This window comes from Amblyraja radiata, chromosome 2 (genome assembly GCF_010909765.2).
Source record: "Amblyraja radiata isolate CabotCenter1 chromosome 2, sAmbRad1.1.pri, whole genome shotgun sequence".
Taxonomy (NCBI): Eukaryota; Metazoa; Chordata; class Chondrichthyes; order Rajiformes; family Rajidae; genus Amblyraja; species Amblyraja radiata.
This window is the reverse complement of record NC_045957.1, coordinates 90,587,990-90,660,078: the sequence shown is the minus strand read 5'-3', so window position 1 is coordinate 90,660,078 and position 72,089 is coordinate 90,587,990. Positions and strand designations below refer to the sequence as shown.

Below are 72,089 nucleotides of genomic sequence, written 5' to 3'. Positions count from 1 at the left end.
TAGTTTTGGAATGAAACACATATTGAATGTGATGCAGGTACTAAATTATCATTTAATTTGGAAACATAAATACCATACGGTTACGTTAAATTAGTGAAAGGTATGGTATTATGTTGTATAGGTCTGATAGAATAAGTTAATTAGGAAAGTAAAAGATGCATATGTCAGCTATATGCCATTGGAATCATCCCTCGAGGAGTGTAAGGTTGTCAATTTAAGAAGGAATTTAGGAGGGCAAAAAGGGGATATGAAATAACCCTGGCAGATAAGATAAAGGATCACCCTAAAAATATGATGGAGCAAAAGGGAGATACTACGTCACTTAAGGATCAGTGTGGTCATCTATGAATGGAGCCATGGGAGATGGGTGAGGACTTGAATGAATATTTCTCATCGGTATTTATTGTGGAGAAGGACATGGGAGCTAGTTCATGGAAGAAAACATCTTGAAGCATATTGACATTAGGGAGGAGGTGTGGTGGTCATAAAATGTATAAAAGTGGATGTTCCCCCAAGGTCAGACGAGGCAAGAGAGGAGGTACACAAAATTGCTGGGGAAACTCAGCGGGTGCAGCAGCATCTATGGAGCGAAGGAAATAAGCGACGTTTCGGGCCGAAACCCTTCTTCAGACTGATGGGGGGTGGGGAAAGAAAGAAGGAAAAGGGGAGGAGGAGGAGGAGCCCGAGGGCGGGCGGATGGGAGGGTGGGAGGAGACAGCTAGAGGGTTAAGGAAGGGGAGGAGACAGCACGGGCTAGCCAAATTGGGAGAATTCAATGTTAATGCCATAAGGACGCAAGGTCCCCAGACGGAATATGAGGTGCTGTTCCTCCAATTTCCGCTGTTGCTCACTCTGGCAATGGAGGAGACCCAGGACAGAGAGGTCGGATTGGGAATGGGAGGGGGAGTTGAAGTGCTGAGCCACCGGGAGGTCAGGTAGGTTATTGCGGACTGAGCGGAGGTGTTCGGCGAAACGATCGCCCAACCTACGCTTGGTCTCACCGATGTAAATCAGCTGACATCTAGAGCAGCGGATGCAGTAGATGAGGTTGGAGGAGACACAGGTGAACCTTTGTCGCACCTGGAACGACTGCTTGGGACCTTGAATGGAGTCGAGGGGGGAGGTGAAGGGACAGGTGTTGCATTTCTTGCGGTTGCATCGGAAAGTGCCTGGGGAGGGGGTGGTGCGGGAGGGAAGGGAAAAATTGACGAGGGAGTTGCGGAGGGAGCGGTCTTTGCGGAAGGCAGACATGGGGGGAGATGGGAAGATGTGGCGAGTGGTGGGGTCACGTTGGAGGTGGCGGAAATGGCGGAGGATTGTGTTGTATTTGCCGGCTGGTGGGGTGAAAGGTGAGGACCAGAGGGACTCTGCCCTTGTTGCGTGTGCGGGGATGGGGAGAGAGAGCAGTGTTACGGGGTATGGATGAGACCCTGGTGTGAGCCTCATCTATGGTGGCGGAGGGGAATCCCCGTTCCCTGAAGAACGAGGACATTTCCGATGCCCTGGTATGAAATGTCTCATCCTGGGAACAGATGCGGCGTAGGCGGAGGAATTGGGAGTAGGGGATGGAGTCTTTACAGGGGGCAGGGTGGGAAGACGTGTAGTCCAGATAGCCATGTGAGTCAGTGGGTTTGTAATGTATGTCGGTCAGGAGTCTGTCCCCTGCGATGGAGATGGTGAGGTCAAGGAATGGTAGGGAAGTGTCGGAAATCGTCCAGGTGTATTGGAGTGCCGGATGGAAGTTGGTGGTGAAGTGGATGAAGTCAGTCAGTTGTGTGTGGGTGCAGGAGGTGGCACCAAAGCAGTCGTCAATGTAACGGAGGTAGAGGTCGGGGATGGGGCCCTGGTACGTCTCGAACAAGGATTGTTCAACATGCCCGACAAAGAGGCAGGCGTAGCTGGGGCCCATGCGTGTGCCCATAGCTACTCCTTGTGTTTGGAGGAAATGGGAGGAGTCAAATGTAAAGTTATTGAGGGTGAGGACCAACTCCGCTAAGCGGAGGAGAGTGTCAGTGGCTGGGTATAGGTTGCTCCTCTGGTCGAGGAAGAACCGGAGGGCTCTGAGGCCATCCTGGTGGGGGATGGAGGTGTAGAGTGACCGGACATCCATGGTGAAGATGAGGGGGTGAGGGCCCAGAGAGTGGAATGCGTGGAGGCGGCGGAGAGTGTCTGAGGTGTCTAGAACATAGGTGGGGAGGGATTTGACCAAGGGGGATAGGATGGAGTCAAGGTATGTGGAGATGAGTTCGGTGGGGCACGAACACGCAGAGACAATGGGTCTGCCGGGAGAGCTGGGTTTGTGGATTTTGGGGAGAAGTTAAAAACGGGCCGTGCGGGGCTGGGGAACGATGAGTTTGGAGGCTTGGTCAGGTAGGGCGTGGGAATTGATGAAGTCGGTGATGGTGCTAGAAATGGTGGCCTGGTGCTCGTCAGTGGGGTCATGGTCCAAGGGTAAGTAGGAGGAGGTGTCCGAGAGTTGGCGCGTGGCCTCAGCTTTGTAGAGATCGGCGCGCCAGACTACCACGGCACCTCCCTTGTCGGCTGGTTTGATGACCCAGTCTGGGTTTTTGCGGAGTGATTCGATGGCAGTGCGTTCAGAGGGGGAAAGATTGGAGTGAGACAGGGGAGTGGAGAAGTTGAGGCGGTTGACGTCGCGGCGGCAGTTCTGAATGAAGAGTTCCAGAGCCGGGACTTTATGAGGGGGGTTCCACGAGGAGGGGGTGCGTTGGAGACGGGAAAAGGGGTCATCATTAGGGAGCGAGGACTCCTTCCCATGGAAGTGCGCTGTGAGGCAGAGACGACGGTAGAAGCGCTCCAAGTCATGGTTGGCGCGGAACTCATTGAGATGGGGACGGAGGGGGACAAAGGTGAGACCTCTGCTGAGGACAGACCGTTGGGTGGGGGAGAGGGGGAGGTCGGGGGGGATGATGAACACCCGGCAGGGGTGGGAGTTGGGGCCAGAGGAAGGCAGGTGGGTAGACTGGGGACGGGGCGATGTGTGGGGGGGGGGGGGGTTGTGGGTGTTGGAGGGGTGGTGGGTGGTCAGGGGGTGGGGGGGAGAGAGGGCTGTAAGGTGGGTGGGGAAGAGCAGGTGTGACATGGTTGGGGGGGGATGGGGGAGGGTCAGTGGAGCAGCCACTGAGGTTAGCACGGCTGGGCAGACGGGCGCTAGGACCAAGTGGAGTTAAGTCCAGGAGAGTGGGAGTGAACAGCGTGGAGGCTGCAGGCCCAGTGCAGAGTCCAGGCTCCAGGTAAGCCGACGGCTGTGGGTTGCTGGAGGGGGGTGGAGTGGCGCGGGTCAACGGACCCGATGGTCGGAGTCCAGTGGCGCGGGTCAACGGACCCGATGGTCGGAGTCGAGTGGCGCGGGTCACCGGTCCCGATGGTCGGAGTCCAGTGGTGGTTGAGTCGGGGTCCGCGGGCGATGCGTGGGTGGTCCCGGTGGGCGGATGGTCGGCAGGTCGGCGGCGAGATGAATCGGGTGTGTAGCGGCGGCCATGTTGAGAGAGCCCCGGTCCGGCGGCGTTGTCGGGTAGTTCGGGTCGGGCGGCGATGTCGGAGGAATCGACGAGGGGGAGAAAGTCCGAGTTACCGTAGAAGCTGCGAGGCTGGGCGTCATCGGTCGGCAGGTGAGGGTCGGCGGCGGCATCGATGTGGAGGTCAGTGAAGGCGGCGTCCCGGTGAGTATGGAAGTCGCTCCTAGTGGCCAAGATGGCGTCGCGGGACTCGGGCAGGCGATGCGGGCCAGAGTTGGGGCCCGGAGTCTGCGGGCGGTCGAGTCGCGGAGGCAAGAGAGGAGATTGCTGGCACCCTGGCAGAGATTTTAGCCACATGTAAGGTGTCAGACGACTGGGACGACGACTAATTTTGTACATTTATTTCAGAAGGCTGTAAAGACAATCTAGGGAATTGCAGGTTGCAAGTCTATACCAGTACTGGGAATGTTATTGGAGGGGATTCTAAAGGACTGGGTTTATTTGCATTTGGAAAGGCAAGAACTGATTAGGAGAGTCAACATGGCTTTGTTCCCGGGAGATCATGCCTCACAAGTTTGACTGATTTTTTGAGGAGGTGACCAAGTGGTTAGATAAGGGCAAGGCAATGAACAATAATAATAATAATAATGGATGGGATTTATATAGCGCCTTTCTAGAATACTCAAGGCGCTTTACATAGCATTATTCATACATTCCTCAGTCACACTCGGTGGTGGTGAGCTACTTCTGTAGCCACAGCTGCCCTGGGGCAGACTAACGGAAGCGTGGCTGCTAATCTGCGCCTACGACCCCTCCGACCACCACCAATCACTCACACACATTCACACACACAATGTCTACATGGACCTTAGCAAGGCTTTTGACAAGGTCCCCCTGGTTCAGATGGTTAGAATGCCTGAGGTCCAGGGTGAGATAGCAAACTAGAACACACAGTTCACTTGGTGGTTGGAGGCAGTGTAGTAATGCAAGACTGTTTTCATATGAGAGGTGAATTGATGATGTGCTGCAGTGATTGGTGCTGGGTCCTTTATTGTTTATCATATATATATATATATATATATATATATATATATATATTAAAAATCCGGAAGAGAATGTAATCAGTTTAAGTTTGCAGATGTCACCAAAATTGAATGGATCATGACAAATGTTTAACATTGTGGAGCTGGCGATCCCTGTCGGGGATCGACCTCGGAGCTCCAACCGTGGGAGCCTGCGGGCTTGGAGCTCGCGGTCACTTGGTTAGAGACCGGTGTTGGGAGCTCCAGGCCGCAGGAGCTTCGACCACCCTGATCGCAGAAGCTTCAATCACCCCAACTGCGGATGGTTCATCTGCCCCGTCTGTGGGAGAATAAAGAGTGAAGAAGATTAGACTTTATTGCCTTCCATCACAGTGAGGAATGTGGGGAAACCACTGTGGTGTTTATGTTACCTTTTATGTAGTTGTGTGTTTTGTTGCTTTTTTTATATCACTGTGGTAAATTGTGTTTCACTGTACCTTAATTGGCACACATGACAATAAAATACCCTTTGAACCTTTGAACCCTTTGTAATGTTTTCTAAGGTTCCAATAGACTAGATTAACCGGGAAAGTGGGAAAAGTGCTGGCTGATGGAAATTAACTAGGACATGTGCAAAGTGATATACTTTAGGAAGCTAAGTGAGTGCAGGAATGGTAGGACCCTGGGGTGTGTTATTGATCAGAGAGAGTATGGGGTACAGGTAAATAGGTCTCTGAAAGTGCCACATGAGTGGATAGTGGTGAGTTTAGGAGTTGGGATGTCATGTTACAGTGGTACCATTCATTTGTTAGATCGCATTAGGAGCATTGTGTGCTGGTCTAGTTGCCATTCTATAGAAAGGATGAGATTAAGTTTGAGAAGATGCAGAAAAATCTCACAGAAATGTCAAGAGTCAAGAATGTTTATTTGTCAAATGCACGAGATATGAACTTGAACAATTAAATTTTTATTTGTTACACCTTTACAGACACCAACAGCAATAAATATACAAAGTTACTGAGAGAGTCAACAGCGTCAAGTTCCCGGCTGTGCATATCTCTGAAGATCTGTGCTGGTCCCAGTATGTGATGCAAGCACAAAGAATGCCCATCAATGATCTTCTTCCTTAGAAGATTTAGGAGATTCAGTATTATGATGAGTAATCTATCAGCTGTATGATAGCAAGCATACTGACTGGTTGCACCATGGCCTAGTTTGGCGACTCAAATGGCCAGGAACGAAGGGAGGGGGAGACACACAGTTACTGACCTTCCCAACATCGATGGGATCGATAGGTACCGCCTCCAAAATGCAACTAAAATCATCAAATACCCACATCACCCTTGCCATGCTCTCCTTTCACGAATATCATCAGGAAGAAGATATAGGAGTCTCAAAACCGTGACCACCATGTTCAAGAACATCTTCTTCCTAGCAACCATCAGACTCTTGAACATTGGAAAACACTAACCTCAGCAACTATGATATTCTATCGATTGTATCTAGATTGCACTACAGACTTTGGTTTTGTACCTAGTATTACAGTGTGAGAATTGCTAACACTTTAGCTAACCACAGGAACCAGGAAGAGATCCAATGTACAATAGTCAGAAATTTAGTGGTAGAGGGCTTGAAGGAGCATGAGGTAGACCCCAGATACAAGCTCAGAGCTCAGCAGAGGACAATGAGTGATGGGAGAAAAAAACTAGAGAACACCATGAATTTGAAACTAATACTGGGAAATATCTCATTCTTTCTTTTTAAATCTTTTTATTGTTTTTTTTTCCAAAAGCAAATATAAAACATAAAAAATAGAGCAAGAAGAATAATGATGAACATAACAATAGTATTGATACATAGGGATCAGGATTACATTAATAACAGGTACAACCTAATATGAGACCAGTGTCAAAATACACAATGAAATAGACCTCCCGGTCTCTATGTAAGTATAGTTAAAATACGAATAAAAATAAAATAGATTAAAAAAACAAAGCAAAGCTAAACCGAATCTGAACTGAGAATTTCAACAATTTAAGTCTGTTTGTCATCAGGTCCGTTCCACCCTATAGAGGTAGAATAATTTTTATAACTGTTAAAGAGGGAGCAATTTATGTTATGTTCAATACATTTTCCCCAAGTCTTATCAAATTTAACCAAGGGTTTGACAGTGTCACTCCTGATTTTTTCTAAATTTAAACATGATATAGTTTCCAAATACCACTGGAGTGTGGTCAGAGGGTTGGAATCTTTCCATTTAAATAAAAACTGTAGATCTTCTGCCGATTAATGTGGTAAAAGCAATCAACCGATGGGCGGAGCGGGACAAATGAATAGGATCTAACATTGGCAGCCCAAAAATTGCAGTAATAGGATGAGGTTGTAAATCTATGCCTAAAGACTACAGAAATAGTATCAAAAATGTATTTCCAATATTTTTCCAAAGAAGGGCAGGACCAAAACATATGGGTCAGTGAGGCCACTTCAGAGTTACATCTGTCACAAGTAGGATTTATATGACCATAAAAACGAGCTAACTTATCTTTTGACATATGAACTCTGTGAACCAAGGGGAAATATCTCAGTTGTTCAGCCAAATGAGCGAGAGGAAGACAAGGAAATGCAGAGGCTGGTGACTAAAGGGTGTCAATTTTACTGACAAAGAATTCTATGAGCTTATTGCAATTATTGTAGAACGGAATTTTAAAAGGATGGTTTGAAATAGTGAACAGTAAACAAGAGGCCATTTTAGAATTCCAGGTGATGCTGCAAAAATGAGCTGCTTTGTCTGATGAAAGTAAGGAATGCTAGTAATTTATGTCATCCAGCCAGATCCAGTGATGATTGATTAAACCAGTTGTTTGTCATATCAGTTTATGCATGCATGTGAGTTAAGAGGTGGAACAAGGGAGGGACTAGAGTGCTGGAGATTAATGCATTCAATAAGGACTATGACATTAAAGGTTGAAAGCAAGAATATGGAAAGTCAGTAGCCGAAGAAATAACCTGAGGGCAGAAGCAAAACTTTGTGTCATCTGCAAATTTACTAATGTTACTTTGAATCCCTTCATCCAAATCATTGAGCTGCAAATTTTAGCTACCATTTCAGTGCATCTTGCAAAAGTTTTTAAAGTACAGATACTGAATTAGCAAATTGTGAGGGATCCTTCTCCGGGCGGGGCACAAGAGGATATGGTATTGAGACTGGATGAAGGAGTCATACAGCATGGAAACAAGACATTTGATCCACTTTGTCCATGCTGGCCAAGTCTGTATACTAGGCTAGTTCCATTTGGTTGTATTCGGTCTATAGCTCTCTTAACCCTTCTTATCCATATATCTATCCAAATGACAAAATATACAACAGTATCTGTTTGTAAAGCTGCTTCTGGCAGCTCACTCCAGATGCAGATGACACTCTGAGTGAACAGGTTGCCCCTGAGATTCCTTTTAAATGTCTCTCCTCTAACCTTCTGCATCAAGTTTTAGAATGTTCTACCTTGGGGGGAAAAAAGACTGATTGTTCACCTTATCCACATGATTCTATATAACTCAATGTGGTCACCCCTCAGCTTCCCACGCTCCAAAGAAAAAAATAACCCATCCAACCTCTCCCTATAATTCAAGCCGGCAAGCCAAGGTAACATCCTGGTGAATCTGTTCTGCACCCTTTCCAACTAATGTGCACAAATTCCAAGACACAGATACTTGAATGTCACAGAGAAGAAGAGGAAGAATGTACTTAACATTAACAGGACCATAGAATATTCAGTACAGTCCGTGGGACACATTTTTGCTTTGCAAATCTCACCCAAATCAAAACAAAATTAGCTCACAAATATTTAATTGTAAGCAGTGATCCAGGAAGTGATCATTAGTGGCTCTATTAGTGGTTGTATGGGTAAGAGTAGCAAGGCAACATGAGATGGCAAGGCCAAAGGGCTGACGGGGAATATGAATACAGAAATTAAAATGGAGTGAGAGATCAAGTGATGATAGCAGGAGCCCCAACGAGCAGGATGCACTGAAATGGTAGCTAAAATTTGCAGCTTAATGATTTGGATGAAGGGATTCAAAGTAACATTAGCAAATTTGCAGATGACACAAAGCTGGGTGGCAGTGTGAACTGTGAGGAGGATGCTATGGGAATGCAGGGTGACTTGGACAGGTTGGGGGAGTGGGCAGATGCATGGCAGATGAAGTTTAATGCGGATAAATGTGAGGTTATCCACTTTGGTAGCAAAAACAGGAAGGCAGATTACTATCTAAATGGCATCAATTTGGGAAAAGGGGAAGTACAACGGGATCTGGGGGTCCTTGTACATCAGTCTATGAAAGTAAGCATGCAGGTACAACGGGCAGTGAAGAAAACAAATGGCATGTTGGCCTTTATAACAAGAGGAATCTAATATAGGAGCAAAGAGGTCCTTCTGCAGTTGTACAGTGCCCTAGTGAGACCACACCTGGAATATTGTGTGCAATTTTGGTCCCCTAATTTGAGGAAGGGCATTCTTGCTATTGAGGGAGTGCAGTATAGGTTCACAAAGTTAATTCCCGGGATGGCCGGACTGTCATATTCTGAGAGAATGGAGCAGCTGGGCCTGTACACTCTGGAGTTTAGAAGGATGAGAGGGAATCTCATTGAAACATACAAGATTGTTAAGGGCTTGGACACACTAGAGGCAGGAAACATGTTCCCGATGTTGGGGGAGTCCAGAACCAGGGGCCACAGTTTAAGAATAAGGAGTAAGCCATTTAGAACGGAGACGAGGAAACACTTTTTCTCACAGAGAGTTGTGAGTCTGAGGAATTCTCTGCCTCAGAGGGCGATGGAAGCAGGTTCTCTGGATGCTTTCAAGAGAGCTAGATGCTTAAAAATAGCGGAGTCAAGAGATATGGGGAGAAGATAGGAACGGGGTACTGATTGGGGATGATCAGCCATGATCACATTGAATGGCAGTGCTGGCTCGAAGGGCCAAATGGCCTACTCCTGCACCTATTGTCTATTGTCTATTGTCTAAACTTGCTGTGGATGGAAACTTCCTCAGTTCAAAGACCGAGGGAGGAAAGCAAATAGATATCTCAGCGAGAATTTGTTTTCTCTATTTGGCTAGGCAGGACTCAAATAAGAGGCAAGAGGGATGGAGGATCCCAGAAAAATAGCTGGCCAACGTGTATTTTAGAGGTTAGAAATATTGCAATAATGTGTGTGGAGAAAGTATTTCAAAGTACACTAAATTAATGGGTAACATATCATCATCTAAAATCTAGGCTTCTGTCAAAACCAAAGTGTAAATCCAATCATCAATAATAAGTTAAAATTCTGGTAGCAGATTGTAGAGAGAGGTTGTGATGACTCATTCATGGGTGGAAGATAAGCTGAAATGCTCATACAAAGCGACATATTTTAAGGAAACTAAGGAGATCCCAGATAACCTGTTGCAGAATATTCAGGGCTCATAATATCCGTATCCAAGCTTTCCAAGTTACTATATGAGCTGAAGCTTGATAGTTCATTTGTGAAGTCCATAAAAAAGGGTAACTGGTCTTGCATTAGAAAATAGAAGGAAGCCACTTGATATAAAAGGATGTGGGGTGAATTGCCAAATATCAACTAATGGTATACTTCAGTGATGTGCCAAAAGGTCTTGGTTGTAGTAATACCCCAATAAATGTTTTTGATTATCTGAGCAGTTGGTTAATGTGCAATTCATTGTATATTTGCTCATTCACAGTAGACTGACTTTCTGCACAACTCACCTTCATGCTGGTGAAAATATGATTAAATTACTTCAAGCAGTTGTCTATATTTCAAAAATATCTTTCCCAAATAAATGATGTGAGCACCATCTAGTAAAACAAATAAATATATTGTATTTTTCATTTAGGCAAACATTTTATTGGTGCCTATTCCATCCAATTTCCCTTCAATGAGTATTGAGTAATATTAGGTTGAGGATCAAGGGAGTATTTATGAAAAGGGTTAATTCATCTATAATCTAAATTACATGCTTATTATTGATGAAAAGCATCATTGGGATGTTGGAGATTCTTATGCTTCCAGCACCAAATGGAAATAACTGCATGATAATGAAATGTTGATTAGTGGTTTAATCAGCCGCCTTCCAGCAGCTTCTTATCATTCTGGCTGTGAATATTGTAGTTCATGTGGGCATGCTCTCATATTGGGGAATAAAGCTTCTATCTAATTGTATTTTCCTAGTTTTAACAGTGCTCTATTAACTATTTCATTGCAAATAATTTAATTTATTTTTGGTAAACTCAGTTAAAGTTGTGACTCTTTATCTTTTCAATTACAACACACATTATTATTACTTAGGTGACAGTCATTGTTTCAAACTATGTGTCAGCTTGTTAGCCTCTCACAACTAAAATTACCAGTTTCAACTGAGATTGATCATTATTAGTAACAACCAATTAGAGCATTAAAACTTAATTCAATGATTCAATGGTACTTTATTGTCACATGTATCAAAGGTACAGTAAAATGCTTTGTTTTGCATACAACTCGGTAAAATCATACAGCAGATTTCACCGAGGCAGTGGACAAAAGTCGCCAGGTTTCGGACGCTGACAAAGTTACAAAAGTTTACCAAACTTCTGCCTGCCATTGCACATGGCAGCAGGCAATCCCCCCTACATTCTCGGCGGCCCCCCCATTGGGTCTTCCCTTCCCGTCCCCGTCTTCTAAAGCTGATGGCTTTGATAGGTCATGAGACAGAAATCTTTAGCAGCACAACTTACATGTTGTACTACACAGTCAACTCATGACGGAAACATTCTTGCGAATAGGAATCCATTCAAAAACCACTCATTCCGGGGATCATGCTCGTAAACCTCTTCTGGACCCTCTCCAGTGCCAGTACATCCTTCCTCAGATATGGTGCCCAAAATTGCTCACAATACTCCAAATGCGGTCTGACCAGCGCCTTATAACTCAGCTTCAGCATTTTGTATTCTCGTTCTTGTGAAATATATGCTAAATATTGTATAAACTATGACTCTGACTCTAAAAGTAAACCCAACCCCGCCCTCCTCCCCACTACTCCTCCACCCAAGTGAATGTAGGGAGAATAAAATGGGAATAGCGTAAGATTAGTGTAATTGGGTACTTCATGGTCAGCATGATCTCAATGGGCAAAACGGCTTGTTTCCATGTGCCCGTTGCAGTGATTAAAAAATAGCTCCCTAAAGTTAAGTTGCAGGATTTCATCTGTCATTTTATCTATGTCATTAGTACTGATGTGATCTTTGACTTCTTATTGATTATTTATCTCCTTCTGAATGTCTTTCAACCATTCCACAAAACATCCTTGATCTTTCACACTGAATTAGCAGAACTCATGCCCAATGGTATAAACTGGATGCCATTGTCTTAGGGGTTACAGCATTGAAATTGAACAGATGAATTTATTTGGTCAGTGGGTGTTGGGGGGAGGTGTGCCGAGGCATATTTGCAATCTGCACCTTGATGAGTGGATCTTGTCCTAATTCCTTTCTACAGTGTCACTGACAGTTACTTTATACAAAGGTTTAGTCTCTTTGAGAATGCCTGCACTCACTTCATACAGTGAAAATAAAGTGTTCTCATTCATGTACACTAATTGCCTTTCTCAATGCATTTGTAAATAATGAAGGAGCTTAAAATAAAATGTGGGGCTACATCCATGCAAAAATATTAAAAGTAATGTCATAATTTAAAAAAAATCATAATGTTACATTACAACAGGCTAGTCCTCTATTCCTTGGAGCGCAGGAGGATGAGGAATGATCTTATAGAGTTGTACAAAATCATGAGAGGAATAGATCGGGTAAACACACAGAGTCTCCAGAGTAAGGTAATCAAAAACCAGAGGACATAAGTTTAAGGTGAGGGGGGAAAGATTTAATAGGAGCCTGAAGGGTAACCTTTTCACATCGAGGGTGGTGAGTGTATGGAATGAGCTGCCGAAGGAGATAGTTGAGGGAGGTACTATCACAACATTTAAGAAACATTTGAACAGGTGCAAGGGTGAGACAGATTTAGAAGGATATGGGTCAAACACAAGCAGGTGGGACTAGTGTAGATGAGATATGTTGGTCGGTGTGGACAAGTTGAGCCGAAGTGCCTGTTTTTACGCTGTATGACTATGTTTCAATGAATCTATTTACCAAACGACACATTTTAAAGAACATAGCACGTCCACCAGAGCACAAAATCAACTCCCAGTTACTCTTTCTGCAAATTACACTATTGCCCAGTTTATACTTTAATGATTGCAGGGTGTTTTATATTCATATCATGTACAAGAAAACAAACATTTCCAACAGTCAAAAGAGCACCTTGGTGTTCACATTAATTGCGAATGTGTGCTTAGCACTTAACATCTGACATTGCTGTGCTTCTTAATCACAATCAGTTCTTGTTTATGTTAAAATAACAGAGAATACCTGGCATTTATGCCTAATAATCACCTACCAACTGCTAATTCCCCACTAATCCATGCATAGAAATTGGAGTTCATCGTCTTTTGGAGCCAAACAGTTGCAGTCAATAGTCCTAATAGCCCCTCCCATTTCCCAAATAAACTCGTAAAATTGGACAAAAACATGTGAGAAATTGTACCATGAAATGACCATACAAGCTCACTAAAACAGGGCAGGCTGCTTCACGGCTTGGCTCGGCAACTTGAATTCCCAGGAACAGATTACAAAAAGTGGTGGAAACTGCCCAGCTCATCACGGGCACTAACCTCCCCACCATCAAGGGGATCTACAGGAGTTACACAAAAATGCTGGAGAAACTCAGCGGGTGCAGCAGCATCTATGGAGCGAAGGAAATAGGTAACGTTTCAGGCCGAAACCCTTCTTCAGACTAATCTACAGGAGTTGCTGCCTCATTAAATCAGCCAGCATTATCAGAGACCCACACCACCCTGGCCACTCTCTCATTTTGCTCCTACCATTGGGAAGAAAGTATAGAAGTCTGAAGACTGTAACGCCCAGTTTCAGAAGCAGCTTCTTCCCTAACGCTTATCACATTATTTAGCATTTATTTTGAGAGGACTGGAATACAAAAACAGGGATGTAATGCTGCAATTGCTACAGGCAGCAATTAAAGAGCGCACCCCCAGAAGTGAGGACAGCACAGAGCTGGTCGGGGGGGGGGGGGGGGGGGGGGGGGGGGGGCAGAAGAGCAACTACAGGACTGTTTGGAGTCTGTAGACTGGGCAATGTTCAAGGACTCGGCAACGGACTTGAACGAATATGTCACAGTCGTTACAGACTTCATAAAGAAATGTGTGGAGGACTGCATCCCTACAAAAACCTTCCGAGTGTTTCCCAATCAGAAACCTTGGATGAACTTTGAGATCTGCACTCTTCTAAAGTCCAGACACAGGGCATTCACCTCCAACGATACAGTGGCCTACATGAAGACCAGATACGACCTTGGTAAGGCCATCAAAAAGGCCAAAAGGGACTTCTGCTCCAAGCTGGAGGATGAGACAGATGTTCGGTAGCTGTGGCAGGGCCTGAATGCAATCACCTCCTACAAGACGAAACCAGGAGGCAGCTCGAATGTCAGTGAAACATCACTCCCTGACGAGCTCAATGCGTTTTACGCACGCTTTGACAGGGAGAATACTGATGTGCCTTCCCGATTCCCCATTCGCTGTGATGGCATTTCAGTCTCAGTCACAGAGGCCGATGTCAGGAAATCCTTCAGAGGGGTGAACCCACGAAAAGCACCTGGTCCTGATGGTATACCCGGTCGTGTCTTTAAAACCTGTGCGGACCAACTGGCGGGAGTTTTTACGGACATTTTCAACCTCTCACTTCTGAGGTCTGAGGTCCCGACCTGCTTTAAAAGGGCATCAATTATACCGGTGCCCAAGAAGAGTAAGGTGACGTGCCTCAATGACTATCGACCAGTGGCACTAACGCCGGTGGTGATGAAGTGCTTTGAGAGGTTGATTATGGAGCAAATCAACTCCTACCTCGACAAAAACCTGGACCCACTGCAGTTCGCGTACCGCCACAACAGATCAACGGTGGATGCGATCTCGCTGGCCCTCCATTCCGCAGTGGACCACTTGGACAACAAAAACTCATATGTCAGGCTGTTATTCATTGATTACAGCTCGGCATTTAACACAATCATCCCCTCCAAACTGGTTACCAAACTCGCAGAACTGTGTCTCTGCGCATCCCTCTGCAACTGGATCCTCGACTTCCTCGTCCACAGACCACAGTCTGTTCGTATTGGTGGAAATGTGTCAGCCTCGATAACAATCAGCACGGGAGCACCTCAAGGCTGCGTGCTCAGCCCCCTGCTGTACTCACTCTATACCCATGACTGCGTAGCGAACCACATTGCGAACTCCATCATCAAGTTCGCTGATGACACCACCATCGTGGGGCGTATCACTGATGGGGATGAGTCAGAATATAGAAGAGAGATCGAGCAACTGTCCATATGGTGCCAGCGCAATAACCTGGCCCTCAACACCAGCAAAACCAAGGAACTGATTGTGGACTTTGGAAGGAGTAGGAGGGGGACCCACAGCCCCATTTATATCAACGGGTCGATGGTTGAAAGGGTCAAGAGCTTCAAATTCCTGGGCGTGCACATCTCTGAAGATCTTTCCTGGTCCGAGAACACTAATGCAATCATCAAAAAAGCACATCAGCGCCTCTACTTCCTGAGAAGATTACGGAGAGTCGGATTGTCAAGGAAGACTCTCTCTAACTTCTACAGGTGCACAGTCGAGAGCATGCTGACCAGTTGCATCGTGGCTTGGTTCGGCAATTTGAGCGCCCTGGAAAGGAAAAGACTACAAAAAGTAGTAAACACTGCCCAGTCCATCATCGGCTCTGACCTTCCTTCCAACGAGGGGATTTATCGCAGTCGCTGCCTCAAAAAGGCTGGCAGTATCATCAAAGACCCACACCATCCTGGCCACACTCATCTCCCTGCTACCTTCAGGTAGAAGGTACAGGAGCCTGAAGACTGCAACAACCAGGTTCAGGAATAGCTACTTCCCCTCAGCCATCAGGCTATTAAACCTGGCTCGGACAAAACTCTGATTATTAACAACCACTTTCTGTTATTTGCACTTTATTTGCAGTTTATTTATTCATGTGTGTATATATTTATATCATGGTATGTGGACACATTTATCTGTACTGTAGTAAATGCCTTACTATTTTTCTGTGTGCTTAAGCAAAGCAAGAATTTCATTGTCCTATACAGGGACACATGACAATAAACTCACTTGAACTTGAACTTGCTTTATAACATGCCTGTCAGAACACATTTGGAGGATTGTGAGCAAATTTGGACCCAATATCTGAGGAAGAATGTTCTGGCGCTGGAGAGGGTCCAGAGGTAGTTTACGAGAATGATCCAAGGATTGAGTGGGTTAACATATGATGAGCGTTTGACATCATTGGGCCTCTACTCGCTGGAGTTTAGAAGGATGAGGGGACACCCCATTGAAACCTACCGAATAGCGAAAGGCCTAAATAGAGTGGATGTGGAGAGGATGTTTCCACTAGTGGGAGAGTCAAGGATCAGTGGTCATTCCCTCAGAATAAAAGGACATTCCTTTAGGAAGGAGATGAGGAGAAATGTATTTAGTTATAGTGGTAAACCTGTGGAATTCATTGCCACAGAAGGCTGTGCAGGCCAAGTCAATGGATATTTTTTAAGGCAGATATAGATAGATTCTTGATTAGTACACATGTCAGGGGTTATGGGAAGAAGGCAGGAGAATGGGGTTAAGAGGGAAAGATAGATCAGCAATGATTTAATGGCGGCGTAGGCTTGATAGGCCGAAGGGCATAATTCTGCTTCTATCCCTTTTTAATTATGATACACTAGTGCCTGCGCTTGATCCATATCCCTCCAAACCTGTCCTATCCAAGTACCTGTCTAACTGTTTCTTAAATGTTGGGATAGTCCAAGCCTCAACTACCTGATCTGGTAGCTTGTTCCATACACCCACCACCCTTTGTGGGAAAAGTTACCCCTCAGGTTATATAATGCGCATAAATAACTGCACTTTTTTAAAATTAATTGTATTTTAACTTGTATTTTAACTTGTATTTTAACTTGTTAAGTATGGAAGCCATTTGAGGAAATGTGTGGTGTTATGTTTGTCTTGAAGCTGTCGTGGCACTGTAATTTCCTGTAAAGGATTATTAAAGGTATAATCAATCAATCACATTCCTATTAAATCTTTTCCCCTTCACCTTGAACCTATGTCCTCTGGTCCTCAATTCCCCTACTCTGGGCAAGAGGCTCTGTGCATCTACCCAATCAATTCCTCTCATGATTTTGTACTCCTCTATAAGATCACCCCTCATCATCCTGCGCTGCAAGGAATAGAGACCCAGCCTACTAGCCTCTTACTATAGCTCACACCCTCTAATTGTCGGCCCTGTTTCAACAAATGCAATCAACCTGGCATAGGCTGTGCACGCCATACGCAAGAAGAAGTCCTGGCAACATCTTCGAAATTCATCTCTGAACCCTTTCAAGCTTGACAATACCTTTCCTATAACATGGTGCCCAGAACTGAACACAATATTCTAAATGCGGTCTCACCAATGTCTTATACAACTGCAACATGACCTCCCAACTTCTATACTCAATACTCTGACGTCCAAATGCCACGTATAATCTATCCCTCAGAATATTCTCCATGATAAACGGACTTCATGGGCTTTCATGTAGCCCATCGTGTTTCCAGTTAGCTAGCTCTCCCTGTATCCCATGCAATCAAGCCTTTCAGAGCAGCCTTCCATCAATAACCTAATCATAGCCTTTGTTGAAGTCCATATAGCCAACATCTACGGCCTTGCCTCCATCAACCATTTTGTTTCCATTTCAAAAAACACAATCAAATTTGTAAGCCACGATTTCCCACCTACAAAAGCATGTTGACTATCCCTAATTGACCCAGCCTATTCAAATGCATACATGTTTTATCTCCCAGAATCCTCTCCAGTAACTTACCTACCGCAGCTGTTAGGGTCACTGGTCTATAGTTCCCATACTTTTCCATGCAGCCCTTCCAAAATAAAGGCACAACATTAGCCACCCTCTTGTTATCTGGCACCTCACCTGTGTCTAACGAAAAGTCAGAAGAGAAATGCACAGAGATTTAAGTAAAAGTGTACAGTTAAGAGTTGAAGTAGTGTGAGATTATTGGAGTACAGAGGCAAAGTACAATACAATACAAATTTATTGTCATTTGAGCCCCAGTGAGACTCAAACGAAATTTTGTTTCCACAGCCATACAAACAAAAACAATGTCCTACAGACATACACACAATTAAGTTCACACAAACATCCATCACAGTGAACCCACTGTGTTGGAAGGCAAAGTCTTTTCTCTCCCCTGCTCTCAATTTCTCTCCCGATGTCCAAGCCCCAGGCGGGTGATGCTAAGTCCCATGGCCATTTTAGGCCGCGCGGGGCGATTTACGGCCCCGCTCCCGGTCTAGAAGTCTCGAAGTTGGAGCCCCCGGCGGGCGCTGGAATGTCCCACGGCCATGAAGCCGTGCCGGACGATGTATGACCCCGCTCCGGGTCGTTCCAACCTCGCGACACGGGCTGGAGAAGTCGCGTTGCGGGAGCTCCGGGAAGCGGTCTCTCTCTCCCCCCGGACCCGTGAGCTCCCGATGTCCCGACAGTCCACCGGACCTGCGGCTGCGTTGCTGGAGCCTCCGAGCCCCAGGAGTCGAGTCGCAGCAGCGAGTCACCACCGCTCCCCACGCACCGAGGCCGGCCAGCCCCACGATGGTGAGTAGTCCGCAGATCCGCAGTCTCCCGAGCCCCCGGGTCGTTCAGGTTGGAGGCCGCTCCATGGTGCTAGGCCCCAACGACAGCGGAGACCCGACAGGGAAAAGGTCGGGTCTCCCGAACAGGAAAGAGATTTAAAACGGTTTCCCCCTCCCCCCCCCCCGCCCCCCACATATACACATTTAAAACCAAGCTTAAAAAAACACAAACACTACATTTAACTAGACAAAAATAAAAAAAAAGACAGACAGGCTGTAGGAGCCGCTGTAACGAGTCACGCCGCCACCAGGAACCAGTGCACAATATTTTGTAACAATGATTATCTTTCACAATATTTTGCAATATCTACAATATTTTGTGCTGTTTGCATTGTATCAATTGTGGAGTTTACTTAATCTTCATACAATTTCAAAGAGTTCTCTTTGTAATGTCCTTTTAACCATTAGTTGGGACTGCACAGTGGCACAGTGGTAGAGAGCCGGGTGAATCATGACTACGGGTGCTGTCTGTATGGAGTTCATACATTGTTCCTGTGATTGTGTGGGGTTTTTCCGGGTGCTCTGTTTTCCTACTGCACTCTAAAGACTTATAGGTTTGTAGGTTAATTGACCTTGGTAAAATTGTAAATTGTCCCTAATGTGTAGGATTATGTTGGTGTATGAGGAGATTGCTGGTCAGCTCGTGGGCTGAAGTGCCTGTTTCCAAGCTGTATCTTTGAAGTCAAGGGTTCAGGCCGCTCTCAGAAAGTAAACAGAATTGGACACTGTCATCTGATCATCAGTTCTCAGACTTGTGCATTTGACCGAGCATGCTCGGAAATCTGAGATGAGCCTCAGCTGACAGCTGGCGGTTTCCTGTTGAATCTGGCAGTCGGCTCGATTCTGCCCATTGCTCAATTCCGACTTTTTTATTTTGATAATATTGACATCAACCGTGAACCAGAATAAATTACAAATTTCAAATGTCGATACCCCATATTAGATAAAATGCAATCCACCCACAAGTGATTCCTTTGATCCACTACGACATCCATCAAAACAAATGCTTTTATTTTCATAATTCAATCTTGCATGACTCTTCCAGGAAATAAACTTTTAGTGTCAAACAAGATTTGCTTAGACATGAAAATGCTTCAAAATAACTGTCACTCATATTTGTTTCCTTACATGTATCTTCATTATTTTGACATAAAATAGATTTCCTATATTCAATCATTTTGTGATCCATCAGCATCAAAAAGTTAATAGAATATTAATTAGACCCAATATTAGTTTTTACAGGTACATGGATAGTAAGGGTTTAGAGGGAATTGAGCCAAATGTGGTCAGGTACGACTAGAGTAGATGGGGCATCTTAGTCAGCATGGGCAAGCTGGGCTGAAGGGCCTGTTTCTGTGCTGTATGACTATGATACCTGCTTCATCTCTCTATTGAAATATTGAGAGAGAAGATTATTATCAATTTGAAGACGTTAAGCAGTGTGTAACTGTATCAACTAACTTATTTTATTTAACCTTTATTTAACCAGGAGAAGTCTCATTGAGATTAAAAATCTCTTTTACAAGAGAGTCCTGGCCAAGACAGGCAGCAGCACAGTTCCACAGTTACAGACAATAATTTAAAAACAACAGAGAACATATAAATAGAGTCACAGTCAGAACATCATCAAACAAAGCATGTACAGACAGAAGAGCTTATTTAAATGCTGGCGTTTAATTGACTGAATGATACTTGAAAAGATTTGCATATCTTGCATAAATTTAAATCATTATATTATTGAATGATAAAGCACACACGAGAGCCCTTTGTCTCATTGTCTCAGCAGTTTTTTGGCAGAGCAATCTGAATATTCCCAATCCCGAGCATATTTTTTTTGCACTGGCCTGTATTTTATGTTTAAGAATTGCAATCAGCAACAAAGTTGAATGAAGTTCAGAATAAGGAAAAAAACCTTGAAATGTTTTGAATACTCTGAGGTTGCGTTATGTTATAGAAATACACCCCATCTCTTCAATTTACATAACCTATGCAAAATGCTGAATTTACTTGACAAATATGGTACTGACAGTGAATCTGCCTGAGGAGGTGGTAAGTGTAGCACATTGAGTGTGATAACAGGAGAATGAATTAGTTATCACTGCATGCTGATGCCTTTATTGAGGAGAAATAATATGTGACTCATGTTAGGTTATCACACTCTGCTTCGAGAGCGCTATGCTGTGGTTATTAATGTTTTTTTACTTTGTTGGAACAGATTTTCTGTGGCACCAGAACATTGTGGGTGGGTCTGAAGAAGGGTCTCGACCCGAAATGTCACGCATTCCTTCTCTCCCGAGATGCTGCCTGTCCCGCTGAGTTACTCCAGCATTTTGTGTCTATCTTTGGTTTAAACCAGCATCTGCAGTTCCTTCCTACACATTGTACGTGGTTAGTCTGCATTTTTCTGATATGCTCCTAGCAATTAGCTACGGAGGACGACAAAACACATCTCCCTTGCAGCCAACGCCAAGACTGTGGGTGAGACCATAGTCAAGGGTCTTTCCATTGCTGGACATTGGAGGGCAGGGATGGTGGAGATGCCCATCAAACAAGGGAAGGGATATCAACCCAGGGAACCACATGGGTGCCTGGGATAATTATAGTTTTGTGAACACTACCAAATATAACGCTATTGAATGTATGTATAGCCGCTGACAATATCGGAAAAGATTTTGCATTGTTTTTGTTTTGTATATATTTTTAATCATTTTGAATAAAGTTTATTTTTGGGGATTTTTTTTTCCATTGCTACATTTTACTATGCAAGCCCAGAATTTCGTATTGAAAGACTTCTCATAAATCCGTATAATTACATTTTGAAACACTTCTCACAAATCCTTACTCCTCGTAATATCTACCACTTTTCTGATTAAAAAAATCATATTATAACCAGAATATGTTGCAACAGTCCAGGGTTCAGTAAGTTGAGAAGGGGGGCAATATTTTGGTTCTCATGGCCGAACTGTACCTGATGATGTCCACCAGGTGTGAAGCCACGGGATTTTGGTGGGGCAAGTAATTTATTTCGTCCTGATATCATCGGTTCTTACCTGCTCCTTGCAGTAAAATATTTTTCACTTGCCTCCCTTTGGTGGCCCAGATAGCTCCTACTGTTGACCCAGTCTTGAAAAGGCAAATCAGTTTCAGAAGACTTCCCTCTTTATATGGTAAAAGAAGGATGCAAAGACCATATAATCATAGTCATGTAGAAGGAAATAGGCTCTCTGGCCCCTCATCCATGCCGATCAAGATGCCCCAACTAAGCTAGATGCATTTACCTGCATTCGGTCCATATCCCTCTAAACCCTTCCCAACCATTATCCTATCCAAATGTCTTTTAAATGTTGTTATACTACCTGCCTCAACTGCTCCCTTTGGAAGCTCTTTCCATATACCCACAATGCTATTAGTGAAAAAGTTGCTCCTCAGGTTCCTATTAAGGGTGGCACAGTAGCGCAGTTGGTGGAGCTGCTGCCTCACAGTGTCAGGGACCTGGGTTCGATCCTGACCTCGGGTGCTCTCTGTGGGCAGTTAGCATGTTCTCTCTGTGAACGTGTGGGTTTCCTTTGGGTCCTCTTGTTTCCTATCACATCCCAAAGATGTGTAGGTGTGTAGGTTAAATGGCCTCTCTAATTGCCCCTAATGTGGAGAGAGTGGGATCACATAGAACCAGTGTGAACAGATGATCGATGTTCGGCATGGATTCGGTGGGCTGATCTGCCTATTTCCATGCTGTAGCTATAAACTAAACTAACCTAAACTAAATCTTACCCCTCTCACGTTAAACCCATGCCCTCTGCTTCTGATCAAGCAACAGTAGAGACTAATTGGCCAACCCAACCACAGTTCTGCCGAACACTTTGTGAGCTTGGATAAACTGAGCTGACGATGATGAGGGGGGGGGGGGGGGCAATAGAAAGACAGCTACAGATGCTGTTCCATCTGCTGTAAGAATGTGACCAACATAAAGCAGCATCATGTTGGCCCCACTCAGTGACCTTAGTGGTCAATTATGTTGTGAAATTGTATATCTGTCTCCTCAATGAAAACAATACTGTAGCACAGAAGATAACATACTTCTTGAAAAAAACATACTTACAAACACTCAAGAATCAAGAGTGTTTTATTGCCGTATGTCCCAGATAGAACAATTAAATTCTTACTTGCAGCAACACAACAGTATATATAAACATAGTACACTAAACAATATAATAAACAAGATAAACAAGAGAAGGGATCAAGTCAAGTCAAGTTTTGTTCATCACTTGCACATAAAGTGCAGTGAAATGAATTTGCCAGCAGCGATACAATAAAAAAAAGAACACACAGTACACAATAAAAATTTAACACAAACATCCACCACAGCATTCATCACTGTGGTGGAAGGTACAACATTTGTTCAGTCCTCCTCCATTTCCCCCCGTGGTCGGGACCACAAACCTCCGCAGTCGCCGCTGCAGGTGTCTAAATGTGCAGACAAGGTATGTCTAGGTAAGTCCTGAATCGGTGCTTCCCCACCGGAGACCGCGGCTTCAAGATGGTGTAGGCCGCATGCCGGTGGTCGAAGATCTAAAGTCCCCGCCGCGCCGCAATCAGAAGCACCGCGGACCGCAGGGCCGGTGGTCAGAGCTCCTCTCCAGGGATCCCCAGCGAGGGATCCCGCTCCGGATGGTAAGTCCCTGCCGCGCCCACAGTTAGAAGTTAGCCGCAGGCCGGCGGTCGGAGCTCTTCTCCGTGGAGGAGGCGACCGAAGCGGTTTCCCCCTTACCCCCCCCACACCACCCCCCACACAAGACACACAGAGAAACATTAAAAACACACATTGAGACACACTAAAAAAACAAAAAAGTAGAAAAAACAAACACACTGCTGGTAGGGCTGCCGGCTCGCAGCGCCCCCACCGACCCTTTTATCAACCCAGGGGATCACATGGGTGCAAGGGTGCTTGGGATAATGATAGTTTTGAGAACACTACCAAATATAACGCTATTGAATGTATGTATAGCCGCTGAGAATATCAGAAGAGTTTTTGCACTGTTTTTGTTTTGTATATATTTTTTTTAATCATTTTGAATAAAGTTTTTTTTTTTTTAAATTTATATTTTTTATGCATATACACGTATATACACACATACAATGTTTGTAAGAATATGTATGTAAAAAATGGTACATGTGTCTGAAGAAGGGTCTCGACCCGAAACGTCACTCATTCCTTCTACAGTCTGAAGAAGGGTCTTGACCCGAAACGTCACATATTCCTTCTATCCAGAGATGCTGCCTGTCCTGCTGAGTTAATCCAGGTAGGAACTGCAGATGCTGGTTTACATCAAAGATAGACACAAAATGTTGGAATAACTTTGCAGGACAGGCAGAATCTCTGGATACAAGCAACATCTCCGGATATATAAAAGGTAGACAGAAAATACTGGAGTAACTCAGTGATGGATCAGAAATTAAGCTCCATTTCAGAAGTATAGAAAGTGAGGGAAGGTACTTAAAAATAAATGAAGAGTGGCACAAACTATCACTAATTGACAAGATTAAGAAAATAATCAAAATGTATTAATATATTAAGGGCACATACTGTATGTAACCAGAGATAAAGTTCATGCCTGTGCCCATCAGAATGTTATACACCTCAATCAGATCTTCCACTCCAAGACAAACAAATCCCACCTAGCCAGTCTGGCTTCATAATCAAAATGCTCCACCCCAGGCCACGTCCTGCTGAATCTCATGTATGCACTCCCCCAATGCAACTACACAGTACTCCATTTGTGGTATAACCAATGTTTTATAACATTGTACTATAATCTTCCTAATAGAGTCATAGAGTCATACAATATGGAAACATGCCCTTTGGATCAAATCACCCTACCAAGATGCTCCATCTAAGCTAGTCTCATGTGTCTGCATTTGGTTCATATGCCTCTAAATCTTTCCTATCCATGTACCTGTCCACATGTCTTTTAAATTGTATCCCACATGCCACACGTTAGGTAATGAAAACAAGTATCCTGTATGACCCATCACCACCTTTTCTATCTTCATGGATCCTTGGTTTTATACAAAAAGGTCTCCCTGTTCCTCAATACTCCCTGCAGCACTATTATTCATTGTGTGTGTCCTAGCCTTACTAAAAAGCATAACCTCATACAGGATTAAATTCATGTAACTCATCAATTTCATCCTGTAGTCTATGACTACCCTTTCCACGAAGAATGCCACCAAATTCCATATCATGTGTTGACTTACTAATCATACTGCCTACAATCATGAACAACTTATTAATGTATTATAGTAGAATTTCAGCACAAATCCCTCTGGTACACCACATGCTCTACCAGCTGGCTCCTATTCCTATGGCCGCACAGTGGCATAGCAGTAGAGTTGCTGCATTACAGCGCCAGAGACCTGGGTTCGATCCTGACCATGGGAGCTGTCTATATGGAGTTTGTACATTCTCCCTGTGACCGAGTAGGTTTTCTCCGGGTGTTCCGGTTTCCTCCCACATCCCAAAGAAGTGGTTTGTCGGTTAATTGGCTTCTGTAAATTGTCCCTAGTGTGTAGGATACTGCTGGTGTACGTTGGTCGGCGTGGACTCGGTGGGCCGAAGGGCCTGTTACCATGCTATATCTCTACAATCTAAAGTAACATCTATAATATTCTCCTGCATACTTCAGAGTTATGACCTTCCTCAAAACAGATCTCGAAATATTGGAGCAGTACCACCAAATCTGTCTCCATAAGATCTCCTGAATCCACTAGCAGAGTCACCAAGCCAATGTCAGCATCTTAGCCTGAGGATCTCATTGCATTTGATCAGTTCTGATGGGCTGGTTATATCATTTGCAAACCCAACGCAAGAATCCCAAAACAAATATTCCACTTTGTGCTCCATCCAGGCCAAATAATACCAGAGGACAGAGCAAGTATTTCAAATAAGTTCTCAAAGCTTTCTTGAAAATAAAAATCAGATTTATGGAAATCCCCAGAGAATATCTGATCAAATGGAGAAAGAGCATCCAGGAAAGCACTGTAGTTCTCAAAGCTCTCTTTTTGGAATCCATGGAAGCCCAGCAAAGTCAACAGAGATAGAGCAGCCCCTTCAATTTAACCCATTGTTCTATTTCCCCACTGGTGGAGTCTACTGGTTCCATAACAGTCTCATCAGGCAAAAAATGATCACAGTAGGCATGCAGAATGGACACACGAGTAAACTAAACAGAGACATACCATTTTCTCCAATATGAATATAGAATAGTCCTTAATGTGGTTGAACAATAGATCTCAGTTCACACAACCAAAGATCTTAACATAAACTTTCAATACAGCACCATATACATATAGAAAAGGCCAAAAAGTAAACACTACTTCAATAAAACCAAGCAAACATTGAATAAATATTTCCAAACTATTCTACTTTCTGTCATCCAATGCTGTTATTGAGATTTTTTAACAATAGCTATCCATTCAGTAACATTAATATTGTGAAGATAACAGCATCTAATGGTTATATTTACTTACATTTTTCCTGATATTTGAAGATAAGGTGATTATGAATAACTGTTTGACGCATTTTGTTATTTTTATTCACAAAGTATATGTAATCAGGAGGGTTTTGTGCTTGTTGTTCCTTCGATGTCAATCTGCTGAATTTCATGAATTTCATCAATTTTATGAATTCATTAGTTCTGCAGTCATTCTAAAATATGATGATCATTAAAAGTAAAATTGGAATGTTTTAAACTATTTGGCTTCTTTGACTTCACTAAAGAGTACCGGGCCTAATTGAAATGCATTGCAATTTACATATCTCTCAGCAGGGATTCAACACCAATGAAATATTCATATCCTACTTTATATTTAACTGAAACCATCCTTAAAAACATATCATTCTTCCACTGCAAATCTCAGTCACAAACATAACCTACCACCTTGAGTAAGTATACTCTAAAACATTTTCAAGAGTATAAATTATTAACAGTTAATTACAAAAGGATGTTTCATGTTAATGATACTCAGCTGAAATAATTGGCCCTTTGTTGCCTTGGAGATTGAACAAGCTGTGTGGTATTTTGAAAAATGGTTCATATATTTTCCTTGTTTCAACTTACATTTCCCTTTATCTGCAACTCTTACTATTTTAGTTTTGAAAACAGAATTCTATGTTCTGTAAATTTCATATCAATCCCCACACAGTGCTGGTACCAAAAAGAGTGGCCATTGCATGCCCCCTTTCATCGTTATTTGAAAATAATGTGAGAACTTATTTGACTCCAAAGATGTGTAGATTTGTAAGTTAATTTGCTTCTGTAAATTCCCCCTTGTGTGTAGGATGTGAAAATGGGATAACAGAACTAGTGTATGGGTGAACGATGGTTGAAGAGGACTCGGTAGGCTGAAGGGCCTGTTTCCACTCTGAATCTCTCAATTGCTAAATACTTGCTCTGTCCTCTGGTATTATTTGGCCTGGATGGGGCACAAAGTGGAATATCTGTTTTGGGATTCTTGCGTTGGGTTTGCAAATGATATACCAACCGTATTTTTCACCCCCCATTACCAGATCCTGGCACCATTTATTTTTTAAATTACTATTGCACCTTATGCTTGTAATAAGTCCATAAATGCAGACCATGTCTTTTGGAAGTGGTCTGCTTTGTCTGCTAGGAGGTACTGGAAGAGAGAAGGTGGGAGACAGTGAGAACGGGAGGGAAGCATGGAAAGCCAACTTCCCCGGGTGTTGTACCTCTTGTGAACAGGTTCACCCACTTAGAAGCTGTCGGGACAGAAGAGGTGTTTACACTGGGCGGTGGACTGGCTTGTGATGCAAATAGGGCTGTTGAGCCAAAACCAAAAAGGCCTAAGGCAGGCAACGCCATTGTAGTGGGAGACTCCATTGTGAGAGGTACGGACAGGGGTTTCTGCGGCAATAGACGGGATGCGAGGATGGTGTGCTGCCTTCCTGGTGCCAGGATCCAGGATGTCACGGACAGAGTGCAGAAAATCCTCAAGGGCGAAGGTGAACATCCGGAAGTGGTAGTGCATGTCGGCACAAACGATGTCGGAAAGAAGGGGATGAATATTCTGCAGCGTGACTTTAGAGAGCTTGGAAAAATGCTGAAAAGCAGGACCTCCAGGGTTGTTATCTGCGGTTTGCTTCCAGTTCCTCGTGCTGGCGAGAGCAGTAACAGGGAGATACGGGACCTGAACGTGTGGCTGAGGAACTGGTGCACGGGGCAGGGATTTAGATTCTTAGATCACTGGGATCTGTTTTGGGGTAAGGGGGAACTGTACAAAAGGGACGGATTGCATCTTAACAGGTGTGGGACCAGCATTCTGGAAGGCAGGTTTGCCACTGCTACACGGGTGGTTTTAAACTGAATAAGGGGGGTGGGGTGTCGAATGGGATAGTGGAGGATGGAGTTAAAGGGAAAGAGTTTCTTAAATGTGTGAGCGTAGAGACAGAGGGGTGTAAAATGAGGGTAGAAGCAATAGGTAGCAAGGTGAAAAGTAAAAGTGGCAGGCAGACAAAACCAGGGCAAAAATCAAAAAGGGCCACTTTTCAACATAATTCTATAAGGGGTAAGAGTGTTGTAAAAACAAGCCTGAAGGCTTTGTGTCTCAATGCAAGGAGCATTTGTAATAAGGTGGTTGAGTTGAATGTGCAGATAGCTATTAATGACTATGATATAGTTGGGATCACGGAGACATGGCTCCAGGGTGACCAAGGCTGGGAGCTGAACATCCAGGGATATTCAATATTCAGGAGGGATAGACAGAAAGGAAAAGGAGGTGGGGTAGCGTTGCTGATTAGAGAGGAGATTAACGCAATGGAAAGGAAGGACATTAGTTTGGAGGATGTGGAATCGATATGGGTAGAGCTGCTAAGGGGCAGAAAACGCTGGTGGGTGTTGTGTACAGGCCACCTAACAGTAGTAGTGAAGTTGGAGATGGTATCAAACAGGAAATTAGAAATGCGTGCGACAAAGGCAAAACCGTTATAATGGGTGACTTCAATCTACATATAGATTGGGTGAATCAAATTGGCAGGGGTGCTGAGGAAGAGGATTTCTTGGAATGTATGCGGGATAGTTATCTAAATCAACATGTAGAGGAACCAACGAGAGAGCAGGCTATTTTAGACTGGGTATTGAGTAATGAGGAAGGGTTAGTTAGCAGTCTTGTTGTACGTGCCCCCTTGGGCAAGAGTGACCATAATATGGTTGAGTTCTTCATTAGGATGGAGAGTGACATTGTTAATTCAGAAACAATAGTTCTGAACTTAAAGAAAGGTAGCTTTGAGGGTATGAGACATGAATTGGCCAAGATTGACTGGCAATTAATTCTAAAAGGGTTGACGGTGGATATGCAATGGAAGACATTTAAAGACTTCATGGATGAACTACAAAAATTGTTCATCCCAGTTTGGCAAAAGAATAAATCAGGGAAGGTAGTGTATCCGTGGATAACAAGGGAAATCAGGGATAGTATCAAAGCGAAGGATGATGCGTACAAATTAGCCAGAAAAAGCAGCATGGGAGAAATTCAGAGACCAGCAGAGGAGGACAAAGGGCTTAATTAGGAAAGGAAAAATAGATTATGAAAGAAAACTGGCAGGGAACATAAAAACTGACTGCAAAAGTTTTTATAGATATGTGAAAAGAAAGAGATTAGTTAAAACAAATGTAGGTCCCTTGCAGTCAGAAACAGGTGAGTTGATCATGGGGAACAAGGATATGGCGGACCAATTGAATAACTACTTTGGTTCCGTCTTCACTAAGGAAGACATAAATAATCTGCCGGAAATAGCAGGGGACCGCGGGTCAAAGGAGTAGGAGGAATTGAGTGAAATCCAGGTTAGCCGGGAAGTGGTGTTGGGTAAATTGAATGGATTAAAGGCCGATAAATCCCCAGGGCCAGATAGGCTGCATCCCAGAGTACTTAAGGAAGTAGCTCCAGAAATAGTGGATGCATTAGTAATAATCTTTCAAAACTCTTTAGATTCTGGAGTAGTTCCTGAGGATTGGTGGGTAGCAAACGTAACCCCACTTTTTAAGAAGGGAGGGAGAGAGAAAATGGGGAATTACAGACCAGTTAGTCTAACATCGGTAGTGGGGAAACTGCTAGAGTCAGTTATTAAAGATGGGATAGCAGCACATTTGGAAAGTGGTGAAATCATTGGACAAAGTCAGCATGGATTTACAAAAGGTAAATCATGTCTGACGAATCTTATAGAATTTTTCGAGGATGTAACTAGTAGCGTGGATAGAGGAGAACCAGTGGATGTGGTGTATCTGGACTTCCAGAAGGCTTTCGACAAGGTCCCACATAAGAGATTAGTATACAAACATAAAGCACACGGCATTGGGGGTTCAGTATTGATGTGGATAGAGAACTGGCTGGCAAACAGGAAGCAAAGAGTAGTAGTAAACGGGTCCTTTTCACACTGGCAGGCAGTGACTAGTGGGGTACCGCAAGGCTCAGTGCTGGGACCCCAGCTATTTACAATATATATTAATGATCTGGATGAGGGAATTGAAGGCAATATCTCCAAGTTTGCGGATTACACTAAGCTGGGTGGCAGTGTTAGCTGTGAGGAGGATGCTAGGAGACTGCAAGGTGACTTGGATAGGCTGGGTGAGTGGGCAAATGTTTGGCAGATGCAGTATAATGTGGATAAATGTGAGGTTATCCATTTTGGTGGCAAAAACAGGAAAGCAGACTATTATCTAAATGGTGGCCGACTAGGAAAAGGGGAGATGCAGCGAGACCTGGGTGTCATGGTACACCAGTCATTGAAACTAGGCATGCAGGTGCATCAGGCAGTTAAGAAAGCGAATGGTATGTTAGCTTTCATAGCAAAAAGATTTGAGTATAGGAGCAGGGAGGTTCTACTGCAGTTGTACAGGGTCTTGGTGAGACGACACCTGGAGTATTGCGTACAGTTTTGGTCTCCAAATCTGAGGAAGGGCATTATTGCCATAGAGGGAGTGCAGAGAAGGTTCACCAGACTGATTCCTGGGATGTCAGGACTGTCTTATGAAGAAAGACTGGATAGACTTGGTTTATACTCTCTAGAATTTAGGAGATTGAGAGGGGATCTTATAGAAACTTATAAAATTCTTAAGGGGTTGGACAGGCTAGATGCAGGAAGATTGCTCCCGATGTTGGGGAAGTCCAGGACAAGGGGTCACAGCTTAAGGATAAGGGGGAAATCCTTTAAAACCAAGATGAGAAGAACTTTTTTCACACAGAGAGTGGTGAATCTCTGGAACTCTCTGCCACAGAGGGTAGTCGAGGCCAGTTCATTGGCTATATTTAAGAGGGAGTTAGATGTGGCCCTTGTGGCTAAGGGGATCAGAGGGTATGGAGAGAAGGCAGGTACGGGATACTGAGTTGGATGATCAGCCATGATCATATTGAATGGCGGTGTAGGCTCGAAGTGCTGAATGGCCTACTCCTGCACCTAATTTCTATGTTTCTATGTTTCTATCTCTTCCAGATGTAATGTTTTGAACATGTTTGAAATCCATATTTTTATTGTTGGTATAGGAGCATATTTCCAGAATTTGAGTATAAGCTTTTTTCCCATTATTAGCCCGTAATTAAGTAAATTCTTTTGAAATACGTTTATTTCAGGGCTACCTTCCGTTATTCCAAAAATAATCCATTCTGCTTTTGGTATGAGTTTTATTTTAAATAGTTTTGTGAAGATTTCAAATATTTCGTTCTAGAATTTTTGGATTTTGATACAAAAAACAAGGGTGCGCTATGGTAGCTTCATGAGACTTACATTTATCACAAATGGGTGAGACGTTAGGGAAAAGTTTATTTGTTTTTGTTTTTGAATAGTATAGTCTATGTAATGTTTTGAATTGAATTAGAGTATGTCGTACGCTGATCGAGCATTTATACACATATAGTAAGTGTTTATCCCAGCTCTCTTTTGAAATTTTTATAGCTAGTTCTTGTTCCCAGTCTCTTCTAATACCATCAGTTGTAGGTATTTCTATATTTAAAATAGTGTTGTATAAGTATGATATTAGGTTTGCTGATTCGGCCTTTGTCTTCAATGCTTCGTCCAGTAAGTCCGGAGGCATGTTATGATAGTCTTTTGTGTATTTTTTCAGATAGTCACACAATTGAAGATATTTAAAATATTGATTATTTCTCAAATTATATTTCAGTTGTAATTGTTGAAATGATAATAATTTTCCGAATTCATACAAGTCTCCGAGTGTTTTGATTCCTATTCTTTCCCATCGTGTAAATTATTTGTCTATAGTAGAAGGTTTAAACGATGGATTATTGACTATTGGCATTAAAAGAGATAGATTTCTTAATTTTAGATTCTGTTTTATTTGTTTCCAAGTTCTAATTGCGCTATGTATAATTGGATTTCTATTGTAATTTTTGTTATTCAGATTCATTGGTGAAAGGAGAGTCGCTCCTATATTACACGGAGAGCAGTCCTCTCTCTCCATTACAATCCAGTCCACCTGCTGGGTAGAATTGTCCAGCAGGTGAATCATATTTTTAATATTTGCTGCCCAATTATAGTACATAAAGTTAGGGAGCGCTAGACCACCCAGCTCTTTGGGTTTACTAAGGTGTGTTCTTTGTATTCTGTGGGATTTATAGTCCCATATAAAATTTGTAATGTCTGAATCCAGTTTTTTGAAAAACGTTTTTGGAAGATATATAGGTATTGATTGAAATAGATATACGATTTGTGGTAGAAAGATCATTTTTATAGCATTTATTCGACCTATTAAAGACATCGGGAGCGTTTTCCAAAATTTGATTAGACTATTTAGTTTCTTAAGTAAGGGACTATAATTGGCATTAAACATAGCATGATAGTTTCTAGTAATTTCAATTCCCAAATATTTAAATTTTTCTGTGGCTATTTTAAAGGGGAATTTTAAGAGATGTGTTGAGTCTTTCGGTTTTATCGACATAATTTCACTTTTGTTCCAGTTTATTCTGCATCCTGAGAAAGATCCAAAGTCCTCAATTAGATTTAATATGTTTGGTATACTAATTTGGGGTTTTGTGATGTACAACAGTACATCGTCTGCATATAAAGATATTATGTTATTTGAATATTTTGTATTATAACCGTAAATATCCGGGTGTGTTCTGATTTTTTCAGCTAAAGGTTCAATTACCAGAGCAAATAACAGCGGTGATAATGAACATCCTTGTCTATTGCCCCTTGATAATTGGAATTTCGTAGATAGTATATTATTAGTTAATATTCTAGCTGTAGGTTTGTTATATAATAATTTTATCCCTGCGATGAAGTTCTCTCCCATTTGAAATGTTTGCAATACTTTAATCATATAATCCCATCCTACTTGATCAAATGCGTCCAATGAAATGATTGATAACTCTTGTTCTTGTGGTTTGTGTGAATGCATTATGTTATGGGAGTGGCTGCGCTGCCTTGCAGCTGCGGCTCGCCTGCAGTCCGTTTGTCTTTTCTATTTTTTGTTTTCTTTTGTCCTGTTTTTGCGGTTTGTTTCAGTTTGTTTGGCTGTGTGTGTGGGGGGGGTGGGTGTGGTGTGTTTTTTGGCTCTTCCTTCGGGGGGATGCGACTTTTCCTGCCGTATCCCCGTCTCCGTGTCCGTCTGCGCTGAGGCCTATCGCGGAGCTAGCGGCCTCCAACTGCGACCGACCTCGAGGCTGTGGAGGCTGTGGAGCAGAGCCAGGACTTACCAACGCGAGCCTGGCCGACTTCAGGGCTGTGGTTGCGGTGCGGCACAACTTCCGACCCGACTTTGGAGTCTCGGAGGCTCGGCCAAGGGCCAGTGGACGACATCATCTGGAGCTCGAATTCTTTTTTCCGGAGCTCCCGCAACTACAGCTGCGTCCGCAGGACTGGAGGACGGCAGCTTCGGCAGCTTCGACCGCCCCGGGCCGCGGAGTTTGCGGAGCTCGGATTCAGCCTGCGGGACTTACCTACCATCACCCGGCGGGGCCACAACATCGGAGGCTTGGATTGCCTCAGCACAGAGGGAGAGCAAGGAGGGAAGAGACAATGACTTTGGGACTTTAAACTGTGTCGAGTGTTTGTTATTTATTCTATGTTATGACTGCAGGCTAAACCATATTGTTTGTTTTGTTTTTGTTTTTGTCTTTTGTTTTTACCTTGTTTGGGATGTGTTTACCTTGTGTGGGACTAAAGATGGAAATTAGCTACTGGCTACAATCTTGCATATTACATGCAAATGTTTATTAATATGCACTGTCCCAAATAAAATCAATTCAATTCAAGCAGATGTCTCAGGTTATTAAATGAGTGTCTCTTGGGTATAAATCCCGTTTGATCCTCGTTTATTAATTTACTAACATATTTACTTAGTCTTCTAGCTAGTGTTTTCGCTAATATTTTTTGATCCGTATTTAACTGCAATAGCTCTATATGAGCCTGGTTCTTCTATGTCTTTATCTTTTTTAAGTATTAATGTAATCGTTGATTCTGCTAGTGTTTCAGGTAGGATTTGTTCTTTAAAAGTATATGTATACATTTTCTGTAAACATGGTGTAACTATGTCGTAAAAACATTTATAAAATTCGTTACTGAATCCGTCTGGTCCTGGTGTTTTTTCCATTCTTTAGTGTGTTTATTGTGTCTTCTATCTCCTTAGATGTAATTTGTGCTCCCAGTTCCTCTTGTTCCTTCAATTCTAGTTTTGGAAGATTACAATTGTCCAAGAACTTTGAAACTTTATTATTATCTGTTAGCGTTTTGGATGTGTATAAATTCTGGTAAAATTGAGCAAATTTTTTATTGATATCATTAGGTAGTGTTAATAATTCCCCTCTATCTGATTTAATCTTTAAAATTGTGTGGTCTTTTTCCCGTTTTTTCAGTTGGCGTGCCAAAAGTTTGTGGGGTTTATCCCCAAATTCAAAGTGTTCCTGTTTTGTAATTTGGAATAGTCTTAGAACTTTCTCTGATAATAACTTATTTAGTTTAAATTTCAATATTAATATTTTATTATGTTTATCCATAGTTGGATCTTTAGCATTATCTACATCTAGTTGTCTGATTTGTTCTTCTAATTGTCTTTGTTCGTTCTTATTCTTTTTGTTTTGAAAGGCTTGGTATGAGATAATGACTAATAAATGCTTTGAAGGATTCCCATAGTAAAGTGGGCGGTATGTCTGGTGTATCGTTTGTCTCAAAAAAGAAGTCCATCTGTTTTTTTAGTTATATACTCCCTTGTGGGTCTTTTAAAATTTGCGAGTTAAACCTCCAGAACGATTTATTCGTAGACATTCCTTCCAGTTTTAAAAAGAAAGTTAGCGGGGAGTGATCTGAAATCGTATTGGTGTGATATTTAGGGTTCATAGTGTAAGGGATTAGTTTTGTATCCACTAGGAAATAATCTATACGTGAGTATGTTTTGTGTACCGTTGAATAAACCGAATATTCCCTTCCAGTCGGATTCGCGATCCTCCAAACGTCTGTTATATATGTGTTTTTTGTGTATGTATTTAAGAGTTCACTAGTTTTAGATTTCATAATACGTCTTTGTTTTTGCATTGATTTATCTAAGTACGGGTCTAAAACACAGTTGAAGTCTCCGCCAATTATAACATTTTGGTATTTGAACTCTGTGATTGTATTCAAGATTTTATTGAAAAATTGAGGATTATCGAAATTGGGCGCATATATATTTACCAAGGTGATTGGTGTAGCATGGATCTCTCCTGTAACTATAAGATATCTCCCTTCCTTATCTGATATAATGTTCTTTGATTTAAATGGTATTCCTTTGCGAATAATAATTGCGGTACCTCTGGATTTCGAGGTGTGTGAAGAGTGATACGTTTGGCCTATCCAATTCGCCCTCAATCTCATCTGATCTTGGTGTTTAAGATGCGTTTCTTGTAAAAACGTAATGTCTGTGTTGTATGATTTCAACTGAGCTAGTATCTTGCCCCTTTTGATTGGTTCATTGCCCCTTACGTTCCAGCTACAGAATGTGATTCCTCCCATTTTATTTTGTTTATCGTCTTGCATTTTCACTGAATTTAATACCCTTAATTATTATGGTGCAAAACTCTGGATATTTTGGGAACGTTTATGTTACTGACTTCCTTTGGTAGATCCCTTTTGCGATTGTCCTTAAAAAAAACCACATAGTTGTGACATATTGTGATTAAAAAAAAATTGAACAAGTGAAATTACAGTGTCTAGAGTGGTCGACACTGTAATGAGTGTCCCACAAGTCTGTGGGGTTTGACATCAATTCGAGTTCCGATGTTGATGTTATGCGATTAGCTCCGCTACCTTTATTACTCTTAGACTAGGAGGGAGGGACCTTTTCAAAATCAGTTGTATTTCACCCAATTACAGTATATATATATTTCATTAAGACTTATCAAATCGTATGTTCAGCTACTATGAAACTTATATATCTAACATTTTTATCTACTAACTATTTATAGTTATAGTTATGCCTTTGATAATAGTCAGCTGTCGGCTGAGAGGGTTAACCAGAATCAGGCTCCTGGAACTATGCCAGGTGCCTGAGTCTCCTCCCTTCCCCACACGAAGTACATAGCACAAAAACTTGTGATATTATCTACGTTAGTTCTAAAATTTGTTATTTGTTATTTCTTTATCCCTGCTTAACTGTCTCGCTCTATATACGGGATAGTCTGTCTTTTTAAAACATTATTACATTTTGCCCATTATATAGTTCAGGGTAGTTTCCATTTATATTTCTATATTAGTGTTGTTAATTATTGTTAATTCTCTATGTTTTGTGAAACTATTTTAACATCTTAAACCGCCATTTGTCCTTGTGATGTTTTCCACGTTCGGCTCTCCTGTTCGTCTCTCCGTTGTTAATCAGTCTTTCCTTCATTTTGAACAAAGAATGTCCTTAAGTTAAATTCCAAAGCGTCCGAAGGAGATAAGGTGTCTAGACCAGCACACATGGAGATACTCCTCCATTTTAGACTTTTAGAGAATGGTGTTTCTTCCCTTATCTTCGAGCGTTCTCTGTGAACTAATAAAGAGAAATAATTTGTCCATACCATCCCGCTGCATTCATTAATCATCTGTTTCTGCCACAATTTCTTGGGCATATTTGTGCGCTGAGTCCGGATTAGTGAATGATTTCTCCTTTCCCTTGAAAGTAATGCGCATCCTGGCTGGATAAAAAACGCCACATCTGACATCTTGAACTCCTTGGAGAATCTGTCTTGTCTGTGAGAACTATTTTCTCTTTTGCACGATCTCATAGGGATAATCCCGGAAAAGTTTGATAGAGTCGTTTCCAAACATCATCTTCACTCCGTGTTTGATTTTTTTCATCAGCTCTTCCAGTGCTGAAATGTCCTGAAGTTTGACTATGATCTGTCGTGGGTGGGCTGGACCTACTTGTGATCTTGGCTTAAATCTGGGTACTCGATGTGCCACTTCAATTTTCGGTTCCACGGGTAAATTGAGTACATGTTTGAGTAAGTTGGCAGTAAACTCACAGGGGTTGTTTCCCTCTGCTCCCTCTGTTACTCCCAGTATTCTTAAATTTTGGCGTCTTGAACAAGCTTCGAGATCGAGGCATTTATCCGAGACTTTTGCCAGATGACTCTTGAGGCTGTCTAGTTCTAGCTTCATTCCCTGCATATCTTCAGACATTTGTGCAACAGCTGTTTCCATGTTTTTCATTGCAGTTACATATGAAGAAACAGTTTCATGCACCATGCAAATCCGAGAAGCCTCAAACATCTTTGTGGAATCTTCTTCCACTTTATCAATTCTCCCCGTTAGCTCTTCTTGCACATCATCAATTCGTTTTTTTTAAATGCCAATGCAATCAATAACTTTTTGATTGCCAGCATTGATGTTCGACATATTTTCCATCATTTTTGCATTCATATTTTCCATCATTTTTAAATTTCCAGCCTCAATATCCTTTCTTAGTTCTCTTACCAAATTCTTTATCTCCTCAAGTTCATTTTTCTCCTCAGTAGCCATCTCAGTCTTGGATCTTGTAGCCATTACAGAAACCACTTCAGAGGTAAGTTCTTCAGGTTTCTGGCTTTTCAGCAGCTGTTTTGAGGCTGTTCTCTGAGCTGGAGACGTTTTTTTCATTTAAAGCCTTTATCCTCCGTTTAATTCACAGCGCTTACTGATGACGTCATCAGCGCGACGTCCAGGGGTTCCAGTAAGTTTTTGAATCGGTCCCGACCTCCAGTCACGATTTTAACGCAAAAAATCGCGAAATTTCAGCAGCGGAGCTAAATGGTGCGACTACTAGTCCAGCATGGCGCCACCAGAAGCAGTTTCATACCACTTCAAGCAGGGTGCAAGGACAGCAAATTCAAGTGCTGTTTCATACCACTTCAAGAAGGGTGCAAGGCCACCAAATTCAAGTGCAGTTTCATACCACTTCAAGCAGGGTGCAAGGCCACCAAATTCAAATGCAGTTTCATACCATTTCATGCAGGGTGCAAGGCCACCATATTCGAATGCGAAAGCAAGATAAAACCACCATAAAACCACCATAAAACGACACGAAACACCACATAAACACTGCACTCACAGTTCAGTAGACATTCGGTGTGTTCAGTTGATTCACAGCTCAGACAGAGTAGTGACCTCTCTCTCCCCATCTTGCAGAGACATTGGCGCACCCACACTTCCGGGTTTTATAATCCCTCCCCCATCCCACCGGAAGGGGCATGGCCTGCATGGCGTGATTGACAGGGGAGACATTCTCAATATTTTTTAAACACTAATAATACTTTTATTTTTCATTGATGGGAAGAATCCTCTGCACCTGATGAGCGGAGAGGGACTGAGTAAGATGTCCAAAAATCACAGCCGTAAGTGGTAGCATTTTATTTAAAATCAACATATAGTGCAAACAGGAAGCTGTCAAGTTAAGACTTTTAATTATTTGCCATTTCAAACCAACCACCAACAACCATGTGCTGTGATTAATTTCAAACCAACCATCACCAACCATTTGCTGTGCTTTATTACAAACCAACCACATTTTCATTTCTAAACCACATTAAGGGCACTCAAGGTCAGTAACCCCCCCCCCCAGTTCAGTATACATGTGTTCAGTGTTATTCGCAGCTCAGATTGAGAGACGTGACCCTCTCCCTCCCCCATCTTGCAGAGACTGAGCCACACCCATACTTCTGGGTTTTATAATCCCTCCACCCTCCCATCGGAAGGGGCGTGGCCTTCATGGCGTGATTGACAGTAGAGAGAATCTCAACATTTTTTAAACACTGATAACTCTTTTATTTTTCATTGAAGGGAAAAATCCTCTTGTCCTGCACAGTGGGGGGGGGGGAATCTAAGTAAGATGGCCACAAATTGGGTCTGGTCCCCGAACGTGCTTCAGACCCCGAGTACGGAGAGGGGCGGGAGGGAGGGTGTGGGGGGGGTGGGGGTGGGAGGGGAGGGGGGAGAGGAGTGGGGAGGGGAGGGGGGGGGAGTGGGGAGGGAGAGAACTGAACTCACTGTGGAATGAATGCATTAACGGAGTCACTCTGCTGCTGGATCCAAAGTTGTCCGTGCCGCTGACGGTAAAGTATTTGAAAGCGGCCCCATCAGAGCCTGTGAGGCCTCGCAACCTCAGCACTATTTTATTGTATTCAATACCAGACTCAGAACTCCTTACTCGAGCCCACCCTAGCCTCGCGTAAAGAATACAGAAGAAAGCGACAACCGCCATGCCCGTACCGAAAGTTCACCCTTTAATACCCCCACAAACTAAGGGCATTACATTACTGGGGGAGGCAACCCCTACAAGCCAATAATCAATACCGACGCAAAAATACATTGGGAGGCAACTGCTTTGCCCAATCATAGATCAATATGCATCTCATTCCTAACACACAGAAACAAAGTAGTTACACTCGTAGGGCATAAAGAAACATGCCAGGTGCAGGCCACTATCTGGACTAATTACGGGTATCCACAGGGGACACAGAAACAAAGTAGAAACTAAGTAAGAACCTAAAACTTCCACAACCAATCATATGCATGCATTCAGCGTTCTTGCTCTGCAAAATAAGAGTGCCAACAAAAAGGTTCCAGGTGCAGAAGCTTCCTGCAAATCCTGCAAAACTCCAGACATTGTGGGGCCTGGTCCAGCAGCTTGCAAAATGAGGTCATCAGCAGCTCTTTTTCACAGACAATGGTTCTATCGCAAAGCACCCAAATTTCTGATATCCCCAATATGAGAGCAAAAATATGAAGATGCATTGAATGAATATATGATGGGAGAATTGATATAGGTGGAGGGATTCAGATCCCTAAGATGCTCCGACTGGTTTGAGGGAAGGTCCAAACTGGAAGGAATGAACAAGGGTCAGACCAAGACCAATGTCCTCGGATGGGAGGGGCATGAGACTGACAGTGTTTGGGAATGTTTGAGTGCTGTCTGAACATAAAACATAGAGGAGAACAGGCTCATCAGCCTGCGATGTCCGTGCTGAACATGTTGTCAAGTGAAACTATTCTCCTTTGCCTGCAGTGGGCCGAAGGGCCTGTTTCCATGCTGTATCTCTAAACTAAACTAAACTGAACTAAACTCTATTAAACTAAACTAAACTAAATTAAGTTAAACTAAACTGCCACCTCCTTGGCAAACCTCTGCCTTTAACATCCTTTGCCCAACAAAGCAGCCTCTTGCATGCTCTATTCTTCAGAAGTGTGCAGTTTCTTCTCTGCCACCATCCCATCCAGTGTCAGCGTTCAGCCCTTGTCATCAGCACCAATAATCTGAACTGGAGTCAGTTGAATTGTAACATGATCCTTTAAAGACTGCTTCCTGAGCTTAATACAGGTGCACAACCTTTTATCCGGAGTTCCGGAAACCGAAAACCTCCGAAAACCGGACATTTTTTCCAGGATGTTGTCTGCACATCAAAGCTCGCGTTTGGCGCCAAACTTGACCCGAAACGACCCTTGGTCAATCCAGGTCTGTACTACTGTAGCGGCTGCCTCCTCCCCGGAGACCGGGGGGACACTTAAACATCTGTAAATCATTGCTTAAATGTTAGTCAGTTAGTTTGGAGGGCTTTTATGTGAAGGGGGGGGGGGGGGTGAAGGGGGAAACTTTAATTCTTAGTCCCCTACCTGGTCGGAGAGGCGGGGAGCGGGCAATGCCTTACCGGGTCGCCGTGCAGTAAGCTCCGGAGCGCTGTGGCCGCCGACTCCCAACATCGCGGAGCTGGGGCTGCGGTCGTCCAGCCGCGGGCGGCGCCGGTTATAGCTCCGACCCCGGCAACTCTACCCCTGGCTGTGCGGTGCTCCAAATCCAGCGCAGCCAGCGGCCGGACGCCCGCAGCCCCAGCTCCGCGATGTTGTGTGTCGGCGGCCTCAGCGCTCCGGAGCTTACCGCACGGCGACCCGGTAAGGCATTGCCCACTCCCCGCTGGTATCCCAGCGCTGCGACGCCGCCGACTCCCAACATCGCGGAGCTGGGGCTGCGGGCGTCCGGCCGCGGGCGGCGCTGGATTTGGAGCGCCGCGCAGCCAGGGGTAGAGTTGCCGGGGTCGGAGCTCCAACCGGCGCCGCCCGCGGCCGGATGCCCGCAGCCCCAGCTCCGCGATGTTGGGAGTCGGCGGCCACAGCGCTCCGGAGCTTACTGCACGGCGACCCGGTAAGGCATTGCCCGCTCCCCGCCTCTCCGACCAGGTAGGGGACTAAGAATTAAAGTTTCCCCCTTCAACCCCCCCCCCCCCCACCACATAAAATCCCTCCAAACTAAGTGACTAACATTTAAGCAATGATTTACAATGATTCCCCGGTCTCCGGGGAGGAGGCAGCCGCTCCAGACTTTTCAAGCCGCCCGCGCTATCTTCCTAATCTACTCAAAAAATCTTCCATTCGGAAATCCGAAACATTTCAAAATCCGAGAAGTGTCTGGTCCCAAGGCTTTCGGATAAAAGGTTGTGCACCTGTACTCAGAGGAACCGTTCTACTGCTATTGAAGATTTCACCTTAATACATGGTCTACCTTAAACAGCATCGAGTTACACGAAGGAACTATCCGTACTGTTTTGGAACTGGCACAAATGAACTTTGTGATTTTTGTTTAAGTCCTTTAAAGATAATTAGGAGTCTCCCAGAAATGTTTTAACGCACAGGGGAAATTCTTGGCTCATCAATTTTAGCTTGTTTTTAACCGCCAATAATGTAGATTCATTATTTTGAAATGTTTCTAGTGCTTAATACTCTGGAACATTAGAACCTTAGTACTTGCCATTAAATTAATAAGGTAATTATTATTTTAGTGCCTTCTCCTTCAATATACAGAATTAGCTTAAGTTAATCACAATTGCAATTTGACATTAACATGTAGAAAGACTTCTAAGAATATATGTTGAAATTATTTTATGAAACAAAAGTTGCAAACAAATAACTCTTTTGCTGATAGTTTGTAATTCTCTTGCTTTCCTGCTACCACACAGATACGCGTGGCCAGACACTTGCACCCTATTGCTCCAGTGCCGACTCCTGTTGCCTCACAGCATGCTCGATGTTGCACTCACTAACTAAATCGCAGCAGGTTATTGACTCATCACAGAAACAGATTTTATGCCTAGGAAATGAATCACCATGGTTATCTTGTGAACAGTGCTGATTGTCTACTTCCAAAGCTTAATATTTACATTTGAGCATTCTAAGTTGTTCTATCCTTCCATATTGCAAGTTACTTTCTGCCATTTCTATGGGACACTCTGCTATCTATGCCATTGTACTCCTGGCATAAGTCCCTGTTAAGGTCGGCATCGTGACACAGTAGTAGAGAAGCTGCCTTACAGCGCCAGAGATCCGGGTTCTATCCTCACTACAGATGCTGTCCATACGGAGATTTTACGTTGTCCCTGTGACCACGTGGGTTTTCTCCGGGTGCTCTGGTTTCCTCGCACACTCCAAAGACGTATAGGTTTATGGCCAATATATTATCCCTAGTGTGTAGGATAATGTTAGTGTATGGGATTATCACTGGTCGGCACCGACAGTGGGCCGAAGGGCCTGTATCTCTAAAGTCTAAAGTGTAAAGGTATATTATTATTAGATTTCTTCTCTGGCTTCATCTGGTTACTTTATCATGAGCTCACTAATCTTGAACACGTGCATAACTCTGCTTTCCATGTTCTTGGGAGGAATACAATGGGTAGAAATTATTTTGGAGCTATGGAAAGCCCTGTAAGATTGTGAAGCATAAATTGGTGGGACTGCTGAGTAGATTTGCCGGAATATTACCCAGAGTTCAAGAGTAAAATTAATTGGAGAGATTATATAATTTAAGGTTCTATTTCCTGGAATTTAGAGGATTGACAACATTGAAGGAATTGATAGAATGGGTAAAGATAAACTATTTCCACCAGCTGGAGAATCTAGGCCCAAAAGGCATTGTTTAATTGCTGGTCAAGCCTTTAATTAAGCTTCCTACATCTTCAGGAATCATAGTATTGAAATAGGCCCTTTCAGCCATCTCTTACATGCTACTGTTGATGCCTGTCTCTACCAATCCCATTTGCCTACATTGGGCAGGAGTCTCACTGACTTTCCTATCCAAGTACCCGTCCACAAGGTTTTCAAACATTGTAGTTATATCCGCTCGATCACTTTTAGTTTAGTTTAGTTTAGAGATAAAGAGGCCCTTCAACCCACTGAGTCGGCACCGACCAGCGATTCCCACACATTAACACTATCCTACACTAGGGACGATTTATACTTGTACCATGCCCATAAACCAACAAACCTGTACGTCTTTGGAGTGTGGGAGGAAACCGAAGATCTCAGAGAAAACCCTCGCAGTCATGGGGAGAACGTACAAACTCCGTATCGACAGCACCGTAATTGGGATCAAACCCGGGTCTCCGGCGCTGCAAGCGCTGTTAGGCAGCAACTCTACCGTTGCATGTCGTTCCTCTAGCACTTCATTTCAGATAAGCACTATTCTTTGCCTGAAAAACATGCCTGTTGTACCAATTCGCAAACTGCACTAACCTATCCATATTCTTGTTTAAATTCAAACAATCTACTTTGTTCTGTTCAGTGCAGGTAGTGTCATTCATAGAGATTTCAACTGATCCAAATTTACATTGGGTGAAAATAATTTATTCATTAAGTGCAACAGATTTGCTTACCAGATATAATCACATATGAATCATATGTAAGCCTCGTTTTTTTTGCCTTATCCTGCTGTATCTGCTTCTTGACATCTTTAGCCTGAAGAAGGGTTTTGACCCGAATCGTCACCCATTCCTTCTCTCCAGCATGCCTGTCCCGCTGAGTTACTCCAGCATTTTGTGCCTATCTTTAAGCTATTCAAGTATTGAGATTGGCAATCTGTCCCTGAGGGCAACATATGTGTGTAGCCTAATGCACTACAGTGAAGGTAGAAGCTGATGGTGGGCAGCAGTCATCACAGTATATTCTACCGCAACTTTGAGTTTTGCTTGATTTTATAGATAACCACACACTCAGTCAAGTTAAAATTTCCCTCGTGTTCATTTATCAATTCTGATGAAAACTTAACAGCATGAAACTTCAGAGGCATAAGGAACTGCAGATACTGAAAACGTGTGCAAAACACAAGGTGCCAGAGGAACTCATCGGATGGGTAGCATTTGAAGAGGGAATGCATTCCTTCCTCAGATGCTGCCTGACCCATTGAGTTCCTCCAGAACTTTGGGTTTAGTTTGAAACGTCAGCTCTCTTTTTCTCCCCAAAAGTTTTCTCCGAGTTGCTGACCATTTCACGAATTTTATGTATTTATTTCAAATTTTCAGTATCAGTGGGATTTTTCTTTGGTTTTAGCCTAAACTAGACTAAGTGGGACCCGTTGGTCCCTCAACGCAATATTCCACCTCTCCACCAATTCCAATTGTGGAAATGTGGCTTACTGGAGTGCGAGAAAGGGTGTTGTGAGCTGAAGGGACTGGTTTCCAGAGGGCTAGTATGGACATTGTGGGCCAAATGGATTATTGGGGTGGCAGCTCAGTCACTCATGCCTGATGTGCTGACAGCTCACTCACAGCTGGTGGGCTGGCAGTTGACTCACGGCAATTCCTTGAAATTCCATTTCAAGCAGGGTGCAAGGCCATCAAATTCAAATGCAGTTTCCTGCCATTTCAAGCAGGGTGCAAGGCCACCAAATTCAAGTGCAGTGTCATACCACTTCAAGCAAGGCCACAAAATTCAGATACAGTTTCCTACCACTTCAAGCAGGGTGCAAGGCCACCAAATTGAAGTGCAGTTTCCTACCATTTCAAGCAGGGTGCAAAGCCACCGAATTCAAGTGCAGTTTCCCTCTACTTCAAGCAGGGTGCAAGGCCACCGAATCCAAGTGCAGTTTCCTACCACTTCAAGCAGGGTGCAAGGCCACCAAACTCAAGTGCAGTTTCCTACCGCTTCAAGCAGGGTGCAAGGCCACCAAACTCAAGTGCAGTTTCCTACGACTTCAAGCAGGATGCAGGGCCACCAAACTCAAATGCAGTTTCCTATCCCTTCAAGCAGGATGTAGGGCCACCACCAACCATTTGCTGTGTTTTATTTCAAACCAACCACCACCAACCATTTGCTGTGCTTTTTGAAACCAACCACATTTTCATTTTCAAACCACATTAAGGACACTCATGGTCAGTAAGACCACACTCACAGTTTAGTAGGCATGTGTTCAGTGTTATTCACAGCTCAGAATGAGAGATGTGACCCACTTTCTCCCCCATCTTGCAGACAGACTGAGGCACTCAACGGGTTTTATAGTCCCTCAGGAAGGGGCATGGCCTTCAGGAGAGAGAATCTCAACATTTTTTAAACACTAATAACTCTTTTATTTTCATCGATGGGAAAAATCCTCTTGTCCTGCGCAGCGGAAGGGGACTGAGTAAGATGGCCAAAAATCACAGCCGTAAGTGGCAGTGTTTTTTCTAAAATCAATATACAGAACAACAGGAAGTGGTCAAGATCAGACTTTTAGTAATATAGATGATGGTGTACAAAATAGTCCAATGTTCTCTCTTTCTGGAGAGATACCATTGGATTGCCTGATGTCAGGAATTAAAGTACAATAAAATCGAGCCAGCTGTTTCTCTGAGCCTTCATATGGCAAACATTAGGTCATATGAGCTGATTTATATACGTTCGCTCATCAAAGTAGCATTGCCATTTATGGACATTCAATAACTGGACTTGGTACAGACTGAAACTTGAGAAGAATCATCCCAATTGCTTCTAAGCAGCTGAGTATTGGGCATTTACAGAGATGTGGGAGGAGCAAAAATGTGTGTTGCACAGCAGAAGTGAAAAAGAAAGCCAAAATGGTATTAATTTATATTTATATAATTAAATAAATAAATAAATAGATAAATACAAGATAAATTACTTTGTAGAGTTTCCATTTGCTTTTTACACGATGAACTTGCGTGCTTTGCACTATCACTGATTTTGTTCAGTAATAATGTCACAGTTGCAGAACAAATGTTACAGGAAATGCATTTATTATTAATGAAATAATAATAGTAAAGAGAAATGCTATTTTATTAATTAACTAGCAAAAAATAAATGAATGATAAGTCTGAAGTTGGCACTCTGTAATGTTTTAGTTGCTCGTTGTGTCATCAGCTTTTAGATATACTGTAACTAACAGATTGCAATGCTCATAGTGGAGATTCAGGTATGTGATGTCTGTGATTTCTACCCATTATCTGCAGATGATTATGAACAGCACATATATCTGATATTCAATGACAGTGGGTGGAACTCCCTGACACCAGGTAGATATTCAAGTTCTTTATTGTGTTGTAGGTATTGGAAATGTAAGCAGTATGAGTAAAAATAGGTAGGCAAAATACTAGTTGGCACCTACATTAACCATTCTGTTGTTTTTTTTAAATTTCATAATTCTCTCCTTCCGATCGGATTGGGATACATCCTGTTTTCCTTTGAAAGCTTGAACTGAGGCATTACTCACTGCTCCAGATGCTAGTCTAAAAGTCAATAATTAAAGGCACAAACAAGTTATTTCTTTTGCTAAATTTAGCTTATCCTTCTTTAATTTATAATCATCCCCTCTGTTCTCCAACCCTTGCTTGGCATACATATAAATACTTTGAAATCTTCACTTTGTTTATGCTCTTCTATTTAACTTTCTTAGTTTGATGCCTCTATTTGAAAGCAAAACAACAAGGAATATGGCATACTCCCCCAACCAATGCTTTGCTCTTCAAGTTATCAAACTTAAAGGTAATTACAAAGCTGATGCTTATGGGCCTGTCCACTTACTCGATTTTATTCGGCGACTGCCGGCACCTGTCATAGTTGCAGCAGGTCGCTGAAAATTTTCAACATGTTGAAAATTCAGAACAAGGTACGACTCTTTGGGCGACTACTCACAACCATACAGGCTTCACCCCGCGACATGTCGCCAGGGTGTCGCCTGTATGGTTGTGAGTAGTCTCCTCAGTCGCCCAAAGAGTCGTAGCGTCTTTCTGGTCGCCGCTGAATTTTCAACATGTCGAACATTTTCGGCGACCTGCAATGACCTATGACGGGTGCCGGCAGTCGCCTAAAAAGTCGCGTAAATGGGACGGGCGCATTAAGTGTTCTTTACCTCGAAATATTCAATGGTCAACAATTAACACCTGGACAAGACTTTTTAGCTAGTTTTATGGCTGGGTTAGATTTTTTGGACTATGTTATGAAATTCCTGGCAAAAATGATGTAGGCCCTAAATAGCTAAAGACCTTGTGAAAAGATATGAGGTCGAGGTGAACTACCAACAGGTACTAAATGACTGAAATGAGAAATATTCTTTGGCAAATTCTTGGAAATGGTAACTGTACTTGAGGACCAGGGTAAAGGAGAAAGCCCTACCTTTGTGGAAAAAACTAAATTGAAAATTAACCTAAAGATTAAAAGCCCTGTGTTGGAAAAGTACTGACAAGAATCTTTGAGGAAAGTCTTTAAGGAAACCCATCGGTCAATCAAAAACCTCCATCACTTACGTCCACCTATCACTTGCTAAGCTATGTCTGGCCTACCTCTCTTTTGCAGTTTTCTCCTCCCTACTACAATCTGTCTAAAAAAGGTCCCGACCTGAAATGTCGCCTGTCCATTCCCTCCACAGACGCTGTGATCTGCTCCAGTGTTTTGTATTTTACTCAAACTACACAATGATCGCATATTTCATGAGAGAGAGAGATTGTAAGTTTTGAAGAATCTTTGCGGTTATTTCTAGCATAGGTGCACATTATTCTGTTCACCTTAACAAAATGCTTGCTGCTGCATTCTTAGGTATTAGTCACTTGAACATTACAAACCATACCATTGACATAATCTCTCTGAGACAATCGCATGTGTTTTTAAAATAATGCAATATGAAAATCTGCCATCTGCTTCAAAAAGCAAAGAATTTCTGTTGAATGCAATTTAAAATAAAAAAATGGAAAATGCTAGAAATATTCATCGAGTCAGGCAACATCTGTGCAGTGAAATAGAGTTAAATATTCAGATTAATGACTTTTGATTAGTATTGATACAAACCTGTAAGGCTGGTAAACTGGAGTGCAATGTTGAAACCTAAAGGCTGTTCCAGCCAGTTCTCATGATATATCTGTCATTTTCACACCTTACCCTTCCATAATCTGTCGTTTTCACGCCTTTTTCTTCCATATCTGTCGTATTCACACCTTACCTTTCCAAATCTCTAGACTTCCTCTCCCCTGACTCTTAGTCTGAAGAAAGGTCTCGACCTGAAACGTCACAATTGCTTCTCTCCAGAGTTGCTCTCCAGAGAGTAACTCCCACTGAGTTCAGCATTTTGTGTCTATCTTCAGTTCAGGGCAAAGATAACTGGAAAAGAGAGAAAAAATAATGTCAACTTTTGGAGAGGTTAAAATATCAGGGAATATTAGAATCGCCTAATAAATAAAGACAGATGAATAAAGACAGTTAGGTAGAGAGGAATTCGTTTATGACCTGGTTATATGGATTATTGGTTTCATTTTTAGTTGATTGTGCAACAAAGGTTGTCCGATGAGTTCTAGAAAATGCCTGTAAATATATATGGCAAGACATTTGACAAGGTTCTGCATGGCATGCTGCTCCGGAAGATTAGATCACATGGGATCCAAGTAGAGCTATCTGACTGGAAAGAAAATTGATTTCATGAAAGGGAGGCAGTGACTAGTGGGGTACCGCAAGGCTCAGTGCTGGGACCCCAGCTATTTACAATATATATTAATGATCTGGATGAGGGAATTGAAGGCAATATCTCCAAGTTTGCGGATGACACTAAGCTGGGGGGCAGTGTTAGCTGTGAGGAGGATGCTAGGAGACTGCAAGGTGACTTGGATAGGCTGGGTGAGTGGGCAAATGTTTGGCTGATGCAGTATAATGTGGATAAATGTGAGGTTATCCATTTTGGTGGCAAAAACAGGAAAGCAGACTATTATCTAAATGGTGGCCGACTAGGAAAAGGGGAGATGCAGCGAGACCTGGGTGTCATGGTACACCAGTCATTGAAAGTAGGCATGCAGGTGCAGCAGGCAGTGAAGAAAGCGAATGGTATGTTAGCTTTCATAGCAAAAGGATTTGAGTATAGGAGCAGGGAGGTTCTACTGCAGTTGTACAGGGTCTTGGTGAGACCACACCTGGAGTATTGCGTACAGTTTTGGTCTCCAAATCTGAGGAAGGACATTATTGCCATAGAGGGAGTGCAGAGAAGGTTCACCAGACTGATTCCTGCGATGTCAGGACTGTCTTATGAAGAAAGACTGGATAGACTTGGTTTATACTCTCTAGAATTTAGGAGATTGAGAGGGGATCTTATAGAAACTTACAAAATTCTTAAGGGGTTGGACAGGCTAGATGCAGGAAGATTGCTCCCGATGTTGGGGAAGTCCAGGACAAGGGGTCACAGCTTAAGGATAAGGGGGAAATCCTTTAAAACCGAGATGAGAAGAACTTTTTTCACACAGAGAGTGGTGAATCTCTGGAACTCTCTGCCACAGAGGGTAGTCGAGGCCAGTTCATTGGCTATATTTAAGAGGGAGTTAGATGTGGCCCTTGTGGCTAAGGGGATCAGAGGGTATGGAGAGAAGGCAGGTACGGGATACTGAGTTGGATGATCAGCCATGATCATATTGAATGGCGGTGCAGGCTCGAAGGGCCGAATGACCTACTCCTGCACCTAATTTCTATGTTTCTATGTTTCTAAGGGTGATGGTGGTAGGTTGTTTTTTGGAATGGAGGCCTGTGACGTGGTGTGCCTCATGGTTCGGTGCTGGGCGCATTGCTGTTTGACATCTATATCAATGATTTGGATGAGCACATACAAGGTATGATTAGTAAATATGCAGATGACACTAAAGTGGGTGGTATTGTAAATAGCAAATGCAGTTGTCAAAAATTGCAACAGTATCTTGATCGGTTGGCCAGGTGTACTGAGCAATGGTTAATGGAGGTTAATACAGAGAAATGCGAGGTGTTGCACTTTGAGAAGTCAAACCGGGGCAGGATCCACATAGTGAATGGCGGGGCTCTGGGGAGTGGTGCAGAGGGATCTAAGAGTGCAGGTACACAGCTCTTTGAAAGTGGCATCACAACTAGATAGAGTGAAGGAGGGAATTTCTTTACTTTTATATATTGGAACTGACTCTAAAGAACTGGTTCTGAAGTTGTAACCACACAAAGCAGCTAAGATGTCTCCATTAAAAATAAGATAATTCTAAACTAAATTACCTGGTGTTTACACACAATTGTATTGCACAGTAAACTGTGGAATAAAACCAGTTAGAGTTACATCAAGGGATTGGGTAGATATTAGGAAGACTGTCTAAGCAATGAGTGTTGTTGCTTTTCCCACACCCTCCATATGTTGATTTTTTATAATATCACTAAGAGCTATTTTTGAGTAACAAGGAACAGAGTCATACAGTACCAATTGCACACTTCCATGGCTGACCAGATTGCAATCCAATCCACTGATTCCCCAGTCAAGTTGTGATCATTCATGCGATACCTCCCAGATCAAATGGATATAAACTGTATGAATACATTAATGCCAGTCAAACAGATAGCATAAGCATCCTTCAAGTTCCCCATTCACTGCCTCAGGTGATGTGCATAAACCACAGTGGCAGCTGAAATAGGGCGCTTACTTTAAATGGCAATCCTTTAAGGTACCCAAGCATGTCAAAAAGCTTTAAGATTAATTTTAACCCTCACAAACACAGTTTGGGATCAAATGGTGTCAAGGCTTTCAATTCAACCTGAAGCCACTTAGGCAATGTTTTAGGCGACTGCCGGCTCTCATAGTCCTGTCAGATCACAGAAAAATCGGCGACTGTAACCCATCCTACGACTAAGTCTAAGACAAGCTACGACAACCTATGACCTAGTTAAAGTCACGCTACGGCAAGCTCCCGACAACCGGCGACCCTGTAGGCGTCACAATGACCACCAAAGCAATGACATCATCCTATTTTACTATTAAAGGGTTTGCAGGATGGGGTTTCCAATCATTCTGAATTATGACTGCCATGAAGAGACTTCAGAGGGTATTGCTCTCAGTAGAAGAAGAATCCCTGCTGCTTGCAGCAGCCCTCATGCTTATAGATCTGCAAGACAGAAGGATAAGAAGAATGGTGAAGAAGAAGCCCAATAAGAAGTCTGTGTGGTTGAAGTCCTTGTTCCAGAGGAGACCTAGGTTGGGCCAGTATGAGAATCTGATGACTGTGCTCCAGCAAGAAGATCAGGTTACTTTCAGATACTTTACTAGAATCCCCCCTGGGCTGTTTCAGGAGCTGAAGACACTGTGGGCCCTCTCCTGGAGAAAAAGGAGACCTTCATGAGGAAGCCACTGGAACCAGGCTTGCACCTAGCCATCATCCTCAATACAATACAATACAATACAATACAATTCAATTTATTGTCATTTGGACCCCTTGAGGTCCAAACGAAATGTCGTTTCTGCAGCCATACATTACAAAACAAAAATACCCGAGACACAACTCAGTTTACACAAACATCCATCACATCGTTGTGATGGAAGGCAAAAAAAACCTTATCTCTCCACTGCACTCCCTCCCCCCCCCCCCCACCGATGTCAGAATCAGAGTCAAAGTCAAAGCCCCCGGCTGGCGATGGCGATTGTCCCGCGGCCATTAAAGCCACGCCGGGTGATGCAAGGTCGTGCACCGGGTCTTGTTGTTAGAGCCCCCGGCGTGCGCTCGCAAAGTCCCACGGCCATTCCAAGCCGCGCGGGGCGATGGTGTAAGGCCCTGCTCAGGTGCTCTTCAACCCCGCAACTCGGGCGGGAGAAGTCGCCGTTGCGGAAGCCCCGAAAAGCGGTCACCCAGCAGGGACCCGCGGGCTCCCGGTGCCGCCGTCCGCCAAACCCGCAATTGCAGCCTCCGAAACTCCGGAGGTCGGGTGGCAGCAGTGCTCAACCACAGCTCCACCCGCTCTGGACTCGGCCATCCCCATGACGGTGAGTAGTCGGCAGCTCCGCAGCTGGAACCCCGGGTCGTTCCTGTTGGAGGCCGGTCCACGTTGCAGCCCCAACGACAACGGAGACCCGACAAAGAAAAGGTCGGGTCTCCCAGGCAGTGGAAAGATTTTAAAGTTACCCCCTCCCCCCCACCCCCCCACACACATACCCCAACAAAAAAATAACAAAAACTACATAAAAACGAGACAAAAAATAATAAAACACAGATGGACTGCAGAGGCCGCTGCTGACGAGAGTCGCGCCGCCCACGTTACGAATGCTCAACTACCTGGCATCAGGAGACTCCTACAAGTGCTTCTCCTACAACATTTTTGTGGCCCACAACACCATCAGCAAGATTGTCCGAGAGACCTGTGAGGCCATCATCAATGCTTATGAAGATGATTGACCTAGTGCACCAGATGAGTGGAAGAGAGTGGCGCAGGGCTTTGATACAAGATGGAACTTCTAGCACACATGTTGGGCAGTTGACGGCAAGCATGTGGTCATCAGGTGTCCACCCAAGGGAGGTTCAATCTACTTCAACCACAAGAAGTTCCATTCCATCGTACTCTTAGCTGTGGTGGATACAAACTACAACTTCCTGTTTGTGCATATGGGCACACCTGGCAGTGTCACAGATGGTAGGATCTGGAAAAAGACCTCCATTGGGCAATCACTGGAAGAAGCTTTCCTGATCCAGAACCTCTGCCAGGATAAGACAACCCTGACATCCACTACACACTGGTTGCTGATGATGCCTTCCCACTCAGGTCATGGATGATGAAGTCATACCCTCACAGGCAGATGTCAAGGGAGCAGAGGATCTTCAATTACAGGCTGTCCAGGCCTAGGAGGGTCGTGGAAAATGCCTTCGGCATCCTCGCCAGCAGATTCAGATGCTTGCTGACTACGATGGAGCAGGAGCCCAAGAATGTGGAGACCATTGTGTATGCAGCATTACCTCCACAACCTGATCCATACCAGAAGTGCAGCAGCAGCAGCCATGGAGGAGGGTGACCGAGTGGACAACCAGACGGGCAACATCACACCAGGCTCATGGAGAACTAGAGGACAGGCTGCACCTATGGTGTCCCTGGAGAGATTGCCAGGAAACACCGGCAAAAAGAGAGCCAAGGAGCAGAGAGACCATCTCTGCACTTACTACAACTCTGAACTGGGTAGTGTACCATCGCAGAAGGACATGATCTGAAGACCAGCAGCAAACATCCCATGCCACAGACCACAAGATAAGTCCCTTTTCAGGGTCACCCATATCCTCCCAAAATAGTTTAATTTTAAATGCAGTGCACTGCTTGTGTTTTTGTTTGTTTTGTGATCAAAATTTATAAAGATAATTTGCTTTCCAATGCAGTGCATTGCTTGTGTTTGTGTTTCTTTTATTCATCACAATATATAAAAAGAATTTGCTTTTCAATGCAGTGCACCACGTGGAGCTGTGTACTTGCGTTTTTTTCAATGCGCCAATCAAATTCACCGGTCAGCACCGGCGACAACCTACGTCACCTGGCCACAACCTACGTCATCCTGGCAACCCACTACCACTGTACCCCCGTCACAAGAATTCAAGCTGCGCTCCATGGCGTCAAAACCACTGTCGCCGCTAATTTTTAAATTAGCGGCGACCAGAATGTCATTAGGACTTGTTGCGAGTCTGAGGAAACTACTCACGACCATGCAGGCGACACCCCGGCAACCACCCGTGAACATGTGGGGACCATGTGACGACCGCATAGTCTCCTGTAGTCGTCTAAAAAGTCGCCTAAGTGGGACAGGCCCATTAGATGTCTAAGTGGGACAGGCCTTTTAGGATTTATTTTAACCCTCACAAACACAGTTTGGGATCAGATGGTGTCAAGGCTTTCAATTTAACTTGAAGCCAGGGATCTGAAATAAAACAAAACCACTTTTTTTCCCTAACAATCCTTGCTTTACCCACCACATCCTTTGTCCTGGCATAAAAGACAGTGCAAATTGACAGCACAAAGCAAGTGCCCTGCTCTTTGAGCTCTAGTGTACTTCTTCAACTCCTCAAGGAAACCTTTTGACTTCCCTTTGACAAATGAGGCATCTTTCTTTATCCAACATGTCAGTGACCCTCCTCTCCGTAGCCACCTTGGCAGAGTCAAAACTATATGGACCCTCCAATGACTAATGTCTGCAAAAGGCTAAACACAGACCAGCACAGATGAAGCTAACTGCTTGAGGCAAATTGAAAGTACTAGACAAAAATGCTGATTAGACCTGGCTCTGGATCTGGATGTAGTACGCTGAAAAGCTCTAGGTAGAGCATCACTCAGCACTATGATGGTGGTGGACGTGCTAGTCGAGATGGAGATGCTTTTGGAGTGCATCTTTGTATGTGTTGATGTTTTGGACTCTGATGCTGGCTGGTAGGGTATTCCAATCCCTTGATGTCTTGAAGAAAAATGAGTTACAAAGTGCAAATGAAGTGCCGTGTGGAATGAAATAATTTCCAGGTTGGTAGCTTCTGATTGACATGCCTATGGGTGCTTGGGTTAACTGGACGTGGTCCTCCATTGTTAAATCAATAGTGGTATTCTTGATCTTGTGGAATATTGTCAGTCTGATGAACTTGCGACGAGTAGGAGGTGGATGAAGTTTAAGGTCCTTTATCATGCTGGAGACTGAGCTCAGCCACTTGTAGTTGTTAGATATGAACCTTGCTGGATCTTATTGATGTTCCCTTGAGTGAAAGGATCCCACACGGAGCAGCAATATTCAACATGTGGACATGCAAGGTTTTTATATGCTTGGATCTTAACTTCTGTGGGTGCATTTTGCAGATTGCGACATTTTCAACATCATGAATACCAATTCTTAGCCTGTTAGTTCAGTCCAAGTTGGGGCGCTGGACACAGCATGAGCCAATAAACTAACAATGTGGTATGGGGATCACAGTAGATATTGAGAGCTATTAGTGATATCTTTGGATTAACTGATCACAAGGCAAAAGGCTATCAGTTCCGAGGCTGGCCTGTTACAAAAGCACACATTAATTCTTGTAACTCCTAGAACCATAACTTAGCTGAACAACCAGGTTTGTTCAGAACGGCACAGTGGCACAATAGTAGACTGCTGCTTCACAACACTAGAGACCTGGGTTCGATCCTGATTACGGGTGCTGTCAGTATGGAGTTTGTACTTTCTACCCGTGACCGTGTGGTCTTTCTGGGGATGCTCCAGTTTCCTCCGACATTCCAGAGATGTGCAGGTTCATAGTTTAATTGACTGCTGTAAATTTCCTTGAGCATCTAGGATGTGAAAGTGGGATAAGACAGCACTAATGTACGGGTGATCGATAGCTGGCATGGACTTGATGGGCCGAGAGGCCTGCTTCTACACTATCTCTAAAACTAAGAACTAAAGCTAAAAAGTGAACTGACAACATCTGGAAAATAGGCCACGTGAAGTCAATGGCAGAGGAGAGTGTTGACTCCCAGATTGAGGAGTTTGGAGATGAGTTTTGATGAGATTTTGGTGTTGAAAGCAGAGATATAGTCAATAAATAAGAGTCTGATTTAGGTGTTATCTTGGTGTTCCAGAGATGAGATGGCCATGGAATATTACTGTCAGATAAGATTAATGTAAATCCAAAGGCCTTTTATGTGCATTATACATAACAAAGTAACAGGCGAGAGTGTTCCATCCATTTGGGAGCAAAGGGCCAAACTGTACGAGGAACCAGAAATCATGAGTGCTGTCTTAAGTGAAAATTTCCTTTGACACTGTACCATTCTGGAGCATGTTAAAAACGTGGTTTAAATGGTATTAGATGTGTTGGCAGGCATAAAAGTGGGTAAATCCCCAAAGACTGTGAGATTTATTCAATGCTGCTATGGGAAGCAAGGGCAGTGGGCAATTACTGGAGCCCTGACCAAGATATTTAAATCTTCATTGTTGACAGGTAAAGGGCCAGATGACTAGAAGACAGTAATGTGGTAACTTGATTCAAGAAAGGAAGCAGAGATCAGGCAGGCAGTGCAACACTAATGGTAGGAAAGTTATAGAGTTGTAGAGACATAGTCACAGAGTCATACAGCATGAAAAAAGGCCCTTTGGCCCAACTTGTCCACAGAATATCCCATCTACACTAGTCCCAACTGCTTGCAATCATTGACAGAGGTTAGACACGAAATGCTGGAGTAACTCAGCGGGATAGATAGCATCTCTGGCGAGAAGGAATGGGAGAAATTTCGGGTCGAGACCCTTCTTTTTTGTTGCGCGCTATCCAGTCAGCAGAATGACAATACATGATTACAATCGAGCCATACAGTGTACAGTGTATCGACAGTATATTACAGTACAAGGGAATAACGTTTAATGTAAGGTAAAGCCAGCAAAATCTGATCAAGGAAAGTCCGAGGATCATCAAAGAGGTAGATAGTAGGTCTGCTTCTGATTGTTTACCCTTTCTATGTCTATCTTGTTTCACATCCACCCTTTAAACACAAGTGCAATTTACAGAGGACGATTAACCTACAAACCTGCATGTCCTTGAGATGTGGGAGGAAAGCAGAGCACTCAGAGGAAACCAAAACAGTCATGCGGAAAACATGCACATAGGATGCACAGGATTTCACATTGAAGGCTGGTCCAAAGGGTTGGAGCCCATGGGATCTAAGGCAAGTAGATCAATTGTATACAAAATTGGCTTAATAACAGAAAACAAAGGTGATAGTGGTGGGTCTGGTTTGATTGCAAGTCTATGACCTGATGTACCACAAGGATTAGTTCTGGGACCTGTGCTGCTTGTTATATAAATGGACAACGTAGATGTGAAAGTAGGAGGCACGATTAGTAAGTTTGCAGGTGCTGTGAATATTGGTGATGTTGTTGGTAATGAGGAGGGTAGTCTAAGGCTACCGAATGGCACAGTGGCGCAATAGTACAATTGCAGCCTTAAAGTGCCAGAGATCCGGGTTTGATCCTGACTATGACTGCTGTCTGTACGGTTTGTACATTCTCCCTGTGACCGCGTGGATTTTCATCGGGTTCTCTGGTTTCTTCTCACATTCTAAAGACATGCAGAATTGTAGGATAACTGGCTTCTGTAAATTGTCTCTATTGTGTAGGATAGAACTAGTGATTGCTGGTCAGCATGTACTCGGTGGGCCAATGAGCCTGTTTCTACCCTGTATCTCTAAGCTAAGCTAAACTAAGCTAAGCTAAGCTAAGCTAAACTAAGCTAAGCTAAGCTAAGCTAAGCTAAGCTAAGCTAAGCTAAGCTGAACTGAACTGAACTGAACTGAACTGAACTGAACTGAACTGAACTGAACTGAACTGAACTGAACTGAACTGAACTGAACTGAACTGAACTGAACTGAACTGAATGATACTGATCATCTGGTAGGTTGGGGAGGGCAATGGTAGTTGCAATCTGCTTGGGGGGGGGGGGGGGGGGAGGTGAGGGGGGGGGGGGGGGGGTGCATTTTGAGAGTTCTGTTATAGGAAGGCCATTGGTCCTGAAAGGTGTGTTGAGGAACAAAGGGATGTTGGTGCACAAACCCAAAGATCCATGAAGGAGGCTGACACGGTGAAGAAAGCATATGGGATGCTTGCCCTCATTAGCTTGCCCTCATAGAGGGTAAGAACAGGAATGTTTTAGTACAACTGTGATTAAACCACAGCTTGAATATTATCTTCATTTTTGGTCATCAGTCTATAGAGAGGATATGATTACACAAGAGAGGTTACAGAGGAGATTCACCAGGATGTGGGATGGGATGGGATGCTTCAGTTATGAGAAGATAGGCCAAGTTTGTTTTTCATGAAGCAGAGGAGCCTGAGGAGACACCTGTCAGAAGTATATGAAATTGAGAGACAAAGATACATTAGGCAGTAGGATACCTTTCTCTAGAGCAGAGATGCCCTAGAGGAATAATAGGTTTAGAGGGGATTTAAGATTTATTTTACCCAGGTGGTTGCAATCTGGAACACAATGTCTGGGAAAATGGTGGTGGCAGGTACTCTCAAAACTGTTAAGAAGCATCTGGGCAAACATTTGAATTAGCAAGGCACTATGGACTAAGTGCTCTAAATTGAATTAGATTGTGATGGTTTGCATAGACATGGCAGGCTAATGGGCCTGTATCTATGCTGCATGTAATTTTAGTTATAAGGTAATCCCAACTAAATTGAGGTAATTATGGAATTATCACAAATGTTGAGGCATTTTGCTGCTCGCAATGCATTGGGAGAGAAAAACACGGTTAAGACAAATTGTAAGTACAATTAATGGGTGGAAATATACTCTCTGCTATTTTTTGTAGGTCAGACATGCCCTAAAGAACATGTTTAATAAGGTTTTGTTCGGCTAAGAGTCAAATTCATTCTGTTTGCTCAGCTAAGATTTAAACAATTATGCAAATATTAATCAACAGCTAGACACTTCATATGGAAGAGCAGGCATGGACACAAGAAAAAGGAGGCTTACTTGAAATTTGTTTTGAAGGCTCATTTGCAGCTGCAGAAGATTGATTATTCACTGCACACATTTTTGTATTAAATAGCATTCATTACACTACAGCTGAGAGGGTTGACAAACTACCTGAGGGAAAGACTACCATCCTCATCTACAAGATCTGCTCATAAACTTTGAATCAACAGGAGTTTTATTACAAGCTAAGCGATCAATCAAGATGCTAATATTCAGCTGGTGCAGTTCACTGCAAATAAATGTGGTGAAGAGAAATCTTGTTTCAATCACCTTTTCAACAATGCAAACCATTTAGTATGATTAAGTTATAAATCTTTCCAAAAGTAATTTGAGGTCTTTTATTTCAGATAAGTAGCATTCTTATATTATTAATCCTGGTCAGGTCAATATTATATGGAATATATGAATTATTTTACAAACATTAAGAGTTTCTGACTAAAAGTATATTTTGAGAGGTTTGAAGAGCTCATATAACCTGAGAATAATGCATATGTTATGGACATTTACTCCTGAAGTGAATCATTCAAAAGTGTCAGGACTTTCATATGAAGAAAGACTGGATAGACTCGGCTTGTACTCGCTAGAATTTAGAAGATTGAGGGGGATCTTATAGAAACTTACAAAATTCTTAAGGGGTTGGACTGGCAAGAAGCAGGAAGATTGTTCCCGATGTTGAGGAAGTCCAGGACAAGGGGTCACAGTTTAAGGATAAAGGGGAAATCCTTTAGGACCGAGATGAGAAAAACTTTTTTCACACAGAGAGTGGTGAATCTCTGGAACTCTCTGCCACAGAAGGTGGTTGAGGCCAGTTCATTGGCTATATTTATGAGGGAGTTAGATGTGGCCCTTGTGGCTAAAGGGATCAGGGGGTATGGAGAGATGGCAGGTACAGGATACTGAGTTGGATGATCAGCCATGATTATATTGAATGGCGGTGCAGGCTCGAAGGGCCGAATGGCTTACTCCTGCACCTATTTTCTATGTTTCTATGTTTCTATGTGTCCGATTGGATAAAGAAGCAGAACATGAAGCTACAGTTAGTTAACTCATGGGATATGAATGTTACTTGCAGAACCAATATTTATAGCTCAACCCCTAACTACCATTGAGAAGATGGTGTTGAACTACCTCTTTGAATGCATTGGTGCTACCTCCTGCACCCACACACAACTCACTGACTTCATCCATTTTACCACTAACTTCCATCCGGCACTCAAATACACCTGGACCATTTCTGACATTTCCCTACCATTTCTTGACCTCACTATCTCCATCGCAGGTGACAGACTACTGACCGACATCCACTATAAACCCACTGACTCCCATGGCTATCTGGACTACACTTCTTCCCACCCTGCTTCCTGGAAGGACTCCATCCCCTACTCCCAATTCCTCCGTCTACGCAGAATCTGCACCCAGGATGAGGTGTTCCACACCAGGGCATCGGAGATGTCCTCATTCTCCAGGAAACGGGGGTTCCCCTCTTGTACCATAGATGAGCCTCTCACCAGGGTCTCTTCTATACCCCGTGACTTTGCTCTCACTCCCCATCCCCCCACTCATAACAAGGGCAGAGACCCCCTTGTCCTCACCTTCCACCCTACCAGCCGTCACATACAACAAATAATCCTCCGACATTTTCGCAACCTCCAACGTAATCCCACCACTTGCCTCATCTTCCCATCTCCTCCCCTGTCTGCTTACCGCAGAGACCGTTCCCTCCGTAACTCCCTGGTCAATTCGTCCCTTCTCACCTGAACCACCCCCTCTCCAGGCACTTTCCCTTGCAACCGCAAAAAATGCTACACTTGTCGCTTCACCTCCCCCCTTGACTCCATTCAAGGACCTAAGCAGTCTTTCCAGGTGTGGCAGAGGTTCACCTGCATCTCCTCCAACCTCATCTATTGCATCCGCTGCTCTAGATATCAGCTGCTCTACATCGGTGAGAACAAGCGTAGGCTTGGCGATCGCTTCACCCAACACCTCTGCTCGGTTCACAATAACTAACCTGATCTCCGGGTGCTGCAACACTTCAACTCCCCCTCCCATTCCGAATCCGACCATTCTGTCCTGGGCCTCCTCCATGGCCAGAGTGAGGCCCACCGTAAATTGGAGGAGCAGCACCTCATTTTTTGCTTGGGTAGTTTACACCCCAGCGGTATGAACATTGACTTCTCCAATTTCCGGTAGTCCCTGCTTTCCCCTTCTTTCCCCTCCCGTTCCCAGCTCTCCCACAGCCTCCGCCTCTTCCTTTCTTCTTCCCGCCACCCCCCCCCACCCCCACATCAGTCTGAAGAAGGGTCTCGACCCGAAACATTCCTTCGCTCCATATTTCCTTCGCTCCATAGACGCTGCCTCACCCGCTGAGTTTCTCCAGCATTTTTGTCTACCTTCGATTTTCCAGCATCTGCAGTTCCTTCTTAAACAAACAGTACGTATATAATTTTGTAAAACTCACAATAATTGGCCATTACCGTACATAAAATATTTAACCACAATTCAGTGCAATTATCAGAGACTAACATCCATATTACTGACACTGCAGATTCACATTTGAGTGTTAATACTGTTTTCCTGGTAAAAAACTGATTAAATTGTAATGTTTAAAATGTTATGATTTCTGGAAAGGAGAAGAGCCAAAAATGCTTTAATGGAGACATCAACAGCTAAGGAGCATAGATTTATCGGACTAGGCAGAAATACGTTGAAGAGGATTATAGGATTGTTTCTTTCAGTAAGGGTGATGGGGATCTGATGAGAGGATAGAGGAGGAAGTGAACCTCAATGTGTTTACAGATCTCTTTATTGAGCTTGATTGCTGTGCCACAATTAATAAGGTTACATACAGACAAAGAGCTGGTAAGTCTGCTTAGTGTAAAGCTAGGTTGGTTGAAGGCATTTTTTGCTCTTCTCCTTTGACTGTAAGTGCCATAAATTCCTATTAATCTTTTGGATTTCTCTAAAAAAGGCAAACTAATATTTTTTTTAATAAAGTAGAAAATTCTGTGAATATTCACTAAAACAGGTAGTGTCTGTATATAAACAAAGAGGTTTCATGTTTCAAATTGACTAATAAAAGATTACTGACCCATTGAAACATTGGAGACACACAAAACCTCAGATGCCGGAATCTTGAGCAAATCACAAAGTGCTGGAGGAATTTGGCAAATCAGCCAGCATCTAGGGAGGGAATGGACAGGTGACGTTTCACTCCATTTATGCCTCACGCTATCTCGGCAAGGCCTGCAGCGTAATCAAGGACGAGTCGCACCCTGGGCACTCCCTATTCTCCCCTCTCCCATCAGGTAAAAGGTACAGAAGTGTGAAAACGCACACCTCCAGATTCAGGGACAGTTTCTTCCCAGCTGTTATCAGGCAACTGAACCATCCTACTGCAACCAGAGAGCAGTCCTGAACTACTACCTATTCCATTGGGAACCCTCGGACTACCTTTGATCAGACCTTACTGGCATTATCTTGCATTAAATGTTATTCCCTTATCATATATCTGTACACTGAATGGCTCAATTGTAATCATGTATTGTCTTTCCACTGAATGGTTAGCACACAACAAAAGGATTTGAGTATAGGAGCAGGGAGGTTCTACTGCAGTTGTACAGGGTCTTGGTGAGACCACACCTGGAGTATTGCGTACAGTTTTGGTCTCCTAATCTGAGGAAAGACATTCTTGCCATAGAGGGAGTGCAGAGAAGGTTCACCAGACTGATTCCTGGGATGTCAGGACTTTCATATGAAGAAAGACTGGATAGACTCGGCTTGTACTCGCTAGAATTTAGAAGTTTGAGGGGGGGATCTTATAGAAACGTACAAAATTCTTAAGGGGTTGGACAGGCTAGATGCAGGAAGATTGTTCCCGATGTTGGGGAAGTCCAGAACAAGGGGTCACAGTTTAAGGATAAGGGGATTGTCTTTTAGGACCGAGATGAGAAAAACATTTTTCACACAGAGAGTGGTGAATCTGTGGAATTCTCTGCCACAGAGGGTAGTCGAGGCCAGTTCATTGGCTATATTTAAGAGGGAGTTAGATGTGGCCCTTATGGCTAAAGGGATCAGGGGGTATGGAGAGAAGGCAGGTACAGGATACTGAGTTGGATGATCAGCCATGATCATATTGAATGGCGGTGCAGGCTCGAAGGGTCGAATAGCCTACTCCTGCACCTATTTTCTTTGTTTCTATGTTTCTAAAAGCCTTTCACTGTACCTCGGTACATGAGACAATAAACTAAACTGAACCTCAGGACCCTTGCTCAGACTGATTTCTTCCCCAGATGCCTGATTCCCTTGATTTCTTCCATTATTGAGGTGTGTAAGAACATGAGAGAAATAAAATGGGTAGATGCACAGAGTATCATGCCAAGAGCAGGTGAATCAAGGACCAGAGGACATAGGTTTAAGGTGAAGGGGAAATTTAATAGGAATCTGAGGAGTAACTTTTTCACACAAAAGGTGGTTTTGGAACAAACTGCCAGAGGAGGTAGTTGAGGCAGGCACTATCCCAACATTTAAGAAGCAGTTAGACAGGTACATGGATAGGACAGGTTTTGATGGGATATGGACCAAATGCTGGCAGGTAGGACTATAGTGTAGCTGGGACATGTTGGCCGGTGTGGGCAAGTTGGGTCGAACGGCCTGGTTCCACACTGTATCACTCTATGACTCTATGACTATGACTCTATGCAACCTGACCTACTGAGTTCCTCCAGCACTTTATGTTTTGAAACTGTTTTGAAACAGTGGACAAAATTGAACTCTCAGCATCTGTACTCATTAGCTGACATTCAAGCAACAAACTCATCGACTTGAATGTGCTAACTGGTATTCATTAAAATGGAAAACATAGGTTAAACTTTTTATTTATATATCTTCAATTCCATCTCCCCAATTATTTCCCTGTAACCTATTCTTTCTCACATTCCCATCAATACCATCCTAATTCTTTGACCACCCATGTACACTAGGGCTAATTTACAGTAACCATTTACTCTGGTGAGCAGCTGATCTTTGCACTGTGGGAGGAAACTGCAGAACCAGAGAGAAACCCCTGTAGTCATAGGGACAATATACAACCACAGATAGCATCCAAGGTCAAGATCAAACCTGACCTAAACCTAAACTGTGAGGAGGCAGCACTACCTGCCACACCGTCAAGCTTCTCATTTACCCAATCTAATGTGTGATTAGGTTAATTATGGAGTCATACAGCTGGGGAACAGGCCATTTGGCCTAACTTGCCCATGCCAACCAAGATGCCCCATCTACACTAGTCCCACCTGTTCATATGGGCATATTTGGCCCATATGACTCAACCTTTCCTATTCATGTACCTGTCCAAATGTCTTTAATGTCCTAGTAGCTGCTTCAAGTACCTCAACTGGCATTTTGTTCCATATAGCACTAAATAGTTGCCCTTCGGATTCCAATTAAATCTTTCCCCTCTCACCTCCATGTCCTCTCATCTCTATGTCCTCTAGTTCTTGATACCCCTACTCTGAGTTAAAGTCTCTGTGCATATGCCCTATTCATGATATTATTTTAAAATATTTCAAATTTCCGAAATAATTTAAAAATCACGCTTTAAAAAAAATATATCTGGAAGTGCCTTTGAGAGCAGTGTGCTTTCAAACATTGACAGGGCAGGAGGTGGTGGTCTTCAATTCCGTCAATACTCGCTTCATGCGAAATGGAAACCTCCAGTCAAAAAAGATCTCATGGATAGTGTAAAATATAAATTTGGGTGGAGGATTAGTGAGGAGGAGGAGGAGATGTTGAAAGAGGCCTGTGGGTCAGATGACTGATCTATCTTATCAACAATAGAGAATGGTCCTGAGCTACCATCTACCTCATTAGAGACCCTCGGACCATCTGTAATTGGACTTTACTGGGCTTGCACTAAACATTATTCCCTTTATCCTGTACCTGTACACAATGGATGACTCGATTGTAAATATATTAAAATGCATCAATAGATAATAGGTGCAGGAGGAGGCCATACGACCCTTCAAGCCAGCACCGCCATTCAATGTGATCATGGCTGATCATCCACAATCAGTACCCCGTATCGTCTTTCTGCTGACTCGATGGTATGCAACAAAAAAGCTTTTCACTGTACCCCGGTACACATGACAATAAACTAAACTAAACTAAATTATTGTGCAGAATCGCATTTATTAACTTTCCGGAGATGCTGAATATTTCCAACATCTGATTTTCTACCTGCAGCATCTTGTTTTTGGGAAGTGTTATGTGAATTGTAATGAGAGTTTGTTGGTAAATTTAAGAAGTTGAATAAATCCAAATCATATTAAGTAGGGAAAAATAAACATTTTATGGGTATTGGGAGAATAAATCTCTGTTATCATTGAGTATATTAATACATTGTATATTTCTGTATAATACACGACTATGATCTCTGACTGACTTTATCTGAGTATGCAAGTTCACAGACACCTGGTTGCCTGCGCACTGTTTATGTCTATCATTCATAGTCAAGGAAGAGAATAAGGGAAAAGTCAGGGGAAATAAACCCTCTTTTACTGATGTTCAAAAAGTTCCTTTTTATAAATAGATGTTTTATAAAGCAGATTAGAATGCTGAGGTCATTCTAGGATCAATGACCTTTGGATCCTAGAATGACCCCAGGGTGACAAATTATGGAGTCATACAGCTGGGAAACAGGCCATTTGGCCTAACTTGCCCATGCCAAAGGGTGACAAATGTCTCAATTGTCTCAATTTTCACAGAATAAATCTTGCTTGGGTGGAAGAAATGTTCACCACAAAAAGCCCCAGCACAAATTTGCCTGTCTCTGTGTAACTTTGCACCCTCTCCACAAAATCCCCGGCTGGCCACTAATAACTGTGTGGTGACGTCAGCAGATCATTGAGGTTACTGTTTGATTTGTATACTTCAGTCAAGCTGTATCCTTAAGCAATAAAAACAGTAAATGGTTGAAATATAGATTAGCTAGTTATATTTAGTTCTTAAGGCTAAAGGAATTGAGGGATATGGGGAAAAAACAGGAACGGGGCACTGATTTTTGATGATCAGCCATGATCATATTGAATGGCGGTGCCGGCTCGATAGGCCGAATGCCCTACTCCTGCACCTATTTTTCTATGTTTCTGTTTCAATATTCAACAGGTCAGGCACCATCTGTGCAAAGTGCAACAGAGTTCACATTTCAGATCAATTAACTTTTATCGCTACTGACTTTCCTGGTTCTGATGATAGATAATTGCCCTGAAGTTCAGTTTCTCTCTCCATGATTATTACCTGACCTGTTGAGTATTTCCAGTGTTTCATTTTTTAATTTATGTTTCAAGCATCTTCAGATTTTTAGCTTTTCCATTCTAAGGCAAACAGTTAAAAGTTTAGACACATATGTGGTAAATTGTGTAGATCAAACAGTATTGCTGATTTGGTCCGTGTCTGGTTTTGCTGCTGATGACCTAATCCATAATCCATGTCAGGTTTCACACACCACCGTCACCTCGTGCATGCAGGCAGTCATGTTGTGTTTTAATTTTAACTTATGATTCGAAGCCTACAGTACTCATCTCGATGGTCTCTGTACGTATACACATTAAAGTACTTGTTATGAATCAGAAGGCATGGCCAGAAGGCAGGTACGGGATACTGAATTGGATGATCAGCCATGGTCATATTGAATGGCGGTGCAGACTCGAAGGGCCGAATGGCCTACTCCTGCACCTATTTTCTATGTTTCTATGTTTCTATAATGACTCTGTATCATAAGTACTTTGCACATGTCGGAGGTGGGATTTCGGTTTGACTTTGGCTGTTATTTACAAGGCTTTTCATAGTCTTAGACATGGCGGAAGGTCTCAGAAAACCTGACCCACTTGTTTTCGACAGCAAGATCGGACAATGGTGGCCAATTCACAAGTCAGTGTTTCAAAGACTTTGCAAAGGAATGGGATTTTAGGCACATCACCAGCAGTCCGGGTACCCCCAGTCGAACGGGCTGGCTGAGCGAGCTGTCTGCAGTGCGAATGAGCTCGTGGAGAAGTCCAACAGGGCCGGGTCTGATGTGTTTTTGGATCTTTTCAATCTCCGCAACATTCCTCGTGATCCAACACTCGGTTCGCCAGCTCAGCGACTCATGTCCTGACAGACCAGGGCTACTCTTCCAGTCTCGAAGCAGCTGCTCCAGCCACAGGCCTGCAAGCCCGAGGTGGTTTGGTTGCGTCTGCAGCATAAAAAACTGACGCAGAAGGTGTACTACGATCGTTCTAGCTGTCCTCTCCAACCATTGTCGGAGGGCCAGGTGGTCCGTCTCCAAACCCAGAAGGTGTATGACGGTCAAGGAGGTGTGTCCGGAACCAAGGTCTTATTGGATTCAATCTGGCCGAGTTCTATACAGACGAAACCGACGACATATTCTGCCAGTAAATGAGCCGGTGCCATCGAGGCAGGTTCAATACAGAGGATGGAAAATAATATCTGAATGAGGGGCATGTGACAGCAGACAGTGAGCAGTTCTGCGATCAGAATTTTGTTTCTGTACCTGCAAAAGGACTGCCAATGGGGCTGGTGCCGATGACGAAAACCCCTGTGAAGCCTGTCGACAAATCCCCTGCGAAACATGTGCTGGTTGAGTTGTCGCCTGCTGAGAAACTCCCGATGGAGGACGTGCCAGCGGCGACATCTCCTGTGAGGGGCACAGCTGAAGGCCTGTACCGTACGCGTGCAGGTCGGGTCAGCAAGCCTGTGGCTAGATATGGGGATTATGTCTTGACGCAGATCCTTTACTTGAATTAACTATAACTGATGTTACTTATATTACTTGCAGTATATACTCCATTGCTTTACTGTAGATGATAGTTAATTTTTACAGCTTTATATACATATTACATCTACTTTATGTTTGCCCTTTGGGCAAAAACCCAAGAAGGGGGATATAGATCAAACAGTATTGCTGATTTGATCCGTCTTGTTTTGCTGCTGATGACCTGATCCATAATCCAGGTCAGGTTTTCCACACCACCACCACCTTGTGCATGCGGGCAGCCATGTTGTGTTTTAGTTTTAACTTACGATTCGGAGCCTACAGTACACATCTTGATGGTCTCTGTATGTATACAAATTAAAATACTTGTTATGATATATAATGACTCTGTATCATGAGTACATTGGACATATAAGATCTTGTGTCTTATGCAGTAATATCTATATTACTAAAAGTCTGATCTTGACTGCTTTTGGCCCACTGTGCTGCGATTTCCCAGAGAACGCCGCCACCTAGGGCCGTCATTTTTGGCCACCTCACCCAGAGCCCCCTCCGCCTTCCGGGACCGGAGGATTTTTCCCCTGAAAAATCAGAGAGATATTAATGGGTTTTTTTTGAATGCCATTCTCTCTGCTGCCCCCGCTGGCAGCAGGGGGAACGACTATAAAACCTGGAAGTGTAGTCCCTCACTCAGTCTCTGCCAGACCCAGGAAGCGAGAGGGTCATGGCTCTCTGAGCTGCGAATAACATTGAACGCACGTCTACTCCACGGTGAGTCCCCTCGATGCGGCTGTAAAGTGGCTGCTGCCCAATTGTTTGCCTCGCCTTTTTTAAATGTTTGTGTTCACAAAATGAATTTTGGTTGTCAGATGGCTGCAACCCAATTGTTTGCCTCGCCTTTTAAAAAAGTTTGTGATCACAAAATGAATTTTGGTTGTCAGGTGGATGCAGCCCAATTGTTTGCCTCGCCTTTTTAACAAGTTTGTATTCACAAAATGAATTTTGGTTGTCAGGTGGCTGCAGCCCAATTGTTTGCCTCGCCTTTTTAAAAAGTTTGTGTTCACAAAATGAATTTTGGGTGTCAGGTGGCTGCAGCCCAATTGTTTGCCTCGCCTTTTTAACAAGTTTATGTTCACAAAATGACTTTTGGTTGTCAGGTGGCTGCAGCCCATTGTTTGCCTCGCCTTTTTAACAAGTTTGTGTTCACAAAATGAATTTTGGTTCTTAGGTGGCTCCAGCCCAATTGTTTGCCTCACCTTTTAAACAAGTTTGTGTTCACAAAATGAATTTTGGTTGTCAGGTGGCTGCAGCCCAATTGTTTGCCTCGCCTTTTTAACAAGTTTGTATTCACAAAATGAATTTTGGTTGTCAGGTGGCTGCAGCCCAATTGTTTGCCTCGCCTTTTTAAAAAGTTTGTGTTCACAAAATGAATTTTGGTTCTTAGGTGGCTCCAGCCCAATTGTTTGCCTCACCTTTTAAACAAGCTTGTGTTCACAAAATGAATTTTGGTTGTCAGGTGGCTGCAGCCCAATTGTTTGCCTCGCCTTTTTAACAAGTTTGTGTTCACAAAATGAATTTTGGGTGTCAGGTGGCTGCAGCCCAATTGTTTGCGGAGCCTTTTTAAAAAGTTTGTATTCACAAAATGAATTTTGGTAGTCATGTGGCTGCAGCCCAATTGTTTGCCTCGCCTTTTAAAAAAGTTTGTGTTCACAAAATGAATTTTGGTTGTCAGGTGGCTGCAGCCCAATTGTTTGCCTTGGCTTGGCTTTTAAAATCGTTGCAACAGTTGGATGCCAGCCCAAGAATCCATTCGGCCCACAATGTCTATACTAGCTCTCTTGAAACCAGTACCTTTATCCCGCAACTCCCATACTAGTGCAACAGACAGCCCCCCCACTGGCGAGCAATATTGGAATTGGTGGAGAGGTGAAATATTGCGTTGGTGACCAGCCCTCCCGTGTGATGCTGGGGCCCAATGGGTCCCACTTAGTCAAGTATATTATTATAGGCAGCATCGTGGTCAGGATCGAAGCCAAGTCTCTGGCGCCGTAAGGCAGCAGCTCTACCACTGTACCACTGTAATGCTCCAACATCCCACTGTTGCATCCATTCCCTGCACACTTAGGGCAATTTACACAGGTCACTTAACCAACTACCATGAATGTCTTCGGGATGCAGCGGGACACCGGAGCACCCGGAGGAAACTCACGTGATCACAGGGAGAAAGCGCAAATTCCAATGCAGACCACTACCCAAGGCCAGGAAAGAACCCAGGTCTCTGGCACTGTGAGACAGCAGCTCTACCTGCTGCACCACTGTGCCTCCTGCATTCTCAGTCCATTACTGTGCGCCTTATGCACTCATGTTTAAGAATGAACATCAGATGCTGGAAAATCGAAGGTAGACAAAAATGCTGGAGAAACTCAGCCGGTGAGGCAGCATCTATGGAGCGAATGAAATAGGCAACATTTCGGGTTGAGGCACTTCTTCAGACTGAAGAAGGGTCTGAAGAAGGGTCTCGATCCGAAACATTGCCTATTTCCTTCGCTCCATAGATGCTGCCCCACCCGCTGAGTTTCTCCAGCATTTTTGTCTGCCATATGCACTCACGTCAGTTTGCAAAGTAAACAAAGTTTCTGCAAGGGAAAAGTAAAATTTGATATTTGCGTTTGTAGTTGCTCACAGTTTGGGAGGCAATGAGTTTTTTCTGCCAAATATTATATTTTATGGACTGTCTGCAAAGTGGTTGATTCTATCATGGGAAATGAGTGTTTGCAATAATCCCATCCTGTAAATGGGTCTCGACCCGAAACGTCACCCATTCCTTCTCTCCAGAGATGCCGCATGTCCCGTTGAGTTACTCCAGCATTTTGTGTCTATCTTCAGTTTAAACCAGCATCTGCAGTTCCTTCCAACACTTGTTATATCCCAGGTTCCTTCTCAATGCTTCTTGTCCACCTTGGTTGGTTATGTGCCAGAGATGGCCCAGGATGTTGCAAATTTTCATGGAGGTGTTGATATCATATTTGAATTATTTCCTTTGTCGGTCTGCTGCTTTCTTTGTTGTGATGGAGCATTGAAAACAATGGCTATTTCAGAAGTCTGGTGTTGGGCATGCACATTACAAGGCCTGTCCATTGAAGCTGATTGAATGTAATTGGAGCCTTGATACTGGGGCTGTTGTGTGGGACAGGACACAAACAAACTAATGGAATTTAATGCAGAGAAATATGCAGTGTTACATTTTGGGAAGTCTAACATGGGAGGGACATACACAGTGAATGATGGGGCTCTGGGGAGTATTGTGGAGCAGAGGGATCTAGGAGTGTAGGTGCATAGTTCCTTGAAAGTGGTATCACAGGAGGATTGGGTGGTTGAAGGCTTTAGGCACATTGGCCTTCATCGGTGAGAATATTGAGTATAAAAGTTGGGAGGTCACATTACAGTTATAAGACATTGATGAGGCCACATTTAGAGTATTGTTTTCAGTTTTGGTCACCATGTTATAGCTTGAGGGGGTTCAGAGAAGATTTACCAGGATGTTGCCAGGGCTAGAGGGACTGAGCCGCAGGAAGAGGTTGAGCAGGCTAAGGCTTTATTCCTTGGAGTGCTGGTGGACGAGGGGTGATCTTATTACTTACATAGACATAGTTCCTCCCACACTGTTGAGTGCATTGGGCAGCAAGCTTTCGCCATTCTGTTCGGTTATGTGCGACATCTTCCACCCTCGATAGGTTTGTTCGCCTCCGTGTTTACCTCTGCCTCTGGTTATGGACACCCCAAGCCAGTGCCGATCCCAAGCCCGGACAAAGGAGGAGGGTTGGGCGTAGGGCTAGCACCCCTAACACGTAAAACAGCAAGCATAAACTATACAGGTGATCTTATAGAGGTGTACAAAATCATGAGAGGAATAGATCAGTTAAAGGCACAGATTAGGGGAATCAAGAACCAGCGATATAGGTTTAAGGTGAGGGGGGAAAGATTTAATGTGAACCTGAGGGGTCCCTTTAGGTGTATGGAAGAAGCTGCTGGAGGAAGTTGGTGAAACAGGTACTATTGGAATGTTCAAAACAATTGGACAGGTACATGTATAGGATAGGTTTAGTGGGATATGGACCAAAAGCAAGCAGGACGGACTCATGTAGATGGGGCATGTTGGTCGGCGTGGGCAAGTTGGGCCGAAGGACGTGTATCCACACTCTATGACTCTAAATAATGTTGAGTGACACAAGTAACTGCACATGGTGGAATCTTGAGCAAAAAAAAAGTGCTGGTGTAATCCAATGGATTAAGCGGAATCTGTGGAGAGAAGGGATAATGCACCATACCCAGTCACTCCACAAATGCTGCTTGTCACACTGAGTTGCTCCAGCACTTCATGTTTTAATAAATATTAAATTCAGATTGGCAATCAGCAGCGGAGACAATGGTCACTAGAATTGGTATCGCCATTGTGATTTGTACATTTCAGATTGTTTTGAGATTATTTGCTATTGTTTTGAGATTTTAGCTTGCTTCTTTAACATATTTTACTCACTATGCTCACCATGCCATTTACAAAAGAACATGAGAGCATAAAAATAGAAATAGGTGTACGACATTTAGCCTCTCATGCCAATATTTTTCTTGCGTATGGCATGCACAGCCTAAAGTTGTAGGTCAACTTGTTCTATTTAATCTATTTGTTTGTGCATATCGGGTTGATTACATTCGTCGAAACAGGGTGGACCACGTGAAGGTTGCAATCTCCCACCCCTCTCATGCCAATTACATCATGGCAGAGTGATGGTGGATCTTTTACTGCAGTGTCACTTTTCGGCACTGACCCTATATCCCTTGAACATCATTTTTTCTGCACTATTCATTTGGAATGAAGAAGCCCAACAATAGCAACAATAGTGATGGTAGATGCTCTTATGAGCAATAGATGCTCTTATGGTAGATGCTCACATCCCAGTCCTGAACAGTCCTGATGTCATTATGTTGGAA

General features: G+C 43.4%; 2 long non-coding RNA genes across 2 annotated transcripts; one reads left to right on the top strand and one right to left on the bottom strand.

Moving 5' to 3' along the window:
- Positions 1-23,771: 23,771 nt before the first annotated feature.
- LOC116984545 lies at positions 23,772-42,200 on the top strand. Its single transcript, XR_004415061.1, has 3 exons — positions 23,772-23,784; positions 28,142-28,146; positions 42,127-42,200. It is a non-coding gene; the product is annotated as an uncharacterized LOC116984545 (long non-coding RNA).
- A 1,035-nt stretch (positions 42,201-43,235) lies between these two features.
- Positions 43,236-52,909, bottom strand: LOC116984540. The gene is made up of 3 exons (XR_004415059.1): positions 52,814-52,909; positions 52,154-52,155; positions 43,236-43,246 (listed from the first exon to the last, which is right to left on the bottom strand). It is a non-coding gene; the product is annotated as an uncharacterized LOC116984540 (long non-coding RNA).
- Positions 52,910-72,089: the final 19,180 nt, after the last annotated feature.